The 72,089-nt window shown below is 41.5% G+C and overlaps 1 protein-coding gene and 1 non-coding gene across 2 annotated transcripts; both read left to right on the forward strand.

Annotated features, from left to right (window-relative positions):
- The first annotated feature begins 26,068 nt into the window (after window positions 1–26,068).
- TEKT3 (tektin 3) lies at window positions 26,069–53,344 on the forward strand. Its single transcript, XM_004433041.3, has 7 exons — window positions 26,069–26,676; window positions 29,464–29,547; window positions 36,380–36,450; window positions 40,006–40,149; window positions 42,475–42,697; window positions 45,854–46,008; window positions 53,128–53,344. Exons 1-7 carry the CDS (start codon window positions 26,098–26,100, stop codon window positions 53,342–53,344), a joined length of 1,473 nt encoding a protein of 490 aa, XP_004433098.1. The 5' UTR covers window positions 26,069–26,097.
- Window positions 41,575–41,681, forward strand: LOC147914869 (U6 spliceosomal RNA). The gene has a single exon (XR_015554830.1). It is a non-coding gene; the product is annotated as a U6 spliceosomal RNA (small nuclear RNA).
- Window positions 53,345–72,089: the final 18,745 nt, after the last annotated feature.

The raw sequence follows: 72,089 nt of genomic DNA on the forward strand, positions 1-72,089 counted from the left end.
AGGTATCCCAATGGGTATCCACAAAAGTTAGAGGATAGCTGTACTATTATTTGTAGTAACTTTATTATTTCTAAATATTCTGGTGCTTTGATTACTGAATTACTGGTGAACAAAGCTCTCTAATCATGAAGACAAAAATTCTTCAGAAGTTATGCAAAGAATGTGAATGTGTGTGTGTGCCTGTGTAAGAAGAGCAAAGATTTTGTAATGTGGGGTACTTGTGACACTGCACACGATCTAAGCCATCAGTCTGTACAATTTCTACTTGCTTCCACCCAGTTGAAAGGAAACAGGGCCGGGCCTCAGCAACACTGTGCAGCTGACACAGTTTTCCTCTGGTGTGTCCAGCTTCTGATTTTGGTGGCCTATTTGGAAAATGAAGGCCCCTCCTGCCTGCTACTTCCTACCCCTTTCTCAACATTGGGACTGATCTCCTGCCTGTCAGTTGCATTAACTCCAGTATCCACTTTTTGGCTTCCAACCTTCCACAAAGGGTTTCCAGCTTTGTGGCACAGACCTGCCCACTTGAGGTACACAATTTCATCTTGGGCCCATGCTCCTGTCTCCCTGTTAAGTCAGAGAAGGATCTTACGGTGATAGGCCATATAGCTGTCCTTACAGATAAGGGGTTGACTCTTGGTGACACCGGGTGGAGGGCAGGTTCATCTACAGGTGCTGGGGACCCTGAGCATGGGTAGGGGAGGGACACACGGCCTTGCAATTAGGAGCTGGAGCCAGCCCTGTCCCGGCATGTCCCTGAACCTTCCACATCCTTTCTCTGCTCCCTCCCTTCTAGTTTCTGCCCAAGCACAGGTGGGGGCCACCTTGCCTCCCCCCACTCCAGAGTAATCTTTTCTTCCATCCCTGATGTAGTTCACATTTCCTAGGAACTGCTCTTTTTTTCATTAGTTTTGAATAACATTTTTGTCACCTGTCTTATCTCAAGGTTATGCCCTAATAGGAGTCCCACAAACTTTCATATTATTTCTACCTTATGTGAAAAGATATTGACTAAAGAGTATAATACTAGAACGTGTCTTCTTCATGAACAGATGATTCTTGTGACAGGACGGTGATCAGCAGCCCCGAGGTAGAAAGCTACAAAGTAGACAGGTAGTTCCTTGGGAGGCAGGGACAGAAGGAGCCAAGTCACTACATCTGGGCACACTAGAGCCATGGTCTTCAAAATTTCGGGCTCATGTAACATTAAAGGATTTTGAAAAAGTTTGTACTTTCTTGCACTTTTAAAATTCGACATGTTAAGTAAGTTATTATAAGTTTAAGTAATTGCAAAAGAATAATTTTCCATGAACTGCAAATATTGATATTTAAAAGTAAAGCCATTACATCATTCTTTTTGATATATCCAGTTAAATATCACAATAAATAATACCCACCATCATCCATTTAAAAGTAAATGAACAAGCTTTTCTTAACAGTAGGAAATTTTACATTTTTCTTTGAACTCATTTTCCTATTTTACTTCCCCTACAGAATTTCATTTTAATGTACTATATATTTAGGCTTGAAAGTCTCCCTTTGATCACGCCATCATATTTCTCTGCCACAAAAATATGTATATAAGTGAAATAAACACATTTTAAAATTCTTTATAACTCCATTTAATACGGCTCCCAGTGTAAAATATTTTAAACTTTTAATTTTCAGTACACTATTGATCTAAACAACATAAATTTATTTTATTATGAAACATCGAAAGCAAACTTTTATTGGAAATGCACCTTTCCATGAGATGGACGGGACATTATTAACTTATTTTACTGTTAGCACACACATCGCTGCTAAACTGAGCTGAGTTTCAGGATCAGTTCTGTGCCGATGTGTCGTTTTCATAGACGTTGCTGTTGAGAAACCTTGTTCATACAGATTAGATGCAACTGCAAGGAGTGTCCTCATATTAGTGTTACTCAATTTAAAATGTACCTCCTTCTGAGTCGTATGCCCAAAATAACAAGATCATCTATCATCAAAAATTATTTGATGAATGGACAACTGTTTAGGTCTCACTTCAATTTTCTGGGAAACAAACGGGAAGCGACTTGATTGGCAAAAGCATTCATTACTTAATTATTACAGTGATACACTTTCTGAACCCATCACCAAGCCTTTGCATTGTGCCTTTGTTTGGCACCTCGGGATGTCTTACACCTGAGGGCAACACACAACCATAAGTAAGGAGAAGAGCCTTTGTGAGAGGGACAGGGAGCCAGGAGGACTCCTTGCCCCTGCTCCCCTCCAGGCAGATCAGCTGTAGAAATGAATATGTACTGAAGTGGAAGACCGGAAATGGATGCTCTAAGACCATTTGAGTGCCCACATGCCCCTTGTAAATTGTTTTAGTACCTCCAGTAGACTAGTCCAATAGTCCAGCAGTCTCCACAGGGTGGGGGAAAGGAGCTGTGTTGCATCTTGGATGAGGCCCCAGCCCAGCTGAGACTCTTTCCTGCTCTTCTCCCTGCTCTGTGTTTCCTAGAACAACCCTCAGAGCCACGGTAGACTCGCAGTCTTTTCCTGGCTCCCTTAGATACTCCAAAGAAAGAGCACTGTACTGGATAAATTATTTAAACTTCCTGGGTGTGTGTGTCAGGAATCAAGCAATATGTTTCCATTATTATTTCTAGGCTATGTGCTTGGCAGTGCATGTGAACTCCAGGGATATAGAACCAGGGGAAGAAAGATCAGCTATAGGCCAATAAACCCCGATCTAAATTAGGCCTTGAACCAATCTGCCTTAAGCTGAGAGGAGAGAGAAGAAAACATTTTTTAAAAAGTCTAGTTATTTAAAAATAGTTGTCACCTTTCAAGAAGCCCTTGGTCATTTTCTGTAAGAACTGATGAGCTCATGCAATGTGGCCGCTAACTTGCAGCCACATATAATTATGTTCTGTCTTGCCACGGTTCTGCTGCAAGATAATGCAATGCTTCTTTTCCCACTACGCTGCCGTGGGAGGAGGAGGCCAGGAGAAAATAGCTCCATGCGTGGCTGTGTAGGTTTACAAACCTTCCCCCAATGACACCTCACTGGTTCCATAGGAACAACAATGTGCCCTACAAAGGGGAAAGGAGACATCATTTCACCTGTGTTCTTATTTAATTTGCATAACAACCTGTGAAAGTGGTATTATTATCCCAACTTTATAGAAAAGGAAACTGAGTCTCAGAGAGGTTAAATGACTTGTTCATTGTTTTGGATCAGTAGGGGGCAAAACCAAGACTACTGTCCAGGTCTGTCTCATGACTGAGCCCATGTTCTTTCCAACATGCCATGGGGCCCGTTTGATAGAAAACATCTCCCATTGCTCTGCTCCTGGCTGGAACACGCAGCTCCTAGCTGGGGCAGGTTCTCTGGATGGGGGTGTGGGAAGCTGCTATAGTAGATGACTGTGGTCTTCAGAAATGCCTAGCAGATGTGTGTCTAGAACAGCGCTTTCCAACCCCTTCCACATCGTGGCACAGAGAGAGAAGGAAAACATGTATTCAGCAGTTTGGGTTATACAGAGGAAGCTGTCCAAGGCTGGAGGCAAAGGCCTCAATCTCGACCTGGCTGCTGAGGGCAGCACACCTGCAACCCGTTCAAAGCATGGGTGCTGGGTGCTCTGACGCACAGTGTGCAGGTGCAAGTCAGCCAGTGACAGCGTGGGGCCTCTGCAGAACTGCATGCCTTCATGGGATAAGCAATCGATGATCCCTTTTCGAATTCATGGTAATGAGATCCCTAGCGTACTTGGAGCATTGGTGACTATGAACGGTGGGGTGAAAGAAAGGAGAATGACACTGTGTTTGTGGGCAGCTATGAGTAACACCTCGTCCCTGGAGTGGAGAGATGGCACGAGATTGCCTACAGATCATAACATTATTCACTGTATTTCTCCTTCTCTTTTAACTGGATGACAATCCAAAGGTTGTACTGAATGAGATAAGAAGAAAGTTTATGACTCTTACTTTGGACTCCAATAAACAATTTCTGAGGAAGTAGAGAATATATAGATGTATGCATATATACACATGTGTGTATGTCTACATATAGGTATGTATGTATATATGTATATGTGTGTGTATATAGAGAGAGACTATATAGGTATATAGTCTCAACAGATATGTAAGCAGGCTCTGGGGAATTTAGGTAAATGAGAAGACATTAAAGTATCTTGAGGGATGATGAAATTTGCTTTTTCATTTCTATTTTCAATCTTGAAGTCTCTTCCTTAGGCAAGCCTCAAGGCAGTGTTGAATGGATCTTTTGTAGCTAGGGTCTGATCAAGCAGAGGGGAGATGGAACTGTGCAGGTGGGCTGAGTTCAGAGATAGTACACCCACCCTGCTCAATTCTGCTGGAAGTGTTGTTTGCAGAACAAGACTAGAAATAAAGCTCTAATGAGAAGACTCATGCCAGGTCCCCTGGATGTAAGGTAGACATCAAAGGATGCTGGAGACAGGTCTCCCAAGACACTTAGGTGACGATGGGCAAGTCAATCAAACTTGTTGGCCTCAGTCTCCTCATCGAACAAAAGGGGCTGGACTGGGGAGCTGTTAAGATCCTTCTAGATTTCACTTTCTGCAACTAGACTAACTTCAATTCAGTTACATGAAAACTCTTTCCAAAAACAGTGTGTGCTTCATGAGACAGATGGGAGAGAAACAGGAGAGACTTAAAGATTCCTTCTGGATACTTAGAAAAAAAATTAAACAATTTAAATTAGACATATAAGTAACTATTTTAAAAATTTCACTCACAAGGAAAAAATTGGCAACTTGTTTACAATGTAGGTTATCGAACTATAGAAATATCCATCTTAAAAAAAGGAAATCAGGATACAAGCTGCCTTCTTTGCCTTTAAAACTCCTCAAGATTAATGTAAAGTTAAGGGCATCAGAGCAAAATGTAAGATCTGGTACTATTGCTCAAGTCCAAGCAAACTCCTCCTTTGTACTAAAGTTTGTATGGATTTCCAGGTCCCACCCTAGGCTTACAGAGTCAGACCCTCTTAGGATGAGACCCTGAAATCTGCATTTTAAAAGCTCTCTGAGCAATTCTGATGTGTCATGCTCTGCCCCTGGGAATGTTCTAAGCAGAGCAAAGATGTCTACGTATTGTGACTCTGATGAGGTAATTATTGGCCTGAGAGGAGCACTTAGTATTTTTATGAGAATTCTAGACAAGTGTGGGGTGGGGATGAGGGAGATGACGTGGACTCCAGGCAAGCGTGAATTCTACTGGTTTGCATTTGTGAGCTGGGCTAGGTCCGGAGCTCGTTTTTAATCTAATTATCCAGCAAACCTGGAGCAAGGCCCAGACAACACGCCTCAGTTTCCATTCTAGTCTAGTCTTTTGATCACTTAACAAAAGGCATGAAAAGCTGGAAAGTCACCTCTAAGCTAAAGGTCTCAACGTTTGTGGTTGATATAGTGTCCTCCACACTCTTGGTTTATATCCTTTCCGCTCTTTCTTTCTACTCTCTGTCTCCTCCCGAGGTCGATAGTCTCATCTTGGCTGATGTAAGTGAAAGAAGGGGACATGGCAGACAGAAGGGAATTCAGCCGCTTTTTCTACCTCAAGCAAGAGCGCTAATCTGCCCCCTTTCAGCTGTTTAATATCTCAGACAGATTTCCTTCCATCTTCATTATTCAACTTATTGAATGCTAATTTGGCTTCATGTTGCTTCTACTGAAATCGTTATGATCTCCTTGATAATTTTCAGGACCCTTTCCCCGAAGAATTTGGCAACAAGTGGCCAGAAAATTGGGTCCACCAAAGAAGTGATCCCCAGCTTGTGTTTTGGGCTCTTTGAGAAACAGAGCCACCCAATCACCTTGAGTAATGAGGATTATAGGAAAATGTGAAAGATGACATGAGTGGAGCCATATTAAAATAGAGCCAGAACAGCCATTTGAGACGACTTGCCTTGCACGTCTTGTTTTCTTTATCTTCCAAACTGGACCAAACCACCAACATTCCAAGAAGTCAATAAGGACAAGGATATCCTGTTTGTAAGGAATGATGAAATTGGACTTTGCTGATGGCTGAATCGCTAACCAATCAATGAAGTACAAATCTAGCCTTTTGCCTGATGACTGAATCTCAAGCCAGCCTATAAAGTACAAACCCAGCCTTACCTCATCTAGCACCAATGAACTCTTCTTTAATACAACTTATCTCATCCTCCCTTTTTCCCATAAAAACCCTAAGCCCCTCTCCTGTAATTGGAACAGGTTTTGGGTTTCTACCTGACTCTGTGTCTCCTGAATTGCAATTCTAATTGCCCAATATAAATATCAGATGTCTGAATTGTCATGAATTTTTCCTTGGTCAACAAAAGAGACATGTAGAGATAAGAAATCTCATGGAAATGGAAGTATATTTGGAAACTGGAAAGTCATTGAGTATGGTGGAAAGTCGACAGGCTCCAATGACGGGGTTATCTTGCTGCTCCCTGGCAGTCCAAGTCTAAGAATCTCAGCTAGAGTTTTGCAACATCAAATATGATGACTCAGCTACTCTCTGTTTGACTCAAGATCAAACTTCCTGAGAGAGAGGATCTGCCTAGACTGGCTTTTGTGCTAGGCCACCTCAGCCTGTTGACCACCTCCGTCTGCTGGCCAGTCTACAGACGGGCTGCCTTTGAGCTGGGTGCCCATCTGTGGTCCAGTCAGCTGTGCTGGATGGAGGTGATGAGCGGATCATATGAAGCATGGCCACTGTCTTAGGTTGGGTTTCCTAGAAGTGGATCCTGAGGATTAGAGTGAAAGTGATTTATCAGAAAATGTTCCCCTGGGAAAACCAGTAGAGAAATGAGGAAGTGGGATCTAAAAGGGAAGTCAGGAGAAGCAGGAGTGTAGCATCCAGCAAAGTCCCCAGGAAGGTAATTTTGGTTCAATCCCACAGGGGGAGCTCAGGAGACAGGGTAGGTCACATCTCAGGGTTGTCCCAACCAGGGCAAGGGAACTGGGGTATTTACATCCTTGAACTCAGTCTTTGGTTGAGGGTTGGCCTGAGGCACACATTCCCAGGCACTTACAGTTTTTCTCGTGCAGTCAAATCCTTCTTCAAGGAGAAGTGGAGTCCAATGTTGGGAGTGAAAGTACCCTGGGAGCCTGTGCTCAAGAAATGGTCAAAGGATCTGAGGGGATGCAGACTGGAGCGCTAACAGAGTCTGCCATAGCTCATAGAGAATTAGGTAGACAGGCTTTCTTCACCAGGGGCCTGTAGGCATGGCCGACACCATAAGCCAAGTAGATTCTCCCTTATATTGCCTGAATTGTGGCAACAATAAACGGAGTTGGAAATGTAGGCTCAGGTTGTAAAAGGTGCAGTCAGTTATCTAGTACATTTGTCTACAGTGTGGCATCTTCAGAAATGACCAACTGAAGCTAAATGAATCAGACAAAGGCCAACACAAAGCAGACTAAAGTTAACATCAGTAAAACTCTGGCTATTTACAGTTTATTAACAAGAGAGAAACTATTTTCAACCACGTCAACAAAAATAAATTAACTTTCTTATTAAATCACTGAGCAATATCATTTCAAATATCTTATACAACTAAAGCACATCTATGTATACCCAACTCCATTTTTATTTCCACAAACTCCCATCAGTTTAAAGAGCTACAAGATTTTCTGTATAACCTGTAAACCGACCTTTCAACAGTCTCTGGCTGACAGCGCTTCTCCCTCTTTGGAACTCCTGAGAGATGGGGTTCCTTTCTGACGGCTCTCACGGCACTGGAGCCTGCACCACAAGGGTTGTGCCCCTGTCCCACTGGATGATAACCTCTTTAAAAACAAGAACGGGGGCCCACTTACAGTGATATAAACATTTCACAGCGGCTCTCCGGGAAGAATGTATGCATATAGACATACATAAGTTTATTACGCGTTTTAATGATGTAAAGGATGTATAGCATACAATTTATAAATAGTAATAAAACATACAATACTCTATATTGTAAATTCCATAGAGCCAATTGATTTTTATAGAACGCTTTCATTGATTTTTGCTAGACTCTTATATCTTTGGCCAACCTATGGCTGCAACTGGTGAACAAGTGGAGTTCCAAACTGAATGTGGGTTGATATTTTTTTTTATGTTAACAAGTAAGACAAAAATGAAGATGTATGTTGGAACTTCACTCAATGACATGAGTGACTTCTTTGCTGACTCGGATAATTGTTTCCCAATTCTGGAAGAGTATAGCTTCAATTTTTTTGTGCTTGTCACAATTTAATGGCTATAGACAGGAGACACTTTTAAGCTTAATCTGCACTATAGCATTTTCTCCATCACTTTCTCGAGTCTAGACAATCAGCAAAACAATAAATCAAGCCTTGATTTGCAGCTTTTGATGAGTTCCATGGTGTAAATATTCCCATCATGGTCAATTCCAATTTACCAATGTGATGTCACTGAACTTAAAATCAGCAAGGGATGCCATCATGTGTAGTATTTCCACTGTAAAGATGAAATAGATGAAAATAAACTCAAGGGGATTAAAAAATAGTAAAATGTTGTGAAAAGAATTAGAAAATGATGAGTTTTTAGTATTTATTACTATTGTTTTAATATAATTTATTTAATTATACATTTATATAATTCAGCTTTTAATGATGGCTGTGTTTAACAAATGGCTTGCAAAATTTCTGCAAATTTAACAATGGGCTCTTTTGAGCCAGTATAAACCAGTTCCAGCACACCACTGCTGGTCACCTGTCATAAGTCATTGCCTCGCACGCCGAGAGCTAAAAGATGTTCTGTGACTGCATGAGTGATCTGAGCCCCGTAAATGAGAGATGCTGGCTCTCTGACTCTGTTTGATATGTGCTACCTTCTTGACAAAATTCTAACAACTCCCCAGTGGTAGCTGAGTTCAGAAGCTATTTTTTCTTAGCTAATGAAGGTCCTATTGGCTTATCTGGATGAAATATGGTGTATCTCTGATAAAAACCAGCCTACTCAGACCTGTTAGTCTCTCTGCTTGTAACAGTTACACTTCTATAATAATACATAGTCTCTGCAGAATCTTAGCAAGGGTATTGCAAAATGGCCTCAGAACCTAAAATGTCAGATCTTTTAAGTAGCCTTGATATAGTTCCCTGTGGGTTTTTTTTTTTTTTTGGGAAGAAGATTCACTCTGAGCTAACATCTGTTGCCAATCTTCTTTTTCCGCTTGAGGAAGATCAGCCCTGAGCTAACATCTGTACCAGTCTTCCTCTATTTTGTATGTGGGTCACCATCACAACATGGCTTGATGGTTGGTGTAGGTCCCCGTCAGGGATCAGAATCCGCGAACCCGGGCTGCTGAAACAGAGCACGCTGGACTTAACCATTATGCCACGGGGCCAGCCCCTTCCCCTTTGCTTTCTATACATAGTATGAAGTATAATCCATAACCCAATATTTACCATTTTATGACTCTTAACAACATTAAAACAAAAACAATTTCCCCCTGTATCTCATCTGTGTCTTTGTTTATCTCTTCCTTTAGATTGTCAGGACCTCCCTATAGCACTTAATAGGAGTCATTTTGTTGTTGATGATGATTAATTGATGACATTGGATTGTCAATAAATACTAGGAATTTCTACACAGAACTTTAAATTTCAGAGAAGTCTCAGGTCATATAAGAAAAGCATTGAGGTCATGGAGATCAATTAATTGTCTAGCCATCTCAGCTGCTGAGGTGGTTGCCGATTAATTACTCCATAATCCACCTCATCTGATAACTCCAACCTGGATTGCTTTTTCCTTAAGTTTTACTTCTTCTGGGGAGAAAGAGAGGCAGTCCCACTGCCTACCCCTCTAGAAGTAGGGGCCATTCTCCTTAGAGGGGCTAAGTACTCTTAGCTCTTCCAGAACCACTCACAAGTGAGCATCTGAATTTCAATCAATTTTCTGGAAAGGACTTCAATAGAGTATCTGATTAATTTTCTTCCCTTCAGTCCAGTGAAGCATCATTATCTCCACTTTACGGAGAGAGCCAACTGACCCGGGGTGATTTGGGATTTGCCCAATATCCCATCACCAGTAAGTGTGGGGAGGGAAACTGGTCCTTCTTTCTCCAAGTGCTCATTCATTCATTCATTGATTCACTCAACAAACCTGTACTAGGAATACACCATAGGCCAAGCTCAATTGAAGGTGGTGAGGATAAAAAGGAAAATGTGGAAGCTGTACAGAAGAATGGGCTTTGGGGTCAGACAGACCTAGGCTGGGCTCCAACTCTAATCACCCGTCTGATGTGACCTTGGTCAAGTTAACCCGTGAGTCCCTGTAAAGGGGAATCATATTACCAACATTACAGGGTTATTGTAAGGGTCATAGATGATGTGTATGAAGCTGGTGCAGAACAAGTGTTTCAAAACTGGTTCCTGTGACTAAGGCTGGAAGAACACTGTCCCTGCCCTCGTAGTGCTCGCAGTCTAACGGGGGAGACAAGGTGTGAAAACATAGGACAATGAGATAATGGCTCTGATGGAAGCATAAGGAAAGAGAGCCCTGTGGGACCCCATCATTTTCCACTTGATCAGGAGGCCACAAGCAAAAACGTGACCTTGGGCATGTCATTTAGCCTCTAGAATCACAGCCTCTCACGCGTTAACCAAGAGAGCTAGAAGATGATATCTAAACTTGACTGAGTCTATGTACCTTGGATCTTTGGAAATATTCCCAACAAGGTGCGCCCCATAATTTCATGCTATGAAAAGGTCTATTCAATTAAAAATGCTGACTGTGATACACACCCCTATGAATAGCTTAGTAACATAGGCAAAACATAACAGTGACAGCTGATACCATCTTACCATCGCAAATGATAAAATTCTCAATGAACGCATCACACACGCAATGAATTTTCCCAATCAGTCCTCCATGAAGTACTTTTCTGTAAGTATTAGTGTTATATTCTGTACATTAAGTCCATTTGGATCCCATATCCAGTTCATAGACTGACATGGCTGCTTCCAAAACTACTGATTCTCAAACAGTACTCAGGGAAAATAATACCACTGATACGGATGGTTCAAACTTGAATAAAATGTCACAAATCTGTTTCCAAGTGATTTCTGAGAAAAATGATAAAGAATACATTTCAAGAACTTACATTATTCTAAAATTTAGACTGCAAACATTTCTATTATCTCTCTCGCCTTTGACTATGCAAATGTTTCCAATTTCCCAGTGTAAATAGCTATAAAAATGGAATTACGGAATTGAAGGAATTTAGATGGAGCAAGCAGACTAGAGACAGTTGGCTAAAAAGGCACCATTTTCTATTTCCTTTCCCTAAACATTACCTCTCACTCCGATACACCCACACACCTATATGCCTCTTTCACCTCTCTTCCTCTCTCTTTTTCTCCTTTTTCCTTTATTTTTCCATGAGCCACTCTTCAACATACCACCCTCCGCACTGCCACTCCTAGACAGGATACTTAGAAGGGGAACTGTCATCAACTCACAATTGAGTTAGAATCTTTTATTGAATACACAGATAAATCAGTTATTTCTATATGGCTTTGGAGAATGTCTGCAATTAGGACATAAATTTTTCTTTCTCTCACTGACACGTATATTAAGGACACATTTAATTCTAAACCAGGGCTTCCCAAACTGTGTTCCGTGGAACATTAGTGTCCCTTGGAGATATTAACAAGTGTTTTGAGTTTTAAAAACTCTGTGGTTAGAATCCCGTGGGAAAATATGAACTGGCACATTTAAGACTGAGAATTCCTGTGTTAAAGAAACCCGTTTAACTCTCTTTGTGCCCGAGATTCACAGATCTATTTGATTATAGAAATATAATTGATTGATTAATAGCCTCTTTAGCAGTCCAGGGAACACACTTTGCGAAACATCTATCTAATGCAGTAAGAATCTTCTTTTTCTTGTGCTAAATTGTTGAGGAACGAAACTCTCTGACTCCATTTCAGCCTCCAAGGGTTGCCCCTCTTGTGATGGAAGCAGGCTGCAGAGGGAATCCCTGTTGACTTTCTCATCCATACTCACGGCAGACAAACTTTCCACTCATTGTTTCCTGCTCTGCCATCCAAGATGAGCAGAAGCTCGTCCACTGTCCTATTATCTTGCAGACCCTTACAGGACCTCACATAGTAGCTGTGGGCCACCATCAGCTATCTAAGCCTGCGATCTTGTGGTTCCATTGGACTTTGTGCTGACAGCAAACGTCTTCTTCAAGGACGCCAATCCCAGAACCTTGAGGAGGTTGTGTTTAACGCCTCTCGGACCACCCATCGTGCCCTGCTCTGTGGGCCACTCACTCTCCTTTCTAGAGGGGATCTAAATTATTTAGACTGCCTTATTAAAGGTGTTATCCCTACAAAAGTTGACTTTAAAACCTCCCAACAGGGGACCTCTGCCCCAGTGCCTGCTATATCTGCTGTCATCAGGCTGAGACCCCTGTCTCGACAGAAGGCCATCAGCACAGATTGACGCATGCTGGGGCAGTAGTACCTTCCTCATGTGGGTGTTGATGAGTTGAAGGAGTTTACAGGCGTAAAGGGCAGTGCCTGGCATGGGGAATCATTCAAAGCTACTTCTTCACAGTTGGTACCGTGTTTCCGATATATGACTTGTTTCAGGGTTATTTGTTTATAGTACAGATGTGAAGGGCATGGAAATTAAACCATGTAGACCTGATTCGAAGCATGGTTCTCCCTCGTGTTGGCTGTGTGGCCTCGGGCAAGCTACCTAACCTCTCCAAACTTCTATTGCCTCATCTAGAAAATAGAAATAATAATAGTCTATCATACACAGCCATTAGGAGCAATAAATGAGATGAGGTATGTAAAGCCCAGCATAATATATGGCATACAGCACAGAGTGCGGGTTCATTAAATATTAATTATGATTTGCATTACTGCAGTGCAATAGTGGTGTGTGTGTGTGCGTGAATGTGTGTCTGCGTGTGTGCAGACACAAGGAGTTTACTGTCTATGTTGTGAGACTGAAACACTAGTAAATAAACATAGCATCAAATGGATTATACAATATGTGCTATACAAACAAACACAGGGAAGGATAAATTAATTTTGATGAGCAAAATAAATCATGTTTTGGAGGTGGTATTTGCCCTTGACTTGCAAGAATGAGCAGCATTTTCATTGGCAAGGACGGGGAGGAAGAGAACTCCAGGGTGAGGGAACAGTCTGAGCAGATCTCAGAGGCCGAAAAATTACCGGACGTTCTTGGGGCCCACGCGGAGGTTGGAAGGCTGGAGCAGGGGTGTGTGTCCTCGTGTTTGGGATCATGGGGTGGTGAGGGAGGGTTGGATAGCTAGGCTGGATCCTAGAGGGCCTTGGATGCTGACCTGAGGGGTGTAGACCTCGTTTTATAAACTGAGGAACCAGCAAAGGTTTCTGAGCAGGAGAATGGCGAGCTGAGATGTAGCTCTGAACCTTTTGCTTTCAAGTGAATGCAGATCCCCTGTCTCTACAGCAGCAATTCGGTGGATCTTCTTGTTCTGCCCCTGGGGCCGTGACTGCTACTTTCCCTTCTGCTACAGCACTTGGCAGAGGACCAGACATGTAACAAGTATGTCAAATAAACGTATATGGAGCTACTGTCAGAATCTTTCGGTTTTATGAATGTTGGAGCGGCCGTGCAAATGCCAGGGGGTTTTCTCTCACCATTCACATCGTGCTTTGGAACCAGAAACAGTCTGGTTTTCAGTTCCTCAGTAAAACTGTGAGATCAATTGTGGGGAAGGTTTTATTCATCCCTTAGAAGTTGTCGGAGGCAGAATGTACCTCCTCAGAGGCATGGGTACGTTCTCCTCGGTGCTGGCACCCGGCTAACTGCTGAGCATTCAGTGGTGAGCAGAACAGACCTGGTTCCCACCCTTCCAACAATTATGTTCTGGAAGGGAACTCAGGTGTTAATTAAATAATCACACAAATAAATAAATAACTGTAAACTGTGATAAATGCCATGAAGGAAAGGAGCTGGGAGAGTACAGCATAGGGACCTGAGTCTGGGTGACCTCTCTAGGGCAGTGACATCTGAGGGGGAAAAAGTGGCCCAGGCAGAGGGAAAAGCATGTGCAAAGGCCCTGAGGTGGGAAACAGCATGGAACATCAAAAAACCTGAACAAAGGTCAGTGTGGCTAGCATAGAGCAAGTGAGGAAGAGAGAGGCATGGGGTGGGGTCAGGGGAACAGGAAGGGTGCAATCATTCAGGATACTGGCCATGTTAAGGAGGGTGGATGTTATTTTAAATACAACGGAAAGCTGTGACATTACCTCTTTTTAAAAGATCACTTTGGCTGCTGTAGTGGAGCAAGATTAGAAACTAGAACCCCAGCTACAGGGTTATTCCCATAATCCAGGCAGGAGGTGTGGTGGCTTCAACTGGATAATGGCGCTGGAGACTGAGAGAAATGGACGTATTTAAGCTATCTTTGAAGACTGAGTTGGCAGGAGTTGGTGAGGGACTGGAGGTATGGATGAGGGAGAAGGGGCATTAACGAGGACGCCAAAGTTTCTGCCTGAGTTGCCAGTGCTTCTGTCTACAGAGAGAGAACCCTGGTGGAAGGTCAGACTCAACACTGCGCTCTTCGCTGTAGGACATTCATACGAAGATGGAGACACGCTCCCTGCTATCAGGGAACATTCCACGGAGTTGGAGAGCCAAGGCTGCAGCCGAGAAACCTGAAGCCAAACTTGGGGTCTCCACTATGACTGCTGGTCAGAGGAAAGAAAGACAGGTGAGAAGTGGAGGAGTCAGAGAGCTTACGGAGAGAGAAGGCAGGCCAGCTTTCGGGCAGGTGGCGAGGAGGGAAAGAGCATGAGCAGTGCGGCCGGGTCAGAGGGCAGTGAAGGGGCTGGCCTGTCTTCCCAGCCCCCCTGGCTCTGCTGCTGCCTGGAATGCCCTTTCTCACTCAATTTTCCATTTCCCTGGAGCAAAGAAGCGTTGGTTCCGTGGTGCGCTCACTCTGCCTGAGCGATGGATGTCGCCACAGCACCGGATCAGCGGGCCTTGCTCACGGCCTCACCCGCTTGTCTACCTTTCCTAGCTCGGGAGCTCCTTGAGGGCAGGGGCCGTGTGTTAGTCGTGTTCCTCTCCCCAGTGCCTGGTACCCAGGACCAGGCACTTAGGAAGCAATGGTTGAATGAATGAACGAGAGATTTCCAGCCTGTGATTGTATCGTCACTGGGAATGGGGAAGCAGAGGTACAAGAGGGCTTCAGTGTTGTGCTTTGAACACTGGGTCCCTCATACATATAAGGAGACTGTGCTAAACATTATGGGACAGAATTTATATAGATGAGACGTTTGTCCAGCCCGAGGAGCTTACAAACCAGGAGAGTCATAGCGGAGGGTGGTGGCAACAGGCTGTCCTGCATGGAGTGTGTCAGAACAGGCTGGAACACGGGGTCAGAGATGGAGACACGGGTTAACAGCTTAGACACGGAACTTGACTCCTGGGGCTCTCGGGTAGTCATGAGACTAGGCAGGAATCCATGAAGAGGCCATGGGCATATACCATTTATTTAGGGATTTGACAGGGAAGGCAGTAGGTCAATAACTTGAGGAAGCAGGAAAGCCTAGTGACTTAATTCAATAAAGCAATGGTTGGGGTATGCTGGAACGTGGAAGGGAAGGTCCCTAGAGAGGGAGAGAAGTGGAAGATGCTGGAGAGCAAAGGAAATATTTTAGGTATCTGGATGGCGCGATGCAATGTGGTTCTGAGCGAGCACTAATGAGAAAATCTCCCTTTTCTAAGAATGAGGGCATGAGTAAGAGAAGAGATGGGGTAGTAAGGTACAGAGGGGCAGACACAGGCATGGGTGATGACTGGGCCTTCATATAGTTGGAGCTAAGCTTTCCACTCACCAGGAGTCTTGGGCGACTAGGGATGAAATGGGAGCTTTAGAAGAGATGGTCCTTCCTGAAGTGAGCAGCATATGCTAAAATGGCAGCACAATTCACAGTTTGGGAGGAGGAATAGCGGCCGCAGGCTGTGGGCATGAGTCAGCGTGAGGATGGAAGCAGCGAATGGGAGTCAAGGGGTGGAGATGGATGGGACCACACTTGGTTTCTGACGGGGAAGCATAGCTGGGAAGGGGCTGACAGCATCTTTGATGAGGAGGGATGGGTTGAGAGATGGGAAGCTCCAGAGAAACTAGAGAGGCAGTTTGGTGATATAGAGCAGAGGGGATGAAAATGTAGCAGATAAGGAGGTTAGAGAGTAAAGATGGCCTCAAGCACTGTCCTCCTTAGGCAAAGTTTAAAAACAGGCAAAGTCTGCTTTATTGCTTTTCTACTTCCATAACCTTTGATGATCTCCTATCCCACTAATCATCACACACTCATTCTTTCACTTAACAAATATTGATTGAGCATCTCCTCTGTGACAGGTGCTAAGCCACATACTGCAGATACAGAGATGACAGACACAGATGTGTCCCAGAACTTACGGAGCTGCTGAGGAAAGTGAGGTTCAATTAGCTGAATGCAGGTTGTTTTGCTTTACTCTCTTTATAAACAGAGGCAAATAAGCATTGTAGGAGGTCTCCACTGTAAAATAAAGCTGAAGGTTGAGACAACCTCTTAATTCTGGCAAAGACTTGATAATCACGGAACAATTTGTGTGTGTGTGTGTGTGTGTGTGAGAAATCGGCCCTAAGCTAACATCTGGCAATCCTCTTCTTTTTACTGAGGAAGACCAGCCCTGGGCTAACATCCGTGCCCATCCTCCTCCACTTTATGTGGGACGCCACCACAGCATGGCCTGACAAGCGGTGTGTCAGTGCACAACCGGGGTTCGGGATCGATGAACCCTGGGCCTCCGCAGCGGAGCATGCGCACTTAACCGCTTGCGGCACCAGGCCGGCCCTGGCGGAACAATTTTTTAGAGAGGTTCTCTAAACCATTTTTTAAAATCATTCAGCTCTTTCTGTGGAGAACAGAATAGCCCATCCTAACCTGACATTTTAATCAGGAGGTTTTAAAATTTCACTGATTCAATTTTTCATTGAAAAGACCAACTTCTGCTATAATTTCACCTGTTTATTTTGAAATCAGACATTCAATGAATTTGATATTGCTAATTGCACTGATATTAGGCATTTCGACGTGTGCAAGGCACAAAGACTGTGCATTATCTTTAAGGAGTTTGCAGGCAAGTAAGTCTCTTTTCGGACTGCAGCAGGCCCTTTGGCGGGTAGTGTTTCCTGGTAACCTTTTGGACCCGTGGTAGCATTTACTGTGTCTACAGCCTACAGGTATCAGCAAGGCCCATCCAGAATTCTAAGAATTAATACAAAATGCAACACACTACGCATGAGAAAAAGTAACAAAAAACGGGACAGGACAAATGGTTTCTTAGGCCAGATATAGAAAGAGTTGCCAGGAGGACACACAGGAAGACAGAAGGTAAGGTTGGCGGTGCCCTGGCTCGAGGTCTGGAAGCCTAAACTTGGCTGGTCCCATCCTGTGGCCAGGCTGATGAGCACTTGTGATCATCGGGTGTTGTCTGTAGTTTTCCTATTTGGAGAAAATATTCTGGGCTTGTCTCCATTGTCAGAGGGGCCGTGTTGCCTAATGTAAACCCTTGTGGTGGGATTCCAGCTTTTCTACTTTAGGTTCCTATAGTTCAATTAGCCTGTTAGCCTCTAATAAGCCCAGGAAACACATAGAACCAAGATCCTGAGTTGGCAAAGCTGAGGCCCCCAACCTCGAGTCACTTGACTAAGGTCTGTTAGGGGCCGGCCAGACTGCCTTATTCGGGCAGGGAGTCCCCCAGCATCACCCTTCAGTGGAGTGCCACGCAGGGGTTCCCAGACCAACCAAGAATGATTAACTGAAGGCTCTATTTTCTTTAGTGTTAATAGTAACTCTGTGAGTCCTCCTGCTGCCACACATTTGGACTGCTGCCTCTTGGAGCTTGACAGATCTGATTTTAGTACTTAGGTGATCTTGCTTAAGTCAATTGACTTCTCCAAGCTTCAGTTTACATTGTAAAATGTAAACTAGTACAGGGTTGTAAGGAGGTTGCATGGATGAACAGTGATGTGCTTAAGACATGAGGCCCAGTGCGTGGACAAAAGAGTAAGGGCTACTGTTTACAGAAATATTTGCAAAAGAGAGAGAGGGAAAGCCCCCAATCTTTGCCTTAGAGAGAGGAAGGGGGGGAAGATCACTACTAATCCCATCATGGGAGAAGATCTGCTGAACAGAAGACAGGCGACACCGTGGCGGCTGTCAGCATCCCAGGACACGTGTTAAAGCCCCAGACAGCCCTGCTGCATCTTAAAATGGGTTTGCAAGCTCTTCGCGCTGGAAGAGTTCCGGATCAGGTGCCGCAGGAGAGGCGGGGGGAATCACCGCGGCCCCTCCTTCGCCCTTCACCTCCTTCACCTCCAGGACCAGCACCTCTACTCCCGAGCCGTGGTTACTAAGCGGCAGAGCGTCCATGGCAACTGCCTCCAGCAGGGTTCCCCCCAGTTCCTCCAGCTCCCCCTGCTCGCCTCTCCTCCCACCGACCAATGGGCTGCCTGCGAGTGGGCAGGGGCAGCCGTTGAGTGGTCGGCGGGCGCTGACGTCACAGGTGGGCCGGGCGGGGCCAGGGCCCGCCGGGTGGGGCCCGAGGCTCAGCGGGCGGTCGGTGGTGGGGCTGCGACCCTTCCCGCTCACCGCCCCTTCCCCGCCCCTCGCCTGGCATCCGCTGACAGGTGAGTGGTCTCGTGGGCTCCTGCCTGCCACTGGGACGACCCCTATAGGGTCCCCTGCCCTAATCACAGCTCCAACGTCTGACCTCAGAATTAAGGGTGAGGTCGTGGAAACCATGAAATTCCTCCCTGGATCTTCTCTTCTCTACTCCCACCCTCTCAAAATAAAAACCATACAAACCCACAGGCAGCCCCTACCTAGTCCCCCATCCCATGCTTTCATAACTTACATTTCTGATACTTTTCAAGGATTGGGAAGTTACTTCTAAATGCGGAACCGGGAAAGGGACGTCCGAACCCCTGACCCTCTGCTAACTCGTATAATTTCCTATACCTGTTAGCAGTGCTGTTCTTGGTCCCCAAACACTGTTCCTTTTTCTTCCTGCTTCATTGGCCGCGTCTCTACAGCCAAGGGGAGGGCAGTACAGTTACCTGGCTGTTCAGAGAGAGGTCCTGAATTCAGATCAAGACAGGTGTTCTCTCACTGCCCGCGGCCCGTTCCGTCTAGCTCTGGGTGTGAAGCTCTCACTTGTATTTTGACAGTTTAGACCAACCCCTTTAGGTTTTCTCCGTGGATGCTTATGGTCGTGCAGATAAACATTTTAGAAATGGATAAAACTACTCGTTTGGTCATTGTGAAAAAAGCAAGCAAATAGTTTTACTAATAGGCAAAGTGTTTTGAGGTATCTGATAAAATATTCCACTTTTTTCTTTCTTAAAATGAAATACTTCACACAATAAGGAGAGTGTTCGAGCATCCATGTACCCACACCTCACTTAAAAAAAGACAACAAAAACTGAGGCCTCCTGAGTACCCTTGGGAATCCCATTCCCCTCTCTCCTTCCTCACCTACCAGATTTTATTAACTTATACTCTGCATATTTTTATACTTTTACTGCTTATGAATTTATCCAAAACCCAATATATAATGTTATTTTTTAAGTTTACACAATGGTATCATGCTATACATGCTCTAGGTCATTCATTTGAACCGTCGTGTGATTGTTCTTGTATGAATTTACCACAAATTATGTATGCATATTCCTGTCTATGGACTTGTAGGCTGTTCCCTTTTAAAAATTATTGGAAACATATACTCGCACATTCTAATTGTGTACATACTGGAGTTTCTCTAGGTATATATCAGCAAGTTGAACTGCCAAGTTATAGGGAATGTGCCTTTTCACCCTTAGTAGATGCTGCCACAGAGCTCTCCAGTGTGTGGTAATTTATACTTCCACCATCAATGACCAGAGTTCCTTATGGAAGTTTTTTTTTTGGAAGAAAGATATTTAGCTTTTCCTGCATTCTTATTTAATATATGCGTGAAGACATTGATATCTGATATAATTTCTCCTAATTCTGGTATTTATTAATATGGGGGCAGTGTTTTATTCTGCTCCAGATTGAAATTGTGAGTAATTAAATGGATCTGACCAAAGGAACTAAATGGGGTTGTATGGAGTTATTTCAAGCCTGTGTTTGCCACTCATTGGAGGCATGGTGTGGAACAAGTCATGGAAACCTTCTGTACTTGTCATGTCTTCTGCAGAAAATGATCTACAGGGTTTTATAGCTTAAAATATTTATGATTTTAAAGTCTTGCCTAAATATGCTATAAAAATATGTTTATCCAACTTGAGGCCACCTTTTGGATTGTAAGTGGAGCTTTCCAGTACTGACAATCTCTATGTGATTGATTATATTTTTAGCATATTAGTATTTATAGAAGATGATTATAGCATTTTTGCATTATGTAAATAACTATTGACCCCACATTAAATGAACATAGTCAAATCCTGTATTGGACTTTTTGTAGCATGTCTCATTTCTTAAAATGCTTTTTGGTTATGACTAAAGTATAATAAAAAACAATTGCACTATTTAGGGGATGGAGTTTTCCACAGCTATTTTCAGTCATTTTTCCAAAGAATTTGCTCAGTTTACTTGCAAATATGAGATATTTATAGCATCAGTTAATGATCTTAGTATGTGCCATGCTGTCTTCAGAAATGACTGAGTTAGAATTTAGAGAATAATTTAAATATTGTAAAAGTCATATCATAAAAGTAAGCTATAGGGTTTTTAAAACTGAAATATTATTTCTTCCTTAAAAGTTTGGTGGGATTCATCAGGGAATCCATCTGGGCCTGAAGTTTTCTTTGAGGAAAGATTTTAAACTATAAATTCAATTTCTTTAATTACTATAGGGTTACTCAGGTTATCTATTTCTTCTTTAGTCAGTTCTGGTTATTTGTGTCTTTACAGAATTTTGTTCATTTCATCCATGTTGTAAGGTTTCCTGGCATAAAGTTGTTGGTAATACTGCTTCATTAACTTTCTAATGTTTGCAGGGTCTGTAGTAATGCTCTCTCTTTCATTTTTGATATTAGTAATTTGTCCTCTCTTTTTTCATCAGTCTAGCAAGAAGTTTATCAATTTTATTGTTAGGGTTTCATTGCTTTTTTTTCCTGTTTGTTCATTTTCTATTTCATTGATTTTCTCTCTTTATTATCTCCTTCCTTCTACTTTGGGTTTACTTCACTTTTTTTTCCTGGCCTTTAAGATGGAAGTGTAGATCATTGATTTTAGCTCATTCTTATTTTAGTATAAGAATTGAAAGCTATACATTTTCCTCTAAACATTATTTTAGCTGCATTACACAATTTTGATATTCTGTGCTTTCATTCTCATTCAGTTTAAAATATTTTCAAATTTCTCATGTGATTTCTTCATTGAATCATGGGATATTTAGAAATGTGTTGTTTAATATCCTACTATTTGAGGATTTTCCAAATATCTTTCTATTATTGATTTCCAGTGTAGTTCTGACATGGTCAGGGAACATACTCTGTATCATTTAATTATTTTAAGATTCTTGAGGCTTGTTTTGTGGTTCAGAATATGGTATACCTCGGTGAATATTCCCTATGCAGTTAGAAATAGTGTGTAATCTGCTGTTTTGAGCAGAGTGTTCTATAGATTTAAATTAGGTCCAGTTAGTTGTAGTGTTAAAATATCTTATCTATTAACTGATTTTCTGTCTATTTGTTCCATTAATTACTGACAGATGAGTGTTGAAATATCCGACTAAAACTGTGGATTTGTCTATTTCTCATTTTAGTTCTGCCAGTTTTTGCTTCATGTGTTTAAAATTCTGTTAATGGTGACATAGACATTTAAGATCATTACATTTCCTTGATTAATCCCTTTATCCTTATATCTCTCTTTATCTTTGATAATATTTCTTGTTCTGAAGTCTACTTGGTTTGATATTAATATAGCCATTTAAATATTCTTTGGTTAGTGTTTACATGGCATATCTTTTTCCATATTTTTATTTTTAACTTACCTATGTTTTGTATTTAAAATGGGATTTTTTCTAGACAGCATATAGTTCAATACTGCTTTTTAAAAATCAGTCTAAGAATCTGTGCCTTTTAATTCAATTGTTAAACCATTTATTGTAAATGTAATTATCAGTATAGTTAGGTTCGTACTTATTGTCTTGCTATTTGATTTCTCTTTGTTTTATTTTTGTCTCTTTTCTCTTGGATTAATTATGTGTCTTTTGTAAGTCTTCCATTTTTTCCTCCACAAATGACTTATTAGCTTTAACTCTATTTTATTTTTTTCTTAGAGATTGCTCCAGATCAGCAGTTCAAAAACTTTTTGTTTTCAGGACTGCTTTATACTTAAATGACCTCATGTTGAGGACCTCAAAGTGCTTTAGTTTATATGGATTACATCTATTGATATTTATTATATTAGAAATTAAAATTCAGAAATGAAAAATATTCTTTTTAAAATAACTATAACAATCTATTATGTAGTAACATAAATAACATTCTTTTAATTCAAAAAACTATGTTTTCTGAAACAAAAACATTTAGTAAGAGTGGCATTATTTTACCTTAGTAGCTGGGTTCTCATATCTACTTCTGCATTCAGTCTGTTGTGATATCACATATCACGTCACCTCTGGAAAACTCCATTGTAAGTTTGTGAGAGAATATGAGTGAAAAAGGCAAATCACATCAGAGTATTTACTATGAAAATAATTTTGGCTTTGTCACCTCTGAGGAGGCTTTACTTCTATTTTTATTATAAACTCCAGAATAAATTTTTATTATTTTTACTTTAAACAACTATCTTTTAAAGAAAGTTAAAAGTTAGAAAAGGAATTTTTTTTATTAGCACACCTACTTAGCATTTCTGACACTTCATTTCTTTGTGTAGATCCAAGTTTCCATCTGGTATATTTTCTTTTTGTCTGAAGAATTTCCCTTAACAATTCTTTTAGTGCAGTTCTGCTGCTGATGAATTCTCTTGGCTTTTATTTTTATGAAAAAATTTTATTTCACCGTCATCTTGGAAGGATATTTTCACTGGATATAGAATTCTAGGCTTCTACTTTCTTCCAGCCCTTTAAAGATGGCATTCCATTGTCTTCTGGCTTGCACAGTTTCTGACAAGAACTCTGCACTAATTCCTATCTTTGTTCCTTTCTATCTAATGTGTCTTTTTTCTCTGATTTTAAGTTTTTCTCTTTATTGTGGATTTGCAGCAATTTGATTACGACGCGCCTTGAGGCGATGGTGGTGGTAGTCCATGTGTGCGTATGCATATGGTGTGTGTTTATCCTCTTGGAGCGCATGGAGCTTCTTAGACCCAGGAATGTAGTCTGGAAATTGCCTCCAGGAAGAACGTGAGGACGAGCAGAAGATTCACCTTATTTGTTTCTCTTCTCTCAGGAATTTGAGTCCTGTGCTGCCTGTTGTTCAATGTCTGAAACAGTTGTTTCATATATTTTGTCTAGGTTTCTAGATGAAGAGGCTACATCTAGTTTTTATTATTCTATTCTGGTTAGAGGCAGAAGTCTATTTTGAGTTAAGCGTTTCTTAGGCCATGACACCGTTTTCTTGACCAATAATGACAAAAAATACAAGACATTGCCACGCTGTTGCCTTGTATTCCGTCTTCCTGAACAACTTATAAGACAGCTGACTGGAGCTAGAACTTCAGTGGCGGCTGTAGGATGTTGTCTCTCCATACACGAGGAGCTCTACGTCTGTGAGCCTGAAACAACCGAGCTTTAAGCTTCCGATTCCAGATTCTGAATTATATTCCATCTCTAATTTAAAAAAATATCACTGGGTGCTTTTGTAAAGTATATTGATTTTCTCAATCCCTCTGTCTCCTCTGGCTTATGAAGCTCTGCACTTCACATATCATCCCTGGAGTAGATGACTCATGGTTCGTTATTTGACAAACACGGGTTGAGATGCCTCAAGATTTCAACATAATAGGAGTTGGGTAAACACGTGGTAATTCTACACTCGGAATTCCATGGTTGAAGGACCAAGTGAGACATTAGCTTTTAGATTCTTTATTGTCAAGAATTAAGAAAAACCAAGTAGGAGTGGTCCAACTCCACTTGAAGCTTCTTGCTGAAAGAAAACTGACTGGATTATTTCTAGATGTGACTTAGGGAAGGGGTTGAAACTAAAAGTAGCCATAAGGACTCTAAGGTCTCAAGTTACTTTGAATTTACTTTTTCAAAGAGCACCGTTCAAGTTTCAGACTGAGGTGAAGAACTGCAGGTTGTTATGAAGGTTTCTTTTTTACCATCGTACTCTAAGGTTGGCCAGTATACGATGTTTGGGGGCTGAGGGAAAAATTAGGAAAAAGTCAGGCAGCTGGGTCATGTGGGACGCCACCACTGGCAGTGGCAGCTGTTTCATCACGTGTGGTCTGAGTGGATTTTGATTTGACCACAATTCTACAAATAGACTATTTTGTGGTTTGGGTACCAAGGGCCTCAAGACATAGCTATTTAAATAACCATTAAATGATTTTCTTTTTCTGGGAAGACTAGAATTGGATCTGATTTTATTTTTCCTTTTCAGTAAATAGGTCCATAGACATTAACCCCAAAACAGAATGATGTTTAGATGCTGAAAAGTAGGTCATAGTCGATGACATCCATGGCTTTATGGTCTAATAATGACCAAAATTTCCAGAGAATAGAATACCTATCAGCTGGTAGGAAGGATGAAGTAGATCTATGTGTTCTAACAGGAGGAGAAGTTCAAAATATATATTTTTAAAAATACATGTTCTGGAATGATACATATAATCATTAAGATAATTCAATTTTTATATTAAAAAGCTCTGTGCATATATATAAATGATACATAGGTAGATATACATAGGTTTAAAAATAATACATAAGTTGGTATATGAATAGGAAAAATCTGGAAAGACACACCTGTTAGTGGGACTATTCACGTGTCTCCTCTGAGTTCAGTTTTGGGGGCAGGATGGATGTCTGTCTCTTACTTTGTCTACGCCTCCACATTAGTCATTTTAAAGCTGACATTTGTCAAGCATTTACTCTGCCCAGAACTGTGCTAAGCATTCCGAACACTTAGCAATGTCTTACTCAATCCTCATAACCCTGCAGCTGCCCTCGAATGTCTATCCTGGAGCTGTTTCCAGGTGGCAAGTTGCCAGGAAGAGGGGATCTGGGTACTTTCCTTGAGCTGTTTTTGCATACCAACCACACCATTGTTACCTGTGTGTGTGTTTATTTAGGATGATTTGGTGGGGGGGGATGCTGCCAAGCAATCCTTTGTTGCTAATATTGCTCATAACAATCTAAAGAAGTAAGTACTATTATCATTCCAAATTTAGAGATGAGGAAACTGAGGCACAGAGAGGTTAAGTAATTTGCCCAATGTCACACAGCTACTAAATAGCCGAGCCAAGATTTGAATCTCTGTTAAAATGCACAGTTCAGGCTCTTAATTTGAATTGTTACAAGACAATGTTCTCATGATTTAAAAAATATTTCAAAAATTCAAATGGCCACTCTAAAAAATGTGATTTTAGGGGCTGGCCTGGTGGCGCAGCAGTTAGGTGTGTGCTCTCCACTTTGGCAGCCTGGGGTTTGCAGGTTCAGATCCCGGGTGCGCACCCACGTGCCGCTTGTCAAGCCATGCTGTAGTGGTGTCCCATGTAGAGTACAGGGGGATGGGCACGGATGTTAGCCCAGGGCCGATCTTCCTCAGCAAAAAGAGGAGGATTGGCATAAGATGTTAGCTCAGGGCTGATCTTCCTCACACACACACACAAAAATGTGATTTTAATATATTCTAGAGATGTGGTGATGGAAAAAATATATTTTTGGAATATGTTATCACTGGTAAAGGTGGATATCAAATTAAAACAAATATCTAATGTGTTAGGGAACACTGCTACTAACACTAAGTCAGATAGGGCCTTTTATTTGTAAAAGTTTTAGCCAAAGATTAATTCATGTGACTGTCTATTTTTACCTTTTTTTTTTTTCTTTTAAACAGGAAAGATTTACAAATAGTGTTTGAGCATCATGGAGCTTTTAGGTTCTACTTTAACGGCAACTTATGCCCACCCTAGACCAACACCAACCAACTTTCTACCAGCCATCAGTACCATGGCTTCAAGCTACAGGGATCGTTTCCCCCACTGCAATTTGACCCATAGCTTAAGCCTGCCTTGGAGACCAAGCACATACTACAGAGTAGCCTCCAGCTCACCAACCCTGGCCCCATATTGCACCAGGTCTCAGAAGGTGTCCGAGAGCACCATGCTCCCCTTTGTTTCCAACAGAACCACTCTCTTCACTAGGTACACGCCTGATGATTGGTACAGGTCCAATTTAACCAACTATCTAGAGTCCAACACTTCCCGGCATAATTCAGAGAGACTAAGGGTAGATACATCTCGCTTAATTCAAGACAAATATCAGCAAACAAGAAAAACTCAGGCAGACTCCACCCAAAATTTGGGAGAACGTGTCAATGACATCGGATTTTGGAAATCTGAAATCATTCATGAGTTGGATGCAATGATTGGAGAGACAAATGAACTAACTGATGTTAAGAAAAAATTGGAGAGAGCTTTGATGGAGACAGAAGCCCCTCTTCAGGTAAATGTTAGACCTTATGATGAAAGACACTGCCTGTTTATGATTACAACTCACTGGTTGAATTTCTGAGGTTATTTATCTATTGAATTATGTTTCAATAGAAGCCGACTCCCTATCAATAAATCTGTAACTGGTTTCAGTAATGGTAAAACCATTGCCATTTTTACACGTTATATAGAACAACCATTTAAGCTGAAGGAATTTTGAATGCAAAGCAAAGGATGCTAATTAAAGAGACACCCTTAGTACACACAATGTATTATGGCGAAAATGCCTTCTTCCCATTTCTTAAATAGGCTGCTTGGTCGTTGCTGTCCCTGGATTAACTTACACAATATTTGGGGGGAAAAAAAAAACTATACTTTTAGTCTGTCATGAAATACCTCCTATGCATATGTTATGATTCCACTTCAGGGGACAGTGAAATTATCCAATGAGACCTTCTTAGGAGATGGAATGAGTTTGATTAAATGGCAACACGGGACTGAGGGTAAGCCAGGAGCGGCGGTCACAGAGGCAGCGTTGCAGTTGGTTGCTGGCCTCTGAGCGGGCGTCTGAGTGGGCTCAAATCACCTCTGACCCTCTGAGTGTGGGACGGACCCTCCAACTCCATTCTACCCACCACCATTGAAAGAAGACATTCTGTATTTGAAAATATGCAAATTACAGAAATGATTTCAGAGAGTGTATATAGTTTGATGAGAAAAGCTAACACCATTTTTCTTCATATTTGTATGGCTTGTTTCCCATGTGATAAGCATTTGCAGTAGGTCTTTATTATGACATCTGGAGTGGGAGAGTTTAGAGAATCAAGGAGCTAGAAGTATAGGGGGTTGAGGAGTTTGTTGGAGACCCCTGTGCACTGTTACTTCCTTTGCTCCCCCTCCCCACTAAACACAAGCACACACAAATACACACAGCCACCAGAAATCCTGAGAAAGGTCACTAGTACACTAATGATGTCTTTTTAATTAACTCATCTTGAATTGTTTTTGGGGCTCAGGAGCCCTTCCATGCTTTCTCCAGCCCCAGTTCATTCTGAGGATTCCTGGTCTATTCTACACCTACCCCACCCCCATGTACTTTAAACTGTCCTTAAAATGACAGCCACTTACCCTCTGAATTTCCAGAGGAGATTCAGTTTCTTCCCCTGGCACTCCTTTCAGTGATGGCTGCTTTCAGGCAGATGGATCTAATTTGATTTTTTTTCTGCAATTTTTGTCCAGATGTTCTTGTGTGTTTGAACATTTCTATCAACACAGTGTCAGGAGGTCCTGATTACAATTAGAGTTAGTCACATAAACAGATACATCTCAAAAGAGAAAATACAGATTATCAACTAATATGAGAAAAAATGTTAAAACTCAATAAAAATGCAAATTAAATCAATGAAGTAACCAGTTTTGGCCTATCAAATTTGTAAACATGAGAACTGATAGCATCTAGGGTTGGCAAAAGTACAGAAAATGGACCCTTTCATTTATTGCTGTAGGACTGTGAATGAGTAGAAACTTCCTGGAAAGCAGTTTAGTAATACGCATCAAAATAATCAGTTCCCCTCAACCCATTAACTCATCTAGTAAATGTAAATTGTACTGTTAAAAAAATTAGATTCACTCAAAGATTTTGTTCAATGATATTATATCCAGATTACAGTGTACATACTATTATAGTTTATGCTTTTTAAAAATTTAACATTGTACAGTTGCCCCGTGTCGTGAAATAGTCTTTGAAAAAAGTATTTTAACTTACATAATGTTCTTTCATACATAATTTATTGTTAGCAATCTAAGCTATTTTCCATTGGAGTCATTAACATACTTTGTCTCAGAGAAGATTTCATGACTAAGGCCTACTCTTTAATGTCAATCCTAAAAAGCATAATATAAAGTTGTGAGGACATTATAAACTCTGTTTTGTTAAAAACAAACAAAACAGTGTTTTTGTTAAAAACAAACAAAACAGTGATAGGAGTAGGGCTAAGTCATTTTCTCCTTTTCTGTATTTTTTCTCTTTAATGGATAATACATATTATTTATTTATTTTTGTGTGTGTGTGAGCAAGATCACCCCTGAGCTAACGTCTGTTGCCAATCTTTTCTCTTTTTGCTGAGGAAGATTGGCCCTGGACTAACATCTGTGCCCATCTTCCTCTACTTTATATGGGACACTGCCACAGTATGGCCTGACAAGCAGTGCGTTGGTCTGTGCCCGGGATCTGAACCTGCGAACCCTGGGCTGCCCGCCAAAGCCAAGCGTGAGACCTTAACTGCTATGCCACTGGGCCGGCCCCAATACATATTATTTTTATACTGAAGAAAACAATAAATGGTACTTTAAACATAATCACTTGGGTTTTTGGCTAAACAAATGTTTTGGTGTCTTTAAAAATAATCATTTGTTTCTTCCTCATTCTTCTCAGTAGAAAATATTTGGAAATAATATCTTGAGGACCGTGTTTCAGATTATTTCTACAAGAAAGTAATGCCAAGTAATTTCTCAGATGCTAATTTGTGGGGATCAACGGGATACCATCTGCCTCATTTTGTCAACTTCCTAAATTAGGAATTTTTTCAAATCACCTTGAAGAGCTAACACTACCTTCTAACCAACAGCAGGATTTGCTTAGCTGTCACAGTCAGTTTCATGCTAGATTTCTAACAAAATGGCTTGAAAAATTGGTATTGGGAGTATCTGTTGACTTGTTTCAGAAACAGGTCATTAGAAGTGCTAGTCACTGATTTTAGTCAGTTTGTATTAGTGTTTTCCATTATTTGTGTATTTGTAGGTAGCCCGAGAATGCCTGTTTCACCGAGAGAAGAGAATGGGAATTGATCTAGTTCATGATGAGGTGGAAACAGAGCTGCTGACGGTAAATGTGGGGGAAATGCTTCAACAGGAAACTTAGGTGCAGACATGCAGTTAATGTATAGAAACAAAAAAGGATGTTATGTAAAGCCACTTATAAGTAAGGAGTTATAGTATCAGATGTTTATAGCATTTAGAAAAGATACTTTTTTTGTTATAAAAGTAGTAGACTTCCATTGAGGGAATTTTAAAATACATTAAAGGATAAAGAAAGCTAAAAATCACTTGAAGTTCAATTAGACAGAAATGACAGTTAATTTTGGAGTATTTCTTTTTATTAATCATACTTAGATGGGTATTACCCATCTCAAAGGCATACAGATGCATCTTCAAGATTAGAATTATACTGAATATATGAATTTGAGTAGTGCTTTGTTTTTCTGGATAAATGCTCAATGGTGTTTCTTCTTAAATATAGATGTGGGAAGACAGCGCTTTTTTTTTTAAAGACAATTTTTTTAGAGCAGTTTTAGATTCACAGCAAAATTGAGAAGAAGGCACAGAAATTTCCCATATATCCCCTGTGCCCACACATGCGTAGCCTCTTCCATTATCAACATCCCCCACCACAGTGAAACAATAGTGCTTTATTCATTTAAAAATTGTATTAAGGTAATTTTCCCATATTGTTAGATATCCTTCAAGACGTGATTTTAATGGTTACATAGTGTTCTAAGGTGCTATCATTTAAAAAAAAATCAATCCTCTCTTTTTGAATAGTTAGATTATTTCCCTATCTCACTCTTTTTTGTTTTCTATTTTAATAGCACTGCAGTGTACAAAAATATTATTGATAACTGTTTGTTTTGCTGATTATTTCCTTAGGATAGATTTTAAAGGATGTAATTGATGTGTCGTAGGGTGTACACATTTGGAAAGCTTTTGCTGTATAGCCAAATTGCCATCCAGAAGCCTAGAGTTATGTCTGCACTACTGTGCTGCTCTCCACGAAGCTCTCTTCCACTTTTCACCAGTTAAATATGATTTAGTTCTAAGTTCTCTGATCTTCACTTTCTAGATTTGCCCCACAAGATCTCTGCCATTCCATAATATTTCAGCCATTACATGCCTGGGGCCCTACCTAATCTCTTTTTTCACCCCAGACACTCCATTAAGCATTAGATCTGCATCTCTAAGTGTCTGCCAAACATATTTACGTTGATAACTCGTTTTTTTGTTGTTATTCACATTCATGAAGCCTAAAAGTGAACTTTTCTTCTACCCTGATGCTTTCTGCTTCCCCCTTTCTATTAATGGTACTGTTACTGGTTCCATTACTTTTCTGCCTTCCCCTTCCTATTGATGGTACTGTTACTGGTTCCATTACTTTTCTGCCTTCCCCTTTCTATTGATGGTACTGTTACTGGTTCCATTACTTTTCTGCCTTCTCCTTTCTATTGATGGTACCAAGGTTCTCTGGTCACTGTGGCATGGCTTGCTGACCATCATCTCCTCCACCCCTGTAACCAGTTTCCAGCTCCTGTAAATTGTTCCTCTGATTTGCTTCTTACCTCTCTCCTTTCCATCCCATTCTCCCTAGCATTGCTCTAAATCATCCTTTCCTTCTTCATAGCTGGCTAGTGTGAAATCCCCAAATACCTTCCCTTCCCCCCATTTCACTTGGATCTGTACTGCACATGATCACAAGTTTTTCCATCTGCTAAAAACTGTTCCTTGACTCCCTAACTCCTACGGGAGGAAATCCACTTCGGCCTTCCATTGTCTGGCTCTCACCCCTTCCCAGTCTCATTTCCCACTCTGACTTGCTGAATTTCTGCTGCAGCAAATCAGTTCATTGTCCCTCAACCAGGGTTGCAGGGTCCCACCTTCTGGACTTTGTTTGATTGGTCCTTGCTAAGAAATGAATCCTGGGTAAGAAAGTAAATTTGACTAGCTAGCAAACTGGTCATCAGTAATTTTATCCTCACAAGTCATCAAGGGTCCCTTTTAATATTGCATTAAGATTTTAGTGACCCATTACATTAAGGATGATAAGCAGAAGTTTTTTCTTTGCTCTTTCCTTTCCTCTACTGCCTGACTCTCTGAAAGAAATATGAGTTGAAATAATATACTCAGGAAAGCTTTGGCCTCTACAGAGAAGGTATGCAACCTGCTTTGTAAAAGCCACAGTCCCTACCACTGCATATGAGTGATCAGGAATAAGACATCCTGAATGAAACAGCTTTACAATGATGGGTCCCTGCTCTGCCGTTTCTTCTTTCGCAGCCTCTAATGAATCTCGCAAGTCTTAAAATAATCTGTCATATACTTTGTCATCCTAAATGGGGAAGAATTCGCCAGCAAATATCTGTTGGCCTCTTGTTCTCACTGGTCCTGAGATGTTCTGTATGAAGTAAATTATAAGCTACTTCTAACAGCTTAACTTCAGTTTGCCCGTTAACACACTATGGTATTTCGAAGAGATTTTTTTGAAACTTGGCTACTTTAATGTTTCCATTATTTTAGCTCTGGAACCTGGCTACACCTTAGAATCACTTGGCGAAGGTTTTCGAAATATCGATGACTGGGTTTCACAAACAGAGATTCTGATTCAAATCTTCAGTGGGGACTAGGCATTGATATTTAAAAATATTCCCCAGATAATTTTAATGAACAGCCAGAGTTAAGAGCCACTGCTTTAAAACTACAAAATATTGTTGATAGAAGTTAAAGATCTGAGTAAACTGACTAACCATGTTCATGTACTGGAAGACTTAAATAGTGTTAAGATGGCAATACTTCCCAACATGATCCATAAATTCAACACCATTCCTATCAAAATTCCAGCTGACTTATTTGTAGAAATTGACAAGCTGATCCTAAAATTCACATGGAAATTCAAGGGATGCAAAATAGCCAAAATAATATTGGAAAAAAGAAAGTTGGAGGACTCACACTTCTTGATTGCAAAACTTACTACAAAGCTACAATACACAAGACAGTGTAGTACTGTCATAATGATGGACATGTTGGTCAATGGAATAGAATTTGAGAATCCAGATATAAACCCTCACATTTACAATCAATTAGACTTCAACAAGGGTGCCATGACAATTCAATGGGAAAGGAATAGTCTCTTCAACAAATGCTTGAACAATTGGATATCTATATGCAAAAGACTGAAGTTGGACCCCTACTTCACACCATATATAAAAAATTGAGTCAAAATGCACCAAAGATTTAAATGTAAGAGCCAAAACTGTAAAACCTTTAGAAGAAAATAGCATAAATATTTGTGACATTAGAGTAGGCAATAGTTTCTTAAATATGACACTAAAAGCACAAAGCACAAACAGCATAAGAAAAAATAGATAAATTGGACATCAGCAAAATGAAAAACTTCGATACTTCAAAGAACATCATCAACAAAGTGAAAAGACAATCCACAGAATGGAAAAAAATCTTCACAAATCATGTACCTGATAAGGGACTTGTATGTAGAATATACAAGGAACCCTTACAACTCAAAAAAAAAAAAAGACAAATAACCCAATTCAAAAATGGGCAAAGGATCTGAATAGAGAGTTCTCTGAAGTGGATATGCAAATAGCTAATAAGCATACGAAAAAATGCTCAACATTAGTCATCAGGGAAATGCAAAATAAAACCACAATGAGATACCACTTCACACCCACTAAGATGGCTATACTCAAAAATACAGAAAATTACAAGTGTTACTGAGAATTTAGAGAAATTAGAACCCTTATGAACTGCTGGTGGGAATGTAAAATGATGCAGTTGCTTTGGAAAATGGTTAAACATAGAGTTACCATATGATTTGTAATTCCACTCCTACATATTTACCCAAGAGAAGAGAAAGTACATGCCTACACAAAAACTTGTACATGAATGTTCATAGCAGCATTATTCATAACAGCCATTTGGAAACAACCCAAATGTCCATCAACTGAATAATGATAAATAAAATGTGGTATATCCATACAATAGAATGGATATTTTATTCAGCTATGAAAAGGAATAAAGTGCTGATACATTCTACTAAATGGATGATCTTTGAAAAAATTATGCTAAGTGAAAGAAGCCCGTCACAGTCACGAAGGACCACATACTGAATGATTCCTCGCCTATGAAATGTCCAGATTAGGGAAATCTATAGAGACTGAAGGTAGATTAGTGGTTGCCTAGGAGAAGGAGGCTTGGGGGATTGGAAATTGGGGGTAACAGCTAAGGGGTGTGTTGTTTCTCTGGGAGGTAATGAAAATGTTCCAAAATTGGTTCTGGCTATGGTTACACGACTCTGTGAATATACTAAAAACCACTGAATTGCACAGTTAAATATGTGAATTCTATTGTATGTGAAGTATATCTCAATAAAGTTGTGTTTTTAAAAAAAAAAAAAACACAAGAACCACTGCTTTAGAGGTTAATATTTTTCAGGTCAGTAGCAGGGGCTGCTTTCCCTCAAAATAACTGAACCTGCAGCCAGAGTAATGGCCTACCAACTGAGGGGGTGCCAGGGTCATTGCCAACTAATTAAAGCAGTGAAGGTGTCCTGGAGCTTACTCAGGGTCGTGACATTAACATATCTTTTATTTTTACCAAAATGGGCCTCATTTAGTTATTTTAGAATAACTAAACATTAACAAAGAAAAGAAGTAGGCTTAAAAAGCCTACTTTTGAAAAATGTGAGTGCAATGGAATGTTTTCTCATGAATCCTGTTGACTGTTACTCACATTCAATCAGTCATATTCCCCAAATTCTTACAGAATGGCTTCTCTTGGGGAATGGATCAGGGTACCATCTTCTTGGTGCTCCCAGACCATGCCAACTCCTGGGCCTTTGAAGCTGTATGAAACTTTGAGTGCAGATTAATAGATGTTATTATTGGGACAGTTCCAAAGGTCTTTGGTTGTAGGCATGCCCTATTCCCTTGAACCCTTCTGCCCCCGACCATCTGACATTCACCATATGACATTATTTAAATTCAAATATAAAAATTATTGTTGAAGGATCTTTTTTTTTTTTTATAACAAGAGTCTCATTAAATGCATTTTTCCACTAAAAGTTGGAGGAATTCTCACTATATGCATTGTGTACACACAGTATGAAAGTGTACTAGGATTTTGGGTTTTAAGTTGTGTTTTCTAAGCAGTACTTCATGCATCCTTTCCCAACACCTCCGTGAAATAGCTCCACACATGCGTGCACAAAAGAAGTCATAGAGAAAGGTGAAGATTGAACAACACTAAAAACTAAGACTGATGCACAACCTACTGTGAGAACGGATGAGAAATCTTTGCTACCTGTAAGGGGAGGGAGAACCTTGGTAACAACGAGTAGCAGGAACATTAACTCCATTAATTCAGAGTATCAAAGAGTCAGTCAGTAGGGTCATCACTGAGAAAAACTCTAGGCATATTCAGTATTTTTATGTTAAGCAATAAAAGAATAAGAAGACTACATAGTTGAATAATAATTAATATTGGAGTGAAGAAAGCCTTTATAATCAAATTAATGAGGGCAGAAACCAAAAGGGGATATTTGATAGATTTGACATCATAGAAATCACAAATGTCTACATATCAAAACATCAGGCGCAAAACATAAAGGCAGGGGCCAAACTGGTGAAAAGAAATCTTTCTACATATATGTATATTTATATCTATATATCTTTATATCTACATGTGTATATACTATATGACATAAGTAATGAGAAAAGATTTTAAATATAAGAACTCATAAATTAATTTAAAAAAAGTGGATAAGCGTGTGAACAGGCAGTTCACAAAAGAAGACATCAAATGACGAACAAATACGCAGTCATAATATTAACCTTCAAATCCAAGCGGGTTTGCTGTTTTGGGGGGAGGTGTTCCTATCACATTGACAACGATTGAGAGGAGTGATAACGACCACTTAGTGTGTGAGGTGAGGAAGCGCACACTCATTTATTGTTGCAAATGGGTACAACTTTTCTGAAGGGCAATTTGGCTGTACTTGTCAAAACCTTGAAAAAGTATACCCTTTGGAGGTGTCTAAATATTTACTGAGTTGTTCGTCACAGTATTGTTTAATGTCATGGGAAAATTTTCAAGTTTAAAATGAAAGTATGGTCACTTTTTGCTTGAAAAAGTGGTAACAATGATTATGTGCACTTTTTAAAGGTCTTCTTGGTGCTATTTTGAGTTCCTAGATTTTCTAATGTGAATGTGAATTTCAGAGGGAAGTAAATGTTTATTTAAAAAATCTCTGATACAACAAATGTTATATAATAGTGTATACATCCTAGCACCATGAAAATGCCATGTGTGTGGTCAAGCAGAACGGCGTGGCTAGCACATGTGTTTGTATGAGTGGGGTGTAGGGCACAGGCAGGACCGAGGGGAAGGCTGATCTCTGTTTGGACCAAAGAACTGGTCTGTTGGAGGTTAAGTGCACTGCCAGAGAGAAGCCTCTTTTTGTCTGCCCTTTTTGCCTCCCCAATTTACTTTGTCTTGGAAGAGTAGTTAGTATAGAAGAATCCATGCATTAAATTCAACCTTGCACATCACCAGAATTTAATTAATTAGTTAACTAATTAATTAAGGACCAGAGATAAAAATAAAGAAAAACCCTAAAATTTTACCCCTGTCCCAACTTGTTCCATAATATAATTTTCCTGTAGTCCTATAAATGGTGAATCTCAGTCTAATATTTGGATTGCAATCTCATGGGGGTGTAAGGTAAATAAGTGGATGTAAAATTGTTTTCTTGTTTTACCTCACAGTTTTCCCAGAAACAAAATTTTCCTCATTGATGTTTCATTACATTGTTGACATTGAGTGTTATATTCAATAATGAAAACATTAATGTGTTTTCTTTTTCAATTGAGTAGGAAGTTGATATTATTCTGTGTTGTCAAGAAAGAATGAAGCTACATTTGGATAAGGCCATTGCCCAACTTGCGTAAGAGCTTTACCTCTCTCTACAATTTAAGATCTGTCACGAAACTATACTTTCATGCCTCCCATTCACATTTCTCTTAGCTTCTTATATAAAGATGTCTTATATATGGATACACACACACGCACACGTGCACATACATGGGTTTTATCCAAAGGTTAAGATGAGTACTTGCTTTAAACTTTTATTTGGAGAAATAATTTTGAGATGCTGTAGAAAGGATTTCTGCCCTAACTGGGAGTATGGCTAAGATTTCTTTTAACTCAAAAGACTTTTATTCTTTGATACAAGATTAACTTGTATATGTTCAACCCAACAGTTGGAAGATTAATGAATTGTGGCTCACTGTTATAGTTATTTTCCATTCCTCCTTAAAGACTCAGCCCTCCCTGATTTCCTGGCAGACTCGGCTACAGCTTCCTTCGTGCTCTGATTACACCATCGCAGCATTCACTGCATCCCATTGCATTGTAATTGTAGTAGATAGTAGGTACTTAATATTTATGGTGGGGATGGGAGGGGAGAATAATAATCAAAGGAAGGTTTTAAGCAATGATGACAGCTGTCAGCATAGAAAAGCATTGGCTGTGTCAGTTGCCTAACATGAGTAGAAAGATCAATGTTCTTTTGGTTATGGCCATGGAAAGAAGTAGTGTTGAAGACGTCACATAAAGGAAACAATAATTCTGTTTATTCTAATGTTGTCGAGGATAACATGTGATACACCCAAAGGAGTAAGTGTTGTAGAGGTGTTGATACTGCTTGCTTAGTTGCCTACCCTGCCCGTCAGTATTGAGGCTCCGAAGGTCGGTGAGGTTTAGGTGGCTGAGACCTCTCTCGAGCTGTGACTGGAGGCTCTTTAATTCAGAAATTGGCGAAGATAGGTAAAAGATTAGTTAAGGATGACTGACAGCACATGGTTTGGTTAACTGTACAGTTTACTCAAGCTATAAATACAAGGCAGTGCAGTTCCGAAATTAATTTCTGTTTCCGCCCCCTAGGAGTTGCAGAAACATAGTTTAGTGTGGTTCAAAGAACTATTTTATTCTGGTCCAGTTCCTAATCCTCACTTTCTTTCATAATCTAAAAGCCACTGCCCATCTTCTGTGTTCTTTGCTCTTCTTGGCCCAGATCGTTCCACCCTGGAACAGCCACATCTTCATATTGGTCCCCATTACAAATTGCCTCATTACTGGGGCTACTGCAGGCCTTTGCAGAAAGTTCTGTCTCTGCACGTGCACTTTTTTGGAATTTTTTGTTGTTCATCCTATAAGAGCTTGGCTTTCCTTTAATATACAGTGGACAAAATGCCTATCTCATTTCCTGGGATGGCTTCTCCAGGATTTGCGGGGGCCTGGATCCCTAATGTGGTCACTGGACTCGGGCCAGTAAAGGTGACGGGAGGAGGGTTTTTCAGCTCCACTTGTCTTGGAAGGAACAATGAAACGCTCAGTTTGGATCTCAGCTGAAAATGGAATCTCATTAGGCTGCAATGTGGCAGCCAAGATTTTTCCCATCTTGGGCTATAAGACAGGTCAATGGGATGCTTCCTCAAAACCTTCCTAAGGATATTCTGAGGGCAGGTAAGAGGTGTCAGCCCAAGAGAGGAAGCCTATGGGGCATCTTGGTCCCAGATCACAAATGAGAAAGGCCTTCTAATCCCAGAGTTTCAACACAATAACCTGAGGCAAGAGACTGAACACAGAAGTAGCAAGGGGACGCAGCCTTCTCATCTTTCATCCTTTGCACATGTGTACTGTTTCAGAATTCACAAAATGCAGATGACTGGCATGCTGCTACCCTCATGTCTACTTTAAAAATTAAAAAAATCTGCTCTGACAGGTCAAGTGACTTACCCAAAGGCACAGGCAAGTTAAAGCGAAGCTGTGTCTAGAATTAGTCTATTCAATTCAATGCAGGCTTTACTGAGGGGCTCCTATAACCCAAGACCAGTTTTGGGTGCTGGGAATACAGAAATGATTAAGATCATCCAGTTGTCCTGCTTTTTCAAATACCATCTATATGCTAATGCCTCCCAAATTTTTATTTCTATCCCAGACCTTTCTCTCAATTCTAGCAACCTACTTAAGTACCTCCACTTGGAGGTTTAATGCACACTCAAGCTCAATGTGTCAGCTGAACTTCTGTGCTCTCCCCCGCCACACACCCACAGCCTCGCCCCCTCAGCTGATGGAATTCTGCTATTCCAATTACTCCACTTCAGCTCTTTTTTCTCACTGATGTCCAATCTCCCACAAGATTCACTTGGTTCTGTCTTTAAAACATACCCAGAATCTGAGCACTTCTCACCTCCTTCACTGCTACTCCATTGGCCACCACCATCCCTCACCCGGGTAACTGCATCTGTCTGCCAATGGGTCTCCCTGCCCCCTGCAGTCTGTTCTCAACCCAACACCAGAATGATCCTTTGAAATTGTCAGTCAGTGGTGTCTCATTTTACCCAGAGGAAAACCTGACTTCTTCCAGTGTCCAACAAGGCCCTGAGTGATCTTGTTCTCCCCGCTGAAAGTCTTTGCTCAAACATTGCCTCCTCAAGGAGTCCTACTCTGACCTTGCTATTGAAAACCATCACTCACACTCTTGGTGCCCTTTTTTCTGCTTTGTTTTCTGCATTGTTCTGCTAACAAATCACATGATTTGCTTATTCACTAGGGGTATTGCCTGTCTCACCCCCAAAGATGTGAGCTCCTTTGGGAACAGATGTTTGTTTTGTTCATGATGCATCCCAGGCTTGTAGAACAGTGCTTGGCCTGTGGTAGGCACTCAATAATCGGCTACTCCATGAGTAAAGATGTGGCTCTCCTGTCACCCACACCCGCCCCCCGGGCCTATCTCTTTGGTAGTGAGCTACTAAGTCTCCTCTCTGCCTGGCAGGGCAGGGAATGCCATGCATCTCAGAGCTCACCAAGGCCTCTTCCTTCCCAGAGGGATGGCTGCTGGATCACACGAGTCTGGGGGCCACCAATTCCTGATCTCTTTTCCAGAACTCTGACTTCTGCCCTGGAGGTTAATTTTGACCTTTGGTTTCCATCTCCTGCCAAACTTCTCAGGCCTGGCATGACCACAAACTGAGGTCACCTATGGCTGGAGAGAGGCTGGCTGTAAATGTCTCATAACCGCTTGGGGAATTGCACTCAAAGAATGAAGGAGAAAGGAGTTAGGATGTAGAAGAGGAAAAGGAAGGTGCAGATGTGGGCAGATTACTCTAAACCAGTGTCCTGTCTGGAACAGTTTTTGTGTTAGGAAGATGCACCCCTGCCTGGGGCCTCCAGCTACCCGACTTCTGTGTATCTACACCTCTTCTCCCCAAACCCCTCCCTACCCCATGGAAGGGGCGGCGTGGGCAGGGTTCTAAGTACTCACATGTATGGACATCTCCAGAGAAGGCTCCTTTTGATTGAGAAGTTGGGCATTGTGTGAAGGAGGAGAGACCCTAAGAGCAGTAATGGGTGGGTCCCAACACAGAAGGCAATTATGCTTCCTCATACAAAATTGTTACCTAAACTTGAAGCTCCGTTTCCCTACTCTGTGTCTTAGAGCTAACAGAGCTTCCCAGCACGAGCTAGAGAAGGACCTCAATGATAAACAGGCTGCTTACCGGATTGATGATAAGTGCCACCATCTGCAAAACACGTCGGACGGCGTCAGCTACTTTCGCGGCGTGGAGAGGGTGGATGCCACGTAAGTCAGGCACATGCCACTTCTGTGATTTTGGGGTCGTTTAATTCATTCTCTCTCCTTTCAAAATGATGCAGCTTAGGTTAAAATGGAAGACACAGGAAGAGATGGAAAGGTAAAAAGCACAGCTGTTTTGGACAAGTCTTCAGGAATCATGCCTGTTCTGTGGTCAGCCCTTGACACGCGCATCCTGTATTCTTTTGTAAAAGAATATTTGTTGTTTATTTTTATAAATATGAAAATAACATCTTTTTGATGCAGGAAACCTAGAAAACACAGATGAGCATGAAGAAAATAAAGTGTTGCCAGTATTGAATGCCCTAGACTTGGTGGGCTACAAGCTGAAAAATAGCTTCATGTTTTTATTACCACTGCTTGTTAACCTTCCTCTGTCAATGGTTTCTTTGCCAGGCTCCTGCACGCAATCTTGGGCTCATGGTCTTTTCCAGCCATTCCTTAAAAAATAATCAACTTGATTGAGGTGAAATTTACCCACAATAAAATGCATTCGGTGTAAGTGTATGCTTTGATGAGTTTTGACAAATTTCTATGCCTAGGTAACCATGATTGCAGTTGAGATAAAGAATATTTTTGCGACCCCAAAAAGTTCCCTTGTGTTCTTCCCACACTCATGCCCCCTCCCCCTTGTCAAGTGACCCCCAAATGGATTCTCTCCTGTGGGGCTGGTCACCCCCGGCAGCCTTCCTCTTAGCTCTCCGGCAGCAGCATGTACCAGCTTTGGCTTTTAAATTCTTCAGGTGTGAATCAGATTCAGACCCTATGTCCTAAGTGGTCCCCACAAAATGCCTCTTACTTGGCTTGAGGTGAGCAGGAAGCATCTTCCTCTTCTTCTTCCGGGACAGGGGGTGGGCTGGGATCGAACCCCACACTCTGACCAATTAGCCCTCCCTAAAGGGCCTCCTCTATTCCGGCATGAATTCTTAGCCATCTTATAGCATATCAGGTATGGAGCACATAGGGTGTTATTTTGGGTCATTGTGGCCTGAGGTAAAAACTCTGGTCAACAGTAAGAGTCTCATTTGATATCCTATTACATCACAAACAAAGAAATGTCACCCATAAGCCCACCACCCAGAGATGCCCAATGTTAACAACTTACCATTAGACCTTCAAATATTCTTCCGTGCATGTAGATATAGATTAATATTTTAAAATGATAGTATTACACAATACTGTTTTGTATAGCCTAATTTTTCAATTCATGTTATATCAAAAACATTGTGAACATATTCTTCTACAATAAGAGTTTACATATATGGACTACTTTTGTAAATGTACCATAATTTACTTTTGGACATTTAGATCGTTGGCATAAACAATTCAAAGATTGGCATAAATATTGCTGAAAACGAATATCTTCATGTATACATCTTAGGGAGCATTATTTCCTTAGGATAAGTTTCTATAGTGCTCTCTTCAGCAGCACATATACTAATGTTGGAACTATACAGAGAAGATTAGCATGGTGCCTGCACAAGGATGACATGCAAATTCATGAATCATTCCATATTTTTCGTCCCAGAGATGTCATGTACAGTGTAGTGATGACAGTTAACAATACCGTATTATATATTTGACAGTTTCTAAGAGAGTAGATCTTAGAAGTTCTCATCACAAGAAAAAATTTGTAACTATGTGTGGTGATGGGTGTTAACTAAACTTATTGTGGTGATCATTTCACAATGTATACATATATTAAATCATTATGTTGTACACCTACCTAAAACGAATACAATGCTATATGTCAATTATATCTCAATAAAAAAAAATTTCCGGAGGTGGAATTTCTGGGTTATGCACATTTGAAAGGTCTTGGTTTAACCTCCAGCATGTTTGTACCAATTCAACATTCCTACCTGCAGGATATGAGAGAATCTTTCTCTAAACATGCTCACCAGTGAATTATCATTCTCTTCACTCTTTGCTATTCTGATAAAGGGTTGTTTGTATGTTGTTGTGTTCATTGGTACTTCTTTGATTACTCCTGAGGTTGCATATTTCTTTACATGCTCCTTGGGCTGGTGCAACACATTTCTAATGAACCCACATACCCTTCATCCATCCTTTTCTCCCCCCAGATTAGCAGAGGACTTAATTTATACCTTGGATTTAAAGAAAATAAGCAGTAAAATAGGAGCAATTAAGAAAAATTTAAAATAAGTTTTGCTCTGAGGTTTACATTTTATGCGGTAAAACCAGGATCCAGTGATTTGGGGTTTTCTCTTTCTCAAGATGAGTGATTGCCTACAGACGGTCTAGGCCGATTCGTCATTGTCACCATTGTATGGTTCTAATTCCTTTTCTCAGGATCTCAGTGCCCGAGTCCTGGGCCAAATTTACAGATGACAATATTCTCCGCTCTCAGAGTGAACGAGCAGCCTCTGCCAAACTAAGAGACGACATTCAAAACCTCTTAGTTGTGACTGCCAACGAGATGTGGAATCAGTTCAACAAAGTGAACTTGTCTTTCACCAATCGCATTGCTGAAACTGCAGATGCTAAAAATAAGATTCAGATTCACTTAGCAAAGGTAAATCAGGCCTGGGTGGTGCCCCTTAGCTGACTTGGGTAAGTGGAGCAGGGGCTCGGGGACCACAAACCTCTCACCACTCCCAGAGAGACGCCTTACGGCACACGACCTCCTGGCCACGCAGACTGAGAAAAATGAAAAACAGCACAAAGCACACCATTTATTTTAGCTGGGTAGCCAGGTGTCAAAATGAAATTGGAACCCACTGGGTTTTGGAACACAAAGAATGCACTATGTAAAGAAAGGTTCTTAGTATTTAATAGAAACAAAAATATTATTATTAAAGTTTAATGAATCACTGTATGTAACTAAGAAGTGAATTTATTATTAGAACATGTGGTAGGAATGTTTTCTGTTAAATTATTTCAGGCCCTTTTTTCTGGAATACAACACCAAATACAGGAAACTACTAGGTAGTTCAAAGTGTTTCTGATATTGAACTTGTTAACTTTTCAAAGTGCTCTAAGAGTTTTACGATGACAATAAAATGAAGGATTCAAGCAGAATTCATACGTTTCAAGATAACCAAGGAGCTCTTCTTTTATTTAGTATCAGTCTTGGAGCACTTATTATTTCTGTAGATTATGCTGCATTTAATCTATCGTCTCTTGTTTTAAGAACCTTCCACCGTTGGCCATGTCACTCTCAGGTGATGTTATCCAGTCGACGGCACCATGTTTTCCCAGGCTGCAGCAATTTACCTTTCCTTCTCATGGTGTCTTCTTTGGGCAACAAATATTTATTGAGCTAGACAGTGTGGTAAATGTTGTGAAGGGCAGAAAGAAGCAGAAAATGTAGTTTTTCTTCCCAGGAAGCTTATACTTGTGGAGAAGGGATGCATACATATGAAAAGCTTATGAGCAATTGGTAACAATAAAAAAATTACAAATTGTGGTTGCCAAATAACAAATACAAGAAGTGTTTTTGGGGTTTGGGAGAAGGCGTGAACATTCTAGGTGGGGCAACATCTTGAACAAAGCCTTGCAAGGTAGCCAATCAGACGTTGAGTTCAAGTCTGTAAAGAGACCAGTTTGGCGTGGCTAGTGTGTGTTCTGGAGAGAAGCTTGGGAAGGTAGGCTGGAGCCAGACTGTAGAAGACATTGATGGGAAGGTATCCATTGGGCAGTAAGAAGCCATTCTAAAGGCCTTTTAGAAGACTGATGTGATGGAGTCCCTTTGTTCAACAAATTTCTATTTACTACTGTACGAGTTTGTTAGGGCTGCTATTTATACAAAGCACTACAGACTGGGTGCTTAAACAGCAGAAACTTATTGTGTCACAGTTCTGGAGGCTAGACGTCTGAGATCAAATTGTTGGCAGGGTTGTGTTTTTCTGAGGCCTCTCTCCTTGGCTTGTAGATGACTGTCTTTTTCCCTCTGTCTTCACATGGTCTTCCCTCTGTGTGTGTGTCTGTCGTAATCTCCTCTTCTTACAAGGACACCAGTCATATTGCATTAGGACCCACCCTAATGACCTCATGTTAACCTAATTACCTCTTTAAAGGCCCTGTCTCCAAATACAGTCACATTCTGAGGTACTTGGGTTAGGACTTCAACATATGAATGGGGGTGGGGGGCAGAGAAAAAGATAGAATTCAGCCTATAAAAGCTACATTTAAGGTGCAGTGCTAGGCACTTTGGGGTATGCACCCATGAAAGAAACACTGACCCCGCCACCTTGTATCTTAGAGTGAGGCAAGACATGTACGTACAAAATGATAAGTTCCCTCAGAAAGGTGTAGAACGAACCCCTTGGAGCCACAGATGAAATGTTTGGTTTGTTTAGCAGAAGGAGCAGTTATTTCCAATGGTGAGAGAGAGGGATGGCTTCACGGAGCAGGGAGCCCCCAAGGGTGGCCATGGTGATAGGAACAGTGTAATGATTTTCAGCAGGTGGTTGAAAGCTTGGGAGAGAGGTCAAAGCTTAAGTGACAGATTTAAGAGTTCCTGGTTTACACAAGTGCTGAGTCTGTGTGATTACACGAGATCTCCATAGGGGGAAAGGATGTAGCAGAGAAGTGGTCCGACGACAAAACCTTGCACTGGAAGTGATGAGGAATAGTTAGAGAGAGAGGCAAGGAGTTAGGAGAGCGGTTGGCCAGAGAAAATAAGCCAGACGAGAGTTTCAAGGAGAGGGAGACATGGGAGAGGCCTCATCGTGGGCTTTGAGAGTGCAGGTTCATGAGGGCAACTAGGGCCGGAGACAGAATACAGGCGCCACCTGGAGATTAGGTGGGCGGGAAGTGGAGGGAGTGAGCAAGGCCACTGTTGAATACATTTGGCAGTGAGCGTGAGGAGAGGGGTGGGAGGGCACCGATTGGAGAGTACCCACCTGGGATGGGATGAGAGAGTGGTGGTAAAGACAGGAGGTTTTAAAAGTCTTCGGGTGATACTCGGGCATGTCTCCAGGCCACAGGAAAGGGGCTGAGGAAGAGGGAGAACAAGGGGAGGCATGTGGAGAAATGGGAGTCGAGAGGTCAGGTAGTGGGAGAAGGAAGGGTTTGCAGAGCATAGGAGGGGGCCTCACTTGACAGAGGAGGAACCAGGGAGGGATCAGGTTTATGCAATCTGGGGGACTGTGTTTAAGAAAAAGTCTATAAAATCAGTACTACAAAATTGCCAGTGCTCCTCCCTTGCACGTGAGACACCCTGAAACTTGAAGTGGATTTGCTTTAAGGCAAATCCTCCACTAGCAGGAAAACATGTCTACGAGATTAGTAAGAAGAGACAGCGGGAAGATAAAGAGGCAAGGACATATTGGTGTGAGGAGGGAAGTTAGGGCCACTCAAACCTTACGGCTTCACTTTTCTCAGAGTTACACACAGATGTGTGCCGGTAAATATTTAACAACCCCTGATCTGGAGTGGAGGGGGAAGCTCTGATTTGTAGCATTTGCCCATTTCTGTGGGCTAAATACTCCCACCATGGCTGATTTCACCCGGAGTTGGGAAGAGATGTGCACAGTCAGCTCTCCAGGGCAGCCCCACACTGCAGATGCCCCGGGGTGGGGCTGGGAGGGAGTGAGGCTCTCAGAGAATCCACATCCCTATTGGAGAGGGTGAGGCACCCTGGCACCTAGCGGACAGGCAGGAGGCGGGAAGCGGGCTGTTGAGGGCACAGCACCAAAGCCTCGGGCACTTGCTTCTGTTCCCACAGACTCTGCAAGAGATTTTCCAGACTGAAATGACCATAGAATCCATCAAGAAGGCCATCAAGGACAAGTCTGCCTTCCTGAAGGTGGCTCAGACCAGACTGGACGAGCGTACGAGGAGACCGAACATAGAGCTCTGCCGAGACATGGCTCAGCTACGGTGAGGAGGCGGGAGCGCCCCAGCAGGAAGGGCACGCTCCAGCCTTGGGACAGCCATTGGCCTGACTGCGGCTCTGAGCTCTGTATAAAGGCGCCTTCTGCCGACACGCCGGTAATATGGAGGGGCATGGTAAAGCTCGTCGTGTAGGAGCATTGGCGGGCTAGTGTTTCATGGGTGCGGAGTTTCAGTTGGGGATGATACAAAGTTCTCAAGATGCATGATGGTGATTGCACAACATCGTGAATGTACTTAGTGCCGTGAACTGTACGCTTAAAAACAGTTGAGATAGGAAGTTTTGGGTTATGTATATTTTACCACGATTGAAAAAAGAAAGGATATGACATCGACACTACATACAAAACAAGTCTTAATAAACATTAAGCCTCATTCAGTGGGACCAAGGTGGCCTTTGGTTTCCTTAGCACTTCCCTGGGGTCTTTGGAGTTTCCAGAACACCCCTCTTACAAGCAGCAGAGTGCGTTGGCTTGCTGTGTGTTGGCTTGCCGTGTATTTCTCAGGGCCGGGGGACTCATCAGAAAAGGGACTTGTGGTACCAATTCCACTGACCCCTGTCTGTTTGCTCTCACCCATTTGCTCTCATTGGCCTCATTTGGTGGTTAATATCTGCTCTCTCCTCAAGACCATCCTCCTGATCCCCTAAAACCTCCGAAGATCTCATTTAGGCTCATTTCAGTTTGCTCTGTTCTCAGTGGAAATTGAAAACAGCTGGCCTTCATCAAGCACGTCTCCCACATATACATGGCAGGAGGAATCTGACACCACAGTTTATCTACAAAACATGGATCTATTTTATTATTATTATTTAACTTTGAAGATTCCTTTTAGGGTGGGCTTGTAAGGAATTGGCCAAGATTCAAACCTCCCCCCTCACCCCCCAATTCTGGCTTCATTTCCAATTTCCCGATACCTGCCTCTGCCTTTTCTTTCTGGATTTCATCATTGCTATTCTTAGATCATGAAATGCTCCATGCAGAAGCAAATTAAATTTATAGCAACAATAGGAGGAACAAAGGGGCAACACTTGAACTCCAAAACACTTTCTGGTGCAGTAGGGAGATGCCACTAGCCTTGTCTTCTACCTGGTCCTGTGATAGAATTCCTTTATCATCATGAAAGGTTTATCTGAGGGGTAAAATGATTTTGAGCTCTACCAGAGAAGCAAGTGGTGGGTTGAGGCCGTGGATTTCCTGGAGGGGAAGAAAAGGGTGATCTTTTTGAGGCCAACAGTGATGAAAATAAAGATAGTGATGGTGATAATAATAATAGCTGCTCCTGTTTACTGATCTCACTCTGCTGGGCACTGTCCTGAGCACTTTACACTACCTCATTCATCGTCTTCATTTTACAAATGAGGAAACTGAGGCAGCAGTGGGCTGAGTGACTCAGCCAAGCTGGCACCTGGTGGTAGGAAGGAGAGCCACTTTTTGAATCCTTGCCCATCTCACTGCAGAGCTCTCTTCCACCAAACCAACTATTTGCTTCAGCTTTTCTCGTCTTTCACGTTGCATGGTGATTTCACCATCCGCCTATCACGTACCTGATCTTGTCTGACCCTCTCAATGCCCATATGGGATGAATTGGCAAAGCAGGTACTGGATCCTCATCTCCTTCTCACAGAGGATAAACTGAAGGTCACAGAGGAGATGTTACTGCAAAACACCCTACACGTATAGCATACATGTTGTCTGTGTTGGATGCCAAGAAGCATGCTTTAGAATATATGCAAGTGCCCTTCATCTCCATCGTTAGCTGCATTTCTCCTAGTGGAGGCCATAGGAGTTCACTCAGGCTACGTGTTTCTCAAAGTGGGTTCCATAGAACTGCTACTCATACACAGCCCATAATTTAGGATAAGCTGCCCTCCACTCGAGAGGTGAGGCAAGCCCACAGACAGCCAGTCTGGAGTGTCTGTCTGCTTCAGAAAAGCCTGGGAGTGAGAGTACACCCATTTGGCCACTTAGGGTTAGGTCACAAATTGTGGCTTTATGCAAATATTATTAGGAGAAGACCAGCTGAAGTTTCATTCTCTGAAAATTTCTGCAAAGTCATCAAGAGTAGAGATGGAGGAAAATAAATTGTGCAGATTGCCATTAGACAAACACAGCGTTGCTTTTTAAAAGAATTTTGAGTAGTGGTCTAATTTGACTTTGGAGTTATCAAACAAGGAGGCAGTCATGGCTGCTTCTGAGAAGCTGAATGATTTTTACTCTTTTCTCCCCCTTTGCAGCTCCCAGAATTTGCTTTTCCTTTATTTCCTGTCGACTCCATAGTATGTCTATTTCCTCTGCTCCTTTATTGACTTTGGGACAAAACCTACTTTTGTTTCTGTAAAGATTTCTGGTTAAAATATCATTGCCAAAAATGTGGTCCTGGAGTAACAACAGTGGAATTTAGGATTATTATTGGGGGAGAGGATTATGTTCCTTATTTAACTGATCATTCTGAAAGCAACCCTTTGGCCATCTAGATTAAGAAAAAATAAAAACCATAAACTCAGGGGAGTGAGGACTGAGAAAAATTGCCGTTTTCATTTCAAGACCTTTATTTTCATTTAAAATTTTCTAAACGGGTTCTTTCAAAAGTAATTCTAAACATTCTTGGCATCTTTGGTGGCAGGCCAGCCCAGGCTCTGCTGTACTTAAATAATCTGGATTTTTTTTTTTTATACTACGGTAGCTTTATTTGTATTTGAATGAAAAATGTTTTTCAGTTCTGTAATTCCCCCAAAATGAGTGGTTTCAGCAGAACAGCTCTCTGTGATCTGCCAAGAACAAGGAAACTGCAAGTGCAACGTGGCCTTGAAAGATGATGAAAAATGTATTTCTAATGGCGAAAGTTGAGAGAAGTGTAGCATCTCCTAGCTGTGTTCACGAAACAACGGGAAAACAAGGACGTTAACTGCCTGCGTTCTATGTAGCTTGAATTCCCTTTTTCTGTTAAACATTGATATTTTAACACCGATGTATTTGAAAAAGTTCCCTCGCAGATAAATTTTCCACTAGACTAGTATTTGGCTGTGAGCAGTGAAGACTCGTATATCATTCTGCTCCATTTCCTACCTTGGGGTTCAGGGTTCCCTTTGAAGCCAGTGGAAGGGGCACAGGGCGGGTGGGAGAGGAGAGGCAGGCCCCGTGCGATTATAAACAAGCGGCTGTCGTAAATCCCAGCGCCGGCAGATTGCAGCAGCCTCCCCGAAGATCTGTTTCTTTGCTAGGGATATTTTATACCCTGGGATCTTCAAAAAAGGCTTTCTTTTTAATCCAACTTGATCTAAACAACAACAAAATATGCTTTTAGATCAGTTCTCAGATTTTGTGTTTACCAATCCGACACCAAAAGAAACTTCGGCACTTAGGTTTCAATTCCTTCCCTCCCCATTGAAAGGAAGAAAACAGTACAGGTTCTAAGACGAAAGGAGACAGTGTGGATGTGTTCTCACGGCTTGTTGTTGCTTCCATGAGCCTTTTTGGGGGCCGGTCGTGGTGCCCTCCCCTTCCTGGGCTGGCTGCAGGTGGCTTGGGAGCGGAGCCTCCAGGATCCCTCTGGCCTGTGCTTCCTCTTCGTCACCTGGGGTCTGGTTCCTCTTCCTGGGAGACCCTGTGGACTTGGACCTCTGGGCAGCTCCCTACCTCCCACGGAGACTTCCTTCACCTGGAACATGGAAGTTAGTCCTCATCCAACAAGTATTTTTTGCCTGCCTGTCAGCTATAGGAGGGGCTGTGGATACAGCCATGAGCAAGGCCGGCTCAGGTGGGTGGTGGTTTCCTGGAGATGATGGCCTGCAGGGCAGACGTGGTAAACAGGCAGTGACAAACACCCTCATGGCTGCAAAAGGGTTGGTGCTCTTGAAACACAAGACATCAGGCTGCGACCTAGTCCCAGGGTTAAGGGAGGAACTTCTCGAAGAAGTGTCTGTTCACCCAGGTTTTGAGGATAGCATAAATTAGAGGGATGAAGAGCCCAGTAAGGGCCTTCTGGGCTGAGGGGATGGGAAGGGCGAAGGCCCTGCAGTCAGAGACAGAGCATGCACATTCGAGAACATGCCTGCAGAGCGGAGAGGGAAGGGTGCAGTGTGGTGAGGGTGTTGTGAGGCTTAGTGTGAGACAGGAAAAACAGGATTTTACGATCGAGGGACGTGGGGGCAGGAAGAAGAGGGCAGGGTCAAGATGATCAGAAGGTTTTTGGTTTCAGCATCTGCAAGGATGACATTGCCATTACTTGAGATGGGACCCACAGGTGGCCTGGGGTGCCGGTGATGCATCTACTCTGTACCCCACCTCAGCCCAGGTCAGCCACAGACTGGCATATCCCCCAGGGAGCATGTGCAGAAAGTGGGCATGGTGGAGCGGTCCTGGGGAGTTCCCAGAGCATCATCATCAGATTGCTGTGCTGTCCACGAGATGTGATGTTTGCTCCGTCGTGGAGTTGGTCTCTAAAGGTCAAAGAGAGTTCAAGTCCCTCAAAATTGTGCTTCTTTTTTGAAAAATATTTATTGTGTTCTTTCTGGCTTTAAGAGTAGTATCTGTTCATGATAGAAAAAAATCAGAAAATGAAATAAAAAATAAAACCCATCCTCAATTCTTCATGCCATTGAGGGATAACCAATGTTAGCATTTCGTTGTGTTTGCCACCAGGCACATTAACAAAATTGTGATCATGCCGCATAGAGGATTTTATATCCAGACTTTTTCAACCAACATTATATTCTCAGTTTCTTTCCCCATGGGAAGTACAAATTCTTTTCTAAAAAGTATTGCTCGCATAGTGGTCCAAGTACATCTGGCTATAGCATCCATTGTCATTAGGCATTAATGTTGTTTTGTGCTGTTCTCTTAGAATATTACTCAATACAAGCTAACACTACAAATAAATTATTCCTTTATACTTTTATGTCAAACTTTTCACCTTGCTTATTTTTTTTCTAAAAGTTTGTTCAATTTCACAAGTAAGATATGGATATTTTCTGATTTCAAAATGAGTTCAAATAATACAGATCTATATGGAGTACAAAATGGAAGTCCCCTTTTCTGCCCTCTCCTTCCCACCCCCAACCCAAGCAACAGCTGCTAATTTGGTGCGTCTCCTTAAAAATGGTTAGAATTTTGGGCCGGCCCCGTGGCTTGGTGGTTAAGTGCGTGCGCTCCGCTACTGGCGGCCCGGGTTCGGATCCCGGGCGCGCACCAACGCACCGCTTCTCTGGCCATGCTGAGGCTGCGTCCCACATACAGCAACTAGAAGGATGTGCAACTATGCCGTACAACTATCTGCTGGGGCTTTGGGGAAAAAAAGGAGGAGGATTGGCAATAGATGTTAGCTCAGAGCCGGTCTTCCTCAAAAAAAAAAAAAATGGTTACAATTTTTTCTTTAGGAAAAGGAGAGTATGGAGGGTTTTGAGTAGAAAAATTATTGCTTTGATGCCATCTTAGTATTCTGTGAGAGCCCACTTTGTGCTGACACTATACTGGCCCCTGTGGTAGGGTCACCAGCTTTTGCAAATTGAAACACAGGACGGCCAGTTAAATTTGAATTTCAGGTAAACAATAAATAATTTTTTAGTATAAGTATATCCCAAATATTGCATGGAATATTTATACTAAAATAATTATGCTAAGTAAAAATACTTACACTGAATATTATTCAGCCTTAAAAAGGAATGAAATTCTGACACATGGTATCAGATGGATGAACCTTGAGGACGTTATGCTGAGTGATCTAAGTCAGTCACAAAAGGACAAATACTGCACGATTCCACTTATATGAGATACCTCGAGTCATCAAATTCATAGAAACAGAAAGTAGAATGGTGGTTGCCAGGGGCTGGAGGGAGGGGGATGAGGAGTTATTGTTTAATGGGTACAGAGTTTCAGTTTTGCAAGATGAAAAGAGTTCTGTGGATGGAAGTGGTGATGGTTGCACAATAATGTGAATGCAGGTAATGCCCCTGAACTGTACACTTAAAAATGGTTAAGACGGTAAATTCTATGTTGTGTGTATTTTACCACAATTTTAAAAGGTACTTATACTAAAAAAATTACACATTTATCTGAAATTCAAATTTAACTGGGCATCCTGTGTGTTATCTGGCAACCCGGCACTGTGGGGATTACAAACAGGAATGAAATGGGCTTCCCCAAAGGGGTCCAGGATGCTGAAGTCCACTTCCCAGGTCTCTGCTTCTGCCCTTTTCTCCCAGGGAGCTGAGAGGGTGGAGGCAGGTAAGGGACCCAGGTCGTTATTATGGCCTCGGAGGCTCCCTGTTTCATTCTTAGCTTCCTGGATAAGTGTGTGAGGCGTATAAGCACGTGTGGGCCGTGTGCCTGTGGGGAGGGCAGTTCATTGATCCCCTGGCTCAGTTTCCTCATCTGTAAAACAAGGAAGCTGGGTTTGATGACTCTCACATTTGTTTTCCAGTCGACAAGTTCTGTGAAGCTATAAAATTGCCTTGGTACAATGATTGTAACATGGTCTGGATATTTTTCTATGATCACGAAATCCTTTTCTATCTCTAGGGACGTCCACATCCGTATGTGTTCATTGTCACTGTTCTCTTTATATTACTGTATATTTTAATTCATTTCATGCACCTCTAGTCGGCTGATAAATGAACCCCCATATAAAGAAAACTTTAACTTTGAATCACTGGTTAAAATGTGATGAATTTGGAGTTGTGTTTTCAACTGACTGGAGGCAGGCAAGAGAGCAGCAGGGTAATTAAAAACAGCTGATGGGTAGTTCTATGCAAAACTGTAAGGAGAATTACCTAAACTCCCTGTACCTCCGTTTCCTCATCTGTAAAATGGGGATCATCACAGTCTCTACTTCACAGTGTTGTTATGGGGATTAAATTGTCTGATCATATAAAGTACTTAGGATAGTATATATATATACCACGCACAAGCATCGCTTCCTTTGGAACTTTGCAATATGAAGTAGTTTGACGTTGGTGTGACCATGTGCTGCTGGGGGCTCCAGGTGCGCCCAGCACAGCCGCCACACCTCCAGTAGGAATTCACTAACCACGCACGCCCTTAATTCAGCCAATCGCCGCGTCGGGGGTGTGGCCTCTGCTAACCTCACGGTGCTTTTTCCCCCACGCAGCCTTGTTAACGAGGTGTACGAGGTGGACGACACCATTCAGACCCTGCAGCAGCGCCTGAGGGACGCGGAGGACACCCTGCAGTCACTGGTCCACACCAAAGCCACCCTGGAGCATGAGCTGGCCGTCAAAGCCAATTCCCTGTACATCGACCAGGAGAAGTGCATGAGCATGCGCAAGAGCTTCCCCAACACCCTCCGGCTGGTAGGCTTCTGTTAGGGGCCCCGCAGGAGGGGTTTTGTCACCCCTCAGGAAAGGTAGAACGAGAGCCCTGAGTGCTAACATATTCACTTATTAAAGGATTCTGTTGAGAGAAATGTAGCCGTCTCCTGTCTTGGAAAGGCTTTCGTTTGTGTCCAAGCCTTACTTCTCTACTAGTTACTAGGCCTCTGAGCTATGGAAAGGATATAAAGAAATAGAATCATCTGTAATAGGGAAGGTAAAAAAGATTATTTGTATGATTTTTGTTATTCTCTGTGTCACGTCAATGGGCAGGAAGGGAGAAATGCATGATGTCTGAGGCGGTGGGGGCAGGAATCACAGCGCGGTGGGTTTTGAGCCATGCCTCAAAGGAAACACGGAGAAGGAGAAAGGCCTCTGGCTGTGTGGTAGTTGGGGTAGTTTGAGCAAAAACAAAGGTGAAAAAATATAGACTGCATTTGGAACAACGGTTAGGAGACCAGTTTGACCGTGCTTCATAGTGCAGGTTATACAGGGAGAAATACAGTGGGTATTTCATCCAGAAATGCCTGGACAATGGGGGGCCTTCAACTCCAGCTCAAGGAGTTGGGGGAGCTGATGGGCATCTCTGAGCTGGGAAATGGCCTTATGAAAGCAATGGCTGAGCAGTGAAAGCTTGAGTTGGAGAGAGGGCAGTGGAAACAAACAAAGGGGAAATGCAAAACACACAACACATCAGCAGGACTTGTAACTCTCCACATATGGAGGGAGTGGTGAGGGGTCCAGGATGACGTGGAGGCACTGAAATAGAGAAAACACACACAACTCCTGAAAAGCACATGTTTTTTATCACAACGCCCAGAAATAATTACTGAGGTTTGTCAACATTTTATTGTGTGTGCTTTCAATCCTTTTGCTGTGACTATATGTGTATATATCTATTTTGGTATATAGCTAATATGTAATGTTTATATTTATTTACAGATGTATAATACATAATGTCTATATTTGAATACATAATTAATATATTTGGGACCACACAGCTGATTTATAATCTCTTTTCCCCTATTCAAGTATTATATATGGATTTCCATGTCCATTAGCTATTTAGCCACAATACCATTTTTTAAAACCTTCCCTTTCTATCTCTGAAAACAATAATGATTGCTTGTGGAAATTTCACAAAATACAGACAAGCCAAAGAAGAAAGTAAATATCTCCCATATTTCTAAACTAACCAGATATTTTGATATACATGGATTTTATTTCTGTGTTTATATACTTATTTTCCTCTCAAAAATGGAATCATTCTGAACAAGGTAGCCAACACTCATAAAACACTTACTATGTGTCAGATACCATTCTCAGTGTCTCATTCACCTCAACTCATTTATACCTGATGGTATGTACACTGTGCATGTCATTAAACGTCTTTTCACAACTTCATTTTAATGGCTTTTTATATTCCATTGTATTGAGGTTCTAGAATGTTCTATAACCAGTTGCCCATTACTGGATGTTTACATTGTGCCTTACTCTTCTCTGTCATAAACAATGTAGGTGTGATTTAATCTTGTTAGCTACGTGTTTGCAAACATGTTTAATATTTTTCTTAAGATAAGTTCCTAGATGTGGAATCGTAAGATCAGAACTTATCCACATTTTTAAAAAGACTTTTACAATGTGTTGTCAAATTGCCCTCTTGGAAATTTGTTGCTCTGCACTCCGGCCAGCAGCCTATGAGAGGGCCTTTCTGCATCTCTGATAACCCTTTGTTATGTTTTTTTTTTACTATTTAATAGTATAAAAATGGACTTACGGCTTTAATGGACTTATGTCTTGTTCTTCGGAAACTAGTGATGGAGAAATTGTTCACTGGTCCCTTGGATTTCTTCCATTAACTGCTTGTCCTTGTTATTTGCCTATTTCCCCTGAGTATTTACCTTTTTTCCACTTATTTTTAAGAGTTCCCTGTATACCAGTCATATGACACTTCTGCCATATGTACTGAACACATATTCTTTATATGCCACTTGCCTCTAAATTTTGTTTATGGTTTTTAAGGTACAGAGGGTGCAATGTATAAATCTTTCCTTGATGACTTATGCCTTTGGAGTTACACCAGGAAAGCTCTTCCTGGTGTATTATCCCAAGATTATTTACTTATAATTTCTTCTAATCCCTTTAAAGATTTCTTAACTTGCATTTAAGCATCTGGAATTCAATTTGATGGGATGTAGAGAGCATGCTAGCCTTGAATCCTTTCATCTAGAAGCTCTGAGGTGGGAAGATGAGATTACCGGAGGGAAAGGTTTTCTCTCGTACTTCTCACTGCTTGTGTGTCCCCCTCTCCTATTAGTGTCTCTCTCCGTATCCCTGTCTTCTCCTTGTTCTGCCCAAACCACTGTCCATTAACCCCAAACCCCATTTCTGCCTCTCTCTTTGTTTCCTAAATGTTTTTTCAGGCTTTGGTTAGTGAACTTCACAAAACATCTCAAAATGCCAGTAGAGCTGACATAAACATGATAAGCTTGGACTAGGGTTATTTTTGTGGTGTCAGTGCATCATTTTAGAAATCAAATTGTAGGTTTTGTCATTCTCCCTTTGCTTCTAATGGAAACAAAGATATATAAGTGCCACTAAAACACTTAGCAATTAGAGCAATCAAGTGTTCATAGTCATCATTTTTAGACAAAGTAAGAAGAAACGTAAATTCCATGTCTCTTATTTGTTTTATGTTTTGGGGAAAATCTTACTGACTTTCTCCATGAATTAGAATTTTGTTATCTTTTTTGAGGAATATATGCTTGTGGAGTCCTTTTACTTAAACATATGTTCCCAGCATTACAAGATGGTGATGGGAAGAAAACGTAGTTCAGACGCAGAAGAAGGCTAATTTTCTTGTTATTTTGGTAAACTGTGGGCAAGGCTAAATTCCACAAATACACATCTGGTTTCTAGTCTAAAATGTTGCCGCTACTTCACGAGGACAAATATTCTAAAGCTGGAATCCACGAGCAGCCAAGACTCACGAAGTGTGATCCTGTTTAGGAATCACGGGGCTGCAAATATCAACACGTGATCTGGCTTTATATGTTCAGGCCCGACTATCTTTAATATTACATGGCTTTAAGAAGAGCTGCTGGAATGTCAGAGGCTTCCACCCACCCAAGCGTCATTCAGATTTAGAAATGTGTGTAACTGCCCCTAAATAGCCAAGTCACCTATAATTTTAGTAATTTCCATTTATGTCTCTGGAGAGTGTTGTCATAAACACCTCACCTGGCACTTTTGAGTCCTGCCTTCATGCTGGAAATAGCTGAAGTGGGGTCTGGATTTAGGTTATAATTTTTGTTTTGCACTGAAGACAAGAATGGACTCCTTCCCTTTGCGTGCAGTGCAGACCCAGAGCACACAGGGAGAGGTGGAGTTGCTGCTCATCTTTGCGCCCCAGTCTTCCCTCTCAGTCTTCACGCTTCCAGCCCTGGCCCTTCAACTCTTCCTGGCAGCACTGGACTCAGCAGTGGCGTGATTGCCAAGACCAGCCCTCTATGCAGAGTGCTCTGGTGGTATTTTCTGAACCCTATGTTAGTATTCGTGCATTCATGGGAAAAAGAGACAATACTTATTCTCTTGACCAGGGATGAAAATTTATTTCACCCTGAGGACCAGCTCTTGACCTTGGTAGTGCTTATTTGGAGTGTTGAGTTGAGAAGGATTCTGAGACCATGTGTGAGCTCAGACAGGTAAGAATCTAGAGGTCCGATAGGGTAGTCTCATCTGCAGGAGGTCCAGGATGGAGAAGTGGCAGCACAAACACTGTCATCCTTGCTCTGAATTCAGAATGCTCTGAATTGTCCCTGAGGTCAGATCTTTATCTTTCAACATCATTCTGTTTTGTGATCTAGGGCTCGTTCCCTGAAGACCTTGCTGTTTGCTAATTTGGCTGGGAGCTAATAGGAGACCCTTTCTGCTGCCAAATTTTTCCTTTTAGCAAAGACCTTCTAAAGAGCTCACCATGACTCAAAAAGCAACTCTGGTGGCATCACGGTAGAGTGAGGAGGGAGCTCCTTGGGGACAGGAGCCTTTCACTGCTGTTCTAAATGATATCCTGTTGTGTATGGGTAAGGCTGTGGGAACCAATAAATACTTGTATTTCTCAATGACTTTCTTTTCTCCCTGGAAGGTGAAGTGATGTTGTTGGACTAAGTTTCAAAGTTCTCATCTGGGGTATTTTAGCCCTGCAGTCACTCAGACATAAGGACACTTTTCCTACCTCCCCCCAAATGGTGCTCTGCTTGCCTGAGAACCTCCTCTGTATGGAAACCTATGTATTTACTGATAACAAAAATCTCTATATGTGCTGGGGGATATCTGTTTATCTATTTACAACAAGCTGGTGGGTTTCACTTCCCAATCCCAGCCCACTCAACGTGTGTAGCAAACACAGAGGCTCTTTAAGAGAGATGAGGCCAGGCAACCTGAGAGGAAAATAACAAGCCAGGGCCACAGACGAGATCCCAGAGCACCACACACACCACAGTCTGAAAGATTAAGGCATTGACACTTTAAAATAGTGCTGAATGGGGCGACCGACTTGCCTAGTTTCCTAAGGTAGATGTAATAGATGTTTTCAGGGGCTCAAGGGGAAATAACCGAGTATTCATGTCCTTGCAAAATTTCACTTTCTCTGTCCTGAATATGGGCTGACTCCCTGATCGCCTGAACCAACAGAATGCAGTATAACTCTGGGTCTGTTCCAGGCCCAAGTCTAAGAAGGCCTGGCAGCTTCTGCTTTTCCCCTCTTGAAAGCTAGCTGCCACGTAAGAAGCCTGACTGCCTTGACATCGCCGTGCTGTGAGAAAGCCCAAGCACCCACGTGGAGAGGCTCGTGTGGAAGAGAACTGAGGCCCAGCCAATAGCCCCAGATAAGCTCTTAGGCTAAGCCAGCACCAACTGGCAGCCATGTGAGTGAGACCATTAGAATCTTCCTGCTCTCCCAGTGCCTCAGCTGACACCATGTGAAGCAGAACTGCCCAGTCAACCCATAGGATCATAAGAAAGAATAAATTGTTGTCTGAAACTACTAAGTTTTGGGACAATTTTTTATGCAACAATAGGCAAACCAAACAAGTTTTCACTGGCTTTTCAGACATCAAATACCTGGAGAAGAAGGGAATCTAATATTGGTTGAGAGCTCACTATGTTCCCACCATGTAACATGACTGTCTCATGAGATAGTCATTATTGCCACTCTGCAAAGGGGGAAACGGAGACTCAGAGAGGTTAAGTAACCTCACAGCGGCTGAGCAACTAGTCTGAGGTTCTACTCAGATAGAACCTGGTGGATCGAGTGTTCAGCCTCCTTATCTGACGCTAGGATCTGAGCCCTTAACCACTATTTTATACTGTTAGTTGGTCTCCAACAGGGTATGCTGAGACAGTGGTTCTCCTTCTCACAACAACAATGTGTAAAATGATTGCGTTGATGGATTTATAATTGAGCCCAGAGGCATTTAAAAACTTTTAATTTTGGAAAATTTGTATAAAATTAAAGTATGAGTGGGATCTAGCTTCGGGGTCATTGATCACATCTTGGAATTGATACATATAATGATAACGATAGTCAACTTTTGCTGAGCAGAGGAACTTTACATATATTATTTCATCATCACGGCTATCCTCTAAGGTGCACATATTTAATTATTTACAGTCAAAAAATTAGGAAATTGAGACTTAGAGAAGTAAAATAATCCAAAGTCAAACCACTAGTAAGTTTCAGAGTCAGAATTTGAACTCAGATAGGTTTGTTTCCAAACTTTCATTATTACCTCACTACTTTGCCTCTTTCTAAGCTGTTTAGAATGAATTAGCCCTTCTCAAAAGTTGTGTTTTTTTAATGAAAATCATTTTAAAACCAACGTGTTATCTTTCCCCACAGATATTCATGAGGATATAATATTTTGAACAATCTCATCAACACAATAAATTAATTTTACCATAGTAATGCAACATCCTAGCCCTAGACTTCTTTGGTTCTGTCTTTAAGTAGAATTTAAGGATAAAATCTGAGCGTATACTCTTTTTTGTCAAATAGAAGAAAAAATTTCCAACAATTTGATAGAAGGTACTCAATTCTAGAAATCAAATAATTGTTCCTCACTCAACCTCTCCTGGCTTCCTGTTGGCAACACCATTGACACTGATAGATTTTAGGATTGCTCTCCATATGCCTGGTTTCTCCTGAAGAGCATTCAGTCCCAAATGGGAAGTGATTGTATTTAGTGACCACTTACACCAGCATTTTGGATCTAGTTAACTAAAATAGATTCTTTCCCGTATATCTGCATTTTGGGTTGTCATCTGAGCTGAAGTTATAGCCACAGAAATAGCTAACTTCCTCTAGAGAGAAAAGAGAATTTAGAACTAGGTCCATCCCTTTCTTACCTTGATTTAGATTCTCTTAATCTCATCTGGCAGATTTTAAGACCCTTTGCTCACAATGTAATTCCTTGCTCATATAGAGCTCAGGATACACAGGAATGTATTAATAAAATGAGTACTAAGCATTGTGGAGTAGCAGTGTTAGGGAATGTAGAAAGGAGTCTAATTATGAAATATGGAGACAAGGAGTCAGTGAAAAGCCCAAATCTACAGACACAGAGCTATCTAGTGAGAATTTCAAGAGTCATTTAAGTTCTGGTTGGTTGGTACTCAGGATGAGTGAGTACCTTCATAAAGGTTAGAAGTTTTGAGATGTACTTATTGTTCAACCTTCAGGAAGAGGATAATGTTTACCTCTTAAGGAGGGGAAAGCTCAAAGGCTCAGGATGAGACAGAAAGACCCACTGGTGGTGGAATAATGACCATCTCTATTGGTCAGCTTCATGATGGAAGAACCTCCTCTAGCTAGGTTAGACAAAAGGGATATAGGGTACCAAAAGGTTTCTAGGGTCACTGGTTAAGCTGAAGAAACAGACTCTTGGCTGACCTTCCTGAGTAACTCCCAAACCACATTGCTAGACCTGGGCGCCAAAGACGATGCCTTTTATCAGGACCAGGAAACTTCCCATCAAGTTGAGAAGACACCATCACAGCTACCAGATCTAGAACTATTTCTGTTGGGATCAGAAAACTACCTCTGCTAAATCAGGAAGCAGTAAACACAGGTACCAATTCCAGGAACATGACTTCTGTCATCCATAGAAGCAGACTCACACCTCACATCCTTCTTCTTCCAACGTAACTGAGTTCCAAAGTCAAGCCTCACACTAGTACAACCTAGTTAGTAAAAGCCAAATCACATCCAAAACCCGAGCTGAAAGAAGTCTGGGAAATGTAGTGTTTTTAAAGCTTTTAGCCTCTACAGCATAATAGGGCTTATTTAGGGCATAGCAGGGAAGGTTTGAGTAGATAGTAAGGGATCCAAACCACCATCCCAACTAGAATTATGCAAAGATGGCACTTGGGTGAGAGATTGTTTGGTCTGAACCAATTCACAATGATTAGGAGTTTGGACTTGTTTTTGAAGAGAAATCACATTCAAATATTAAAAATTTTAAATTCATTAAAAATTTATAAGGATTTTGAATGAATGCAATTGTTTAAAAAGATTATCAGTCTTATTACTTAGAAACGAACTCGCTTGCTGCAGGCATGGTTAGACGTATAGGAGAGAATACTTTGATTTTCTTTTTTGCTTCAGACTTTCCTATCACACTCATCTGAGAGTGTCAACATTATAAAGTGATTATTGGTGGGAGTTTTGTCCCTGCTTTACAGAAGAGAATACGAGTAGTCATCACCCTCTGGGGGTATGCTTTTGAGCTATATGTCAAATAGCTATTTGGTTTGTTTTACAGTCTACCTATGTGAGAAGTGTTTTGAAGACAGACAAGTGATTAGTTTCTGTAAGAATTTTAGCATGAATTAGGCTAAGATAGAGCTATCTGTAAAATATAAAATAAGTTTGAGCTGAAGAAACCTCCCAGGCACAATGCAGAAATAAGATAACCACATAATGGGTTGCTCTGCATGTGGAGCAAATCTATAACCAGGGAAAGAATTGAGGACAGTGCTGCCCTATTAGTTAAACTTTGCCACTCGGCACCAATTGTGGTAGTCTTTAGTGCCATACATCAAGTTGTTTCCAGCATTCCGCCTCCCTGGCCCCATGTAGATGAATGGATCCATGTGACTAGTTCTGGCCAATGAGTTATGAGTAGAAGGGATGTGAATCACTTCAAGCTCCAGTATTTAACAGCCACTGTGAGACTCTCCAAGATTTTCTTCCTTTTGACATGATGTATTAGTCAGGTTTCTCCAGAGAGACAGAACCAATAGGATATATATGTATATATATATAAGTATATATAAGAGAAGATTTATTATAGGAATTGGTTCACATGATTACGGAGGCCAAGAACCATGATCTGCCGTCAGCAAGATGGAGAACCAGAGAGGACACTGGTGCAATTCAGTCTGAGTCCAGAGGCCTGAGAACCATAGGGGTCGATGGTGTAATTCCCAGTCCAAGTCCAAAGGCCCGGGAATCTGGGGGCTATTGGTGTAAGTTCTGGTCTGAGTCTAAAGGCCAGAGAACCAGGAGCACCAATGTCAGAGGGCAGGAGAAGATGAATATTCCTACTGAAGCAAAGGGAACAAATTTGCTTTTCCTCTGCCTTTTTGTTCTACTCAGACTCTCAATGGATTGCATGATTCCCATCCCCTCTGGTGAGGGCCATCTTCTTTACTCAGTCTACTGATTCAAGTACTAATCTCTTCCAGAAAGGTTCTCAGACACACCCGGCACCCAGAAGTGATGTTTTACCAGCTATCTGGGCATCTCTTAGCCCAGTCAAGTTGACGCATAAAATAAACCATCACACATGACAACCAGCACCCTCTGAGATATTCCTTGAACTACACTACACATAACGTAGCTGCTGACCTGCTGTGGCCATGTTACATGAGTAAGAAATATATTTGTGTGCTTTTAAGCCACTCACACTTTTGGGTTGTTTGTTACTGCAGCCTAGCCTAGCCTAGCCTAACCTGACTGATACAGCAGCCATAAGAAACAGCTGAACACAGGGACTAAATGGAGAATGGTCATTTTCCACTGTGAAATTCAGACTCCTTGCTTTCCCAGAATGTGAGCAATAGTGCTGACTAAGCAATTGGGCATGCGCCCACTCCGTCCCTAAAATAGCAGGCTAAGATGAAATCTTTTGCGCTTATTTAGGATTGGAACTAGGACATGGCAAGGCCTTCCAAGCACAGAAGCAACCAGCCCAGAGGTGCAGGTGTTTCCAAGTCTATACAAGAGCCAAAACCACCCAAGGCACTTTAGTGCCAAAACTCTCAATGGCTCTAGAGCCGGGATGGCAAACTCCAACGCCTGTGGGGCCAGCCAGGAGACATAAGTAAAGATTATTTAAGATTCCCGGTATAACTTCTGCTCTAAGAAAAACAGCAGTGCTAGCACGACGATAAATGGTTCTGTGTTAGGGAAACAACAGAGAACGTGGGGGGCTGGAGAGCAGGCCTGGAACACGCTGGAGAGTGTGTGCCCACTCTAAAAGATGGAGCCACTATTCTGCTCCGGCCAGTCGTTGCCGAGTGGGACTGCGGCCATGAGCAGCCGGAGCTTCTGCGCTCTGCTGCTGTGGTTATCTAAACCCTAGTCAGTCAGGAGGCTTGGGAGATGAGAGAGGGCGAGACTGAAATTGCACTATATCTCAGATGCTTATTTGACAAAGCAACTTAATAATGGTGGGAAGGGGGTGGGAACGCCAATTTAACCTGGAGCTTAGGTTTATTATATTGATATTGTAAATTATAGTGTTTCTGCCACATTGGGCCTGAGATGAACCAACTCTGAAATGCAAGAATGTACCAACTGGAACAGGTAACATTATGTGGTTTTAATTTACTGCACTAGTACATAGTCCAAGAGAAAATAGGAAATTGGATCAAAGATCATTCAGGAGAACTAAGACCTATAAAATAACTTTAAAAGTATGTGGTTGTTAGAAATCAAGAGATAGGACCAGCCGCAGAGCGTAATACACATACTTCCATGTCTACACAAGTAGAATGATAATGTAATATAATTATATTTATGAAAAATGAAAGGAGCTTGACATTCTCCAATGTTAAGTTTGAGGTGGCAATAGGACAACCAGAGGGAGAGGCACATGTGGGTTACAGAGTTGAAGAACTTCATACAATCCCAAACTGGCCATTTTGAAGGACTTGGTGACACCTACTCCTGCATGACTTTACAGAAGGCTGCATGGTTATAGTGTAATTAGCAGATGCAGAAACACCAAATAAAAATTTGAAAACCAGATTGGCATTACTGAAATCACACTGGCTTAGTAAAGAGATCAAAATACCTAGAAAATTAAACTTGTCAACAAATCAATCCAATGATGAAAAGCTCAATGAAGTCAGTTATGTGACTGATATAATCAAGGCAGCTGTATATGTTTTTTTTTTTTTTGGTTAGGACATCCTAGTTTTTAAGGATTTGAGTTTTAAATTTTGTATGGCCAGGTGAACGAAGCAAAGGGCTTATATTTTATATTTTAATATTATTTAAAGTTGTATGATAACACAGAAACACATTATTCTTTTAAAATAATGAAACATTACAGATGAGGCTAAATTCTCCTTTGACCTTTCTCTGGTCCCAGCCTCTCTCTCCTCAGAGGTAAGGACTGTTATCAGTTAAGTGAGACATTTTCATGTTTGTAGTTGTAAAGACTGCTTTGTTTGGCCTTTTGGAAGCTATTACTATGTCCTTCAAAACAGGAGTTAAAAATCCATAGGACTTTAAGGAATATGCTAATTACATATTTTATGTAACCAATAAAAACCCCTAAACAAAATATAAACAAGTGACATCCAGTGGCAAGAGAGAAGAATACATTGAGACAAAATAGGAATGGCAGGATGGTTCAATCATAAGTAATCCAAACGTTGGCTTTACTCTGTCTCCCTGCTTGCTGGCTGGTTGAACCTCTGATGGAGAACAGAGCAAGGTGTATGGGGTGAAACTATCCTAGGAACTGGGATTTGGACTGAGAATTGTGATATGCTCTCCTCGAGAGTTATCTTTCTCCTGTCCCCACCAGCCAATTCTCAGAAGATATAGTATGCAGAAAATTGCAATTCATTCATTTATTCACTCACTCATTAAATAGAATTTTATTGAGTACCTTCTGTATGGTAGTGCTGTATTTGACTCTGGATGCTATATAATATGATAAACAAAATAAACAAGGTCTCAACCCTCAAGGAGCTTACAGTCCAATGGATTAGACTGACAATCAAATAATCACACAAAGAACTAAGTCAATTATGAGAGTTTATGAGATGGATTGGACGTTGGAAGGCTTTCTTGAAGTTGTGACATTTAAGCAACTACTTGAAAGGTAAGAAATCAATATGAATGTGGTGGGGGTGGGAGAGCCCCCAAGGGTATTCTAGGTAGAGAGAATCACATTTTAAAAGACTCTCAAAATTTGAGGAGCTGTGTACAGGTGTTAGATATGGGTAGGGCTGGCTTCGTGGGCATGAGACCTGTGCAGTCATTCAGGACCCTGGACTCAGAAGGGCTCATGCTTGGTTTAATGCTTGGGTCACCATCTTGCAATTCGTAATAATTTTTGGCCAAGGAGCCCTGCATTTTCATTTTGCACTGGGATCCTCAAAGTATGTTGGCAGTCCTGGCTGTGGGAGTTTGATCTTGATCCCACCTGTAATATGTAGCCATTGGAGGGCTTTAGGCAAGGAGGGACATAGTCTCAATTCCTAAAAAACCATTCTAGTTGTGATGTGAAGAATGGAAGGGTGGACATGATCATTGCCCTTTAGGAACTTGTAGTACAGCTGGTAAAACCAAATCTGGCCAAGGGGTATCCTTAAAAGTAACACATTGTGGAAATATATTGAAGAGGACCCTGGGACATTGAAAGGAGGGTCATCTAATAAAGTCTCCTGGTTGGGAAAAACTATAATCTCTGACACGGTTCCTCCCAATCTTCTTTTCTCTGAGTTAAATACCACGCATTTCTCTTTGCCTCTTCAAGTCAAGGCTCGGTTTCTTAAATCAATTAAGCAACTTAAAGATCTGAAAGCCACCATCTCGCATTTGAAGCCTCATAATATCTTTTGGAATTACCTCATATCTTTGGCTTAATGCTAGAGACACCTGCATAGGGTGGGGCTACTTCTCCCCCTTCCTCCCTATCATTCAATGAGCCCAGATAGCTCCCGGAGGACTATGATGAGGGTTTTGAGTTGTTTATCCGACTCTCCACTAATCTGACTCCTTGGATACACTGGAGTACATCCCAGAGACATTTGGCTGTCTCTTCCACATAATGTGGCCGTGTCTCTGTGGTCAGTGAAGCCTCTGTTCTAGGCAATTCCCATAAATACTATTTTATGACATTATTGCCAGCTACACCACCCTTATTGTGGTGTTTTATCTATCAGCGCTGTCCAATAGAACTTTCTGCAGTCATGAAAATGTTCTATATCTTCTCTGTCCAAAATGGTAGCAAGAAGTCACATGTGGCTATTGAACACTGACTAGAGCTCCACATCAATATTTAGGACACTAAAACTCAAGGAAATTATTTAGTTGTTCAATGTCACAGAGCCAGAATTGGGCAAATTTTATATAAACCCAGATCAGGCTCTCAGTGATCTTTTCTCTATACTAAGGATGAGTGCTTTCATACAACCATTTATTTGCAAAGTTTTATGGAGAATCTGTTAAGTGTAATAAGTACTCAGAGGGTGCCAAGAAATAAAATAGCTCCATTGGGTCAAAAAGGGTGAGAAATAGGAAGAAAGAATCACTTTGCTGACCTCTAAGAGCAAAGAAGAAGAAGGGAGAGTCCTTGTGTGAACCTCCTGGAGTGCCAAGGAAGGAATAGAGTGTCCCTGTGTTCACTTGCAGGAGTCCACAGGTGTTACCACCACTGTTGTACAAGATTTGTCAAATTCTGCCTCTGTGCTCAACAGGCAAGGCTCTTGATCACTGGAAATTCTTTAGTGCTTGACACACACAGGCTGGTAAATCCCACTGGCTGTGCCACTCCAAGGTCTAGGTTTGGTGAGAATCGGATTAAGTAACTTGCCCAAACTCACACAACTACTAAGAGAACAAGCCCAGATTGAAATCCAAATCCTTTGGACCTCAATATTAATTAGGGTAGCAGTGGGTGCAGATGCTGCAAACAGTTAGTGCACTGACTCTGGTGGTCTCGAGTGCCAGGCTAAGAAATCAGATTTGATCCATTGACAGCAGGAAGCCGGAGAAGCTTTTAATGAACTTCTCAATGGAAACTATTGAAGAGGTAGGAGTAGGAAGAATAAGATCACGATGGTATTAGAGTGGAAAGAAGGGAGGGCTTCAAGAAAAACCACGTGTCAAGGTTTTGTAATTTAGAGGCTACTTTCTCTCACACCCAGATGTCTCCGAGGTGCCTGGGACAATGACGGCATTGGAATGTCAAGGAAAGGAAATGCTCTGGGAGTCCAGAGGAAGATGAGCAGTTCAGTTTCAGATCGGGAAGACGTTAACTGACAGTAGACCAAGCTGTGAAATGTTCCAGTGGTGCTTGATGAACACAGGCATGTGAACTAAACCACACCGGCTAAACCACCTCATGTTCCTCGGATTTGGGGGAGAGTGAAGTTGAGTAACTTGTGCAAGGCCACTCACCCATTCTTGGAAGAGAAGTGTGTACAGAAAGGACAGGAAGAGCAGGGAGGCAGGGAAGGAGGCAGAGAAGTTGCCCCCAGAAAAGTCAGAAGAGGTCTAGACTAGGGCAGTGGCCAGAGAAGATGGTGAGTCCAGGCAGTGTAGTGACTGCAGTAACATTATGTAAGGGGTTGCGGGAGGTTGAGGATCAGAAATAGACTTGAAGGGCATGAAGGAGGTCACCGATAACTTTTAATAGTTCTCTTTGGGGAGCACAGTGTAGCCGGATAACACAGGAATTTAAGGGAAAGAGGAACATATTCCATGGGTCACAGGGGTTGACTAGCAGTGAAAGGAAGGACAGGAACGCAAGAACCAGAGGAACACAAGGAAGTCAATGCAAGTTTCTTCCAGATAGAAAACACTTGTTCACGTTTGAAAGCATAGAGAAAGACGCTGGTGGAGATAGTGAGAAATTAAACATATTGGAAGAATTGTACTGCATGTATTAGCTTCTAGTGATAGATGAATTACTTCATAATAATTTTAAAGGTATTGTAAGGTAAGACTTCTCTCAATACCCTTTAAAAAAAATCTTTCCGCCACTCTTACTTGTTTATTATTTCAGAAGCAGTATTTGTAAATTATAGTAATTAAAACTTGGATAGGCAGACAGATCAATCAAATAGAAAGTCCAAAAATAAGCCTGTGTATATATATGGATCTAATAAATAATAGTAGAAAGAATGGATTATTCAATAATTGGCTATTACAAAAAAATTGTAATTCTAATTTCATGTGATATACTAACATAAATTCTAGATAATTATATATTTTAAAAAACCATGAAAGCACTAAAAAAAATGTAAGTAAATTTAATAGTAATCTAAATATATCTAAAGCACAAAATTCTAACTCACAGTTTTAGGCCAATGAAACTAGAAGCAAATTCTAGGTGGCTTTGTCAGAAAGCACCTGATGGAGAACTAGATAGCTATGGTGAGAAACCCTGCCATCCTCTCTGCATCTATTCAAACATCCAGAAGCACAATCAGTGTATATTAAACTCAAAAGCTGGGAGGTAGCAGTGAATGGTTCCTAATGCACTTTTTCGTTAAATTGAGCTTTGGAATTTTTCAAATTCTGTGGCATTATTTGGTTACAGTTTTAAGATATGTATACCCCAAAACATGTCATCTATTTCTTCTTCTAGTAATTGAAAAAAACATCAAATATTAGGAAGGAGTTAAATTCTTTGTGATTAAGTCATTTGCACCAAGTGTTCATCTCTTTAAGAATCCTCATAAATTGCCAAATAAGGTATTCCACATGCCACATGGACAAATCACTTGACATCATTGAGATAGCCTTAATTGAGATTATCAATGCCATGAAGTAAGCTTTAAAAAAAAAACCCCAAAACTCATTCCTAATTTCAAATACTCATTTGAGTGCCTTTTATCCAATACAGTCTGTGTGGAAAATAAAGTCTTGTAATTCCTGCCAACACCTTCACACCATGTGCTGAAAAGATATATACCAAATGGGCACCATTTGATTTTAATTTCCAATTCGAGTGTATTTCCTGTGTTATGGCATCATGATTCCTGTGCGTAATGTTGATACTGAGAAGACAGACATTTAAGAGCACCTTCTTTTATTTTCATGGCAACTCCCGTCCTCAGTGCTTACTTAGCTAGTGTTCCATGCACCCTGATCCCGACGCACATTTTCCAGTGCTCACCATGACTCACACGATAATTGTTAACAAAAATAAACATCTCTTCTCCTGTACTAGGAGTTTCCAACAGAAAAACATCGCCAGCCTCTTCTTCCCTGACTATGTGTCACTGACATTCCAGGAGTGAGTTCAAAAGTTGGTACATCAGTGGTTTAATCCAATCACAAACCAAAAACAAGCACAAGCCTTACTACCACCCCTCACGACGTTGTTCTTCCATATTATATGCTATTAATATGCAGCTTCACCCCACTGTGTCCACTGATTAAAGAATTCCATCACTATGTATCAGTGAGGATGGGCGAAGGCATGCTGCAGTAACAAATGACCCCCAAATCTCACTCAGCAAAGTTCGTGTCTGGTGCAGGTCAGTCGAAGGCTCTGTTGTATGTCCTCCTCGCTCTGGGATCCAGGTTGGTGGAACAGCCACTGTTGGAACGTTGAAAAGTTGTCACGGCAGCAGAGGGAGAGAGAGCCTGGCGAATTGCACACTGGGTCTTAAAGCTGTTTTTCCACTTTCATTTTTCTGACTGAAGCAGGTCACACGGCCGTGCCTAACTTCAAAGGCAGCGGAGAGATGCAATGCTGTCATGCACACAGAGGGCAAAGAACTGGAAATAGGTAGTGAACGGCTCTAATGACTTCCAAATGCTCATTTGGCTGCCTCCTTGAGCATAAATGTGTCAAAAGCTATGAAATTGGTTTTACAAACTTTGGGAAAATATTTTGACTCAAACCTGTTTATGCTTTTGAGAGGGCTTTGAGTGTTGGCTTTGAAGTTTTAAACTTCTTAGATAAAAATATTCAATTTAAAACTGAAAAGCAATATTTTGTGTTTGTTCCAGAAAAAAATATTCTTAATGGGTTTATTAAAAAGGTCCCTGTTGGAAAATGATGCAAAATGTTTATACTTCTATTTAACAAAATTTCTAAACAGACAAATCATTGCAGAATAGAAACAAATTCCTTGGTCCATGAAATCCAATTTGAAAATTAATTGTCAGATTCCCCATTCAACTCTCCAGTTGGGGTCATTTGTAGGAAGTCTACTTGCCTATCACTTGTTCTAGCACCTGCAGATTCATGGCCTATATTTGAACTAGGCTAGAGTATTCTTTTCTATTTATATTTATGAGGTTATTTTGAGCTGTAATATTTATATTACTATTTTCATTACACTCTTATTCTTTAACAAACCACTTTTGAGTTATTGATTCTTTTTTGTGAAGTAGGGATTTAACACAACAGAATGGCGACAACAATAAAAACAAAGGATAAATTTTTAAAAAGGAATAATTTTCAAAAAAATGAAACCAAGTGCTTAAATGGATGAGGTAGACCTCATTGTACAGGATGGATATATTTAATAAAAGTTGAATTTAAAGTCCATCCTGTTTTCTACAATCTTCAACAGGAAATGTTTTTCCATTGGGTGGGTGGGTCAGGAAAGTAATTGACCAGAAAATTAAGCTTAGAATATTTCTGAGTAGAGTATTCAGTTTGGAGGTAGCTCATGTGCCCTGGAGACCCTGTGTTTGGGTGACTTGTGAAGACAATATAAGCAGTATACTCTGTATCCCCAGAGACAGACAATGTAGAAAACTTTACCTCTTTGATTCTCAGAAAATGCGGAACAATCTGAAAATTTCAAAGCTTGTAATATCCAGAGAATGTGACTTTTTCCTCCCATGCTATCAGACAATGTCCCTCTCAATACTCCCAACCGGTTTTGATTTGGGGCTTTTTTTGCCCTTTATTGCAAGAGATGCCCCAATTATTTAATTGATCCTCCCTTTAACCTTCTGACTAATTATCACAGCATGAATAGAGGACTGGAGGGCCATTCTCTTCTCTTCCTGGTGGAGTATAGACACAAGTCTCACTAAGCAACAGAGAAGCATTTTCATTTTCATGATTCCTTTTCAGTGGGACATTGGATATACCAATTAAGAGTCCCATATCCCAGTGTAAACTGCGGATAATTGGAGGCGAGTTCTCAAGCTTGGGGCAAGATGGGAGTCTCTTACTTCCTGACCCTTACCCCAGAATTGAGATCTGGGCACCCACATTGTCAGATAACAATGGAGAGAGAGAGAGATAGGGCCTCAAGAGAATTCCTGACTCAGCTACTGACTCTCCCACAGATTGGGGACAGATAGCCTGCTTTATGGACCACTGAAAATACCGGAAAGAGTATGTGGGACATGAGCACCAGCTTTAACTGGGTGACCCTGTCCACTAGGAGACATAATAAATTTCAAGTTTCAATGAATCAATGATCACTCCTTTTCCCTAAGGAAGGATCCTGGAAGGGAGTGGTGAGAGGCCAGCTGTGTTCTCTTCAAGGCTCTCCCATAGGGAGGAGGGAGCAAAGTCCATTCTTCTATGAACCAAAATACGAAAAGGTAGAAAAAAATATTCCTTCCATCAGGAAGGATGGAAGGAATAATTCCTTCCATTATTGACTGATATGGTTTGACTGTTTGTGTCCCCCCAAATTCATATGATGAAACCTAACCCCCAAGGTGATAGTATCAGGAGGTGGGGCCTTTGGGGGGCAGAGACTCCTGAATGGGATTAGCGTCTTTATAAAAGTGGCCCTAGAGGGCTCCTTTGCCCGTTGTACCATGTAAGGACACAGCAAGAAGATGGCTGACCATGAATCAGGAAGCGGATTCTTAACGGACACCAAATTTGCAGGCACCTTTATCCAGGACTTCCAACCTCCAGAACTGTGAGAAATAAATTTCTGTTGTTCATCACCCACCCAGTCTGTGGTATTCTGTTATAACAACTTGAACGAACGAAGACATTGACTGAGAGGATAGTGGTAGCAATAAAGAACTTGAATGTGGTGGCAGGGCTCACATAGAAGGTGCAGCAGCTCTCTGCAATTAAACTTGTATGGGATCCTAATAGGTCATGTCATGCACTGGGCACTTCATAGTGATGTGAAGAGGAGATAAGGCTGCCCCTGTGCTCAAGGGGTCATGGGAGGTAGTTCACAGAAGACGAAGTAGGACAAGTGCCATTCAAGAAAGACAAAGTAAGTGATAGTAGGGGGGAACGGAGGAGGAGCTCTTGTTTTTTGGATCAGGAGAAGCTTAATACAGGAGGTGGAATTTCAAGGTGGTGACAGATGAATAGGATGACTTGTGACAGACAGAAAGTACAAAGGGAATAGTATGAATAAAGATATAGAAAGGGGGCGTGGTTTCTAGTTGGCTAGAACAAAGTGTCCAGGGAGAGGAGTGGTGGAGGACGTGCCAGGAAAGGCATCTTGGGGCCATATAGGGGAGTCTTTGGAACTTTACTGACTA

The sequence above is a fragment of the Ceratotherium simum genome, chromosome 16 (genome assembly GCF_057802395.1).
Source record: "Ceratotherium simum simum isolate JZ-2026a chromosome 16, ASM5780239v1, whole genome shotgun sequence".
NCBI classification, from domain to species: Eukaryota; Metazoa; Chordata; class Mammalia; order Perissodactyla; family Rhinocerotidae; genus Ceratotherium; species Ceratotherium simum.

Excerpts from the sequence above, each read along its gene's own strand:
- TEKT3 (XM_004433041.3), top strand. The coding sequence starts at position 26,098 with ATGGAGCTTTTAGGTTCTACTTTAACGGCAACTTATGCCCACCCTAGA. Across the intron at positions 36,451-40,005 it reads AAGGCCATTGCCCAACTTGC|AGCTAACAGAGCTTCCCAGC; the intron begins GTAAGAGCTTTA and ends TCTGTGTCTTAG. Across the intron at positions 40,150-42,474 it reads GTGGAGAGGGTGGATGCCAC|GATCTCAGTGCCCGAGTCCT; the intron begins GTAAGTCAGGCA and ends TCCTTTTCTCAG.